A 72089-nucleotide genomic window follows, 5' to 3' on the forward strand; every position below is an offset into this window, starting at 1 on the left:
TAGTTTGTGACTTAATGGCAAATTTGGCGGAAGTGCGTACGTAAATTGATCTAGCCATGAACATGGATGTATGTCGTTCTTCGAATTGCGAAATATCTTAATCTTCCGAGCAGTTAAGAAGTGTTTATAGTCAAAGTTTTCGCCTCGTGGCGACAAAGACCTACCGCGTCTGTCCCAGTCCGAATGTCGATTATTGTAAAGTTCGCGCGCCTGGCGCTCTCTTGTTGCATCCCGTAAATGAAACAAATTATTTTCTTCAAACCCCTCTGCTGTCTGTGATTCGAAATTTCTTCTGCTGTCTTTTCCTACAATTTCGCCTTCGATCTGTTTGACTTGCTTTCGTAATGCCTCAACTTCCCTTTTAACGCGTTCATTAAATTTTCCCTGATTTTCAACATGCTTATTTATGTTCTGATACTCTTCGGTTTCTGCAAATGGTAATGGGGCTGTATCATCCGAATCTCTGTCCCCATGTAAACTAAGATTTGTCAATTTATCTGAAATTTCCTCAACTCTTTCCGATAAGTCACCTAATTGTTCTTTCTGTTTATTTACGTCTTCCGTAAGTGTCGCGACTCGGGTTTCAGTATTGTCACATTTGGTAGCTAGCTGTTCATATTGTTGTGTTAAGTTATTTAGTCTGTCATTTGGTACGGATTCCTCGATTCTTTCAATTATTTCTTCCTTGTCTTGTGCACGTTGTAAATTTAACTCTGAAAATTTCTGTACTATCACGCGATCTCTTTCTTCCTGTTCTCTATCCTGTTCCCTTTGTCTGATTTCTACTGCAATTAATCTATTATTGTGAGAATTCAGAATCGGTTGTACTTCTTCCCTGATTTCTTTCTTTAATTCATCTTTCATATTTTTGAAACATGTCCCTATTCGTGAATCTATCCGTGTTTCCATTGTTCCCATATCAGTTTTAATTTCAGATCCCAAAGTTCCCATCTCTGTTTTAATTGTTCCCATCTCAGTTTTAATTGTTCCCATCTCAGTTTTAATTGTTCCCATCCGTGTTTCCATTGTTCCCATTTGTGATCCCAGTGAGTCTAACTTTGTTCCCATTGTTCCCATATCAGTTTTAATTGTTTCCATTTGTGATCCCAGATTTAATATTGCACCCATCAACTGCTCCATATTAAATTGTTCAGAATTCTTTTCGCCCCTAACATCTCCCGCAAAACTATTTTCCTTCGTCATAGCTGTAAAGCTATCAGTGTTCGATCCTATTCCAGAATCTTCTATCGTTAATCTCGGATTCTGTGGATTTTCTGATTGAGAAAAATTTTGAAATGGTTCCGGACTATTTTCCCGACTTATTACATTGTTTTCCCCTTCATTATCCATCATACTGTTTTCCTCTGTCGGCGAGTTCACCATGATAACAATTTCGTCATTTTCACTATTCATCATTTTGCCTTCTTCATTGATCGCGTAATCATTTACAAAATATACAAAAAAAAAATTCGTCACTGTACGAAAATTACACACAATGCCTCCTTATCTCCAACAATACCATTTACATGCAATGTCTCCCTCAAACACGATCAAACGAACAATTGAAATAATTGCACTAATTTGTCAAACGCGTGTACAAGGCAATAAAAATTAAATTTTGAAAAATACCATTAGAAGAATGCTAATTACCAAATCTACACACTCAATACAGACTACAATCACTAAACTCAAAATTACTACAACAATACTACAGTCTACAATTTTCACAATCAGAAGAATCCAAGGGACGATCCGAAGCAGCGGTCGCCACGTGCATGGGGGCTTAATTAAATAAATGATTGAAAATATTTTTAATTTTTGTAGCTGTATGTCCGATTACGTAAGTCTCGTAATCGGTTGGCCCTGACTAGTATATTTACGCTATCTGACTGCAACAAACAATGTAAGAAAATTTTCGTAAATACAGTTAATTAATTAAGTCCCCCAGCAACTATAAAACCTACAACACCAATAAGCACAAGAGTAACTGTTCTGTATGTGGGAGTGTGACTCAACGTCCACATCTGGCACGGTTCTTTTCCAACAAGACAAGAATTTTTTAAATACCAACTATGCTGACGTGACAAAAGAAATTTAGAAAAACTGTAATTGCGTAAGAAAACCAGAATTCACTCTAATACAAGAACACAAGCCAGATGCTTTGTTGACTGAACCTGTAGTGACGCATTATTTCAGGCACATAATTAATAAAAAAAACATTGTAATTTTTACCTTCATATATTGACGAAATGCACACAATAACATCTGCTATCTCTCCCATCAAATAACTGCATAAAACAAGGAACAACACTTTTTACTACAACATATCCTTCCGATTTCACGACAAGCAGTGCCTGCTACGAACTCCCAACACACACTGTCCTCTCCGATCTCCTAACAAGCACTGACTTTCACGAACTCTCAACAAGCACTCTTCTACAATCTCCTAACAAGCACTGTGGGGGCGGCTTAATAGTACTCTTTGGCGCACTCTCTGGCGCAGTGGCACAGTGTAGCCACCTTTCAATGTTCTCAACATCAAATCGGGCTAGTCGCGTGATATTGGGACGAATCTGCTTGACAACAATTTGCGGTAATAGTGAAACTTGAATATTACACGTACCTGTCATGATTCATATACCTTTCTGCGCGCCTGAGCATTAGTGACAGTTGCGGTACAGTATTAGCGTTGCAACGGATATAAAGAGAAGTATGTGAAAGTAGGACCAGGTGCTTTTCGTAGGTATGTACGGCAAATGTAATTCTAAATTCTGGTACGAGGCACTTTATATGTTGACAAATATCGAAACATGGTATTATAAAGTCTTGTATTGTAGAAATAATTTCTGCGATTATATGGCCATGTTTTTACGAGGCAAATTGTAGATAAATTTGTAAGTGTGTTTTACTAAACCGCCAGGCAATGTATACATATGTGTATACATGTGCTATGTTCAAAAGCAAATAAAATTTTTACATGACGGTGTGGTTAAATTTCCTCCAGTTTATACAGGTTCTCAAATCCTTGTGTGCATCTACGTATTTCTGAGTGAGACAGTTTCCTGTACAATGTCATTCTAATGTAATTAATTAGAGCAGATCTGACAATATGAATCAGTGCAATAGAAACCTTAAAGAAATATTGTTGGCTGTCACTTCTTTCATTATTCCAAAATTCGAGCGTTGATCTCGTATTTTTTTGTGCATAGTGTATGATTTTATTTTGCTGATGGATGGCGAAAAAACGTTATAGATGTTTTACTTGTCTATAAAAAGCGGAAGGGTAAATAAAGAAAAACTGAAAATAATAATGGAGAGCAATTCGCCAGTACGTCAGCAGACATTCGGATTTTGGGGAGTCTGCAACAAAGACAAGTCGGAGTGTCTTGAATCTCATCCAAATTTCAACATAGGCAATCAACGTACCTAGCAACTTTCAATGCAAACTCATTGTTGAAAACCGGAAAACTAAAACATCTAACAGATACGCCAAAGAACCACAACTTACTCATAACAGCCATTCAAGAAACACGATACATGGATACAGATACCTTCGATTCCGAAGGTTTTAGGATATACAAAGAGAAAGTGGGACCGATAGTAATGAAAAATGTACCACATCTTGGAATAGCCTTTGTAATCAACAAACAAAGCTTGAACTCAATAGTTGACTTTGATTCCAAATCAGAAAGAATCTCGACTTACATTCACAAGCACAAACAAAATCTACACAATTATCAATGCACAAGCCCATATAAATGAGGATAACAGGAAAAAACAAAGAAAAAATGGAGGCCTTTTGGAGTCATCTAGATGACATTATTCAGAAAATTCCAGATAAAAACATAATCATTCTTCTTGGAAACTAATGCACAGATTGGTAAAGAAAAAAGATATATGAAAATAGTTGGAGACTATTCTGCACACAAGAGAACGGACAGAAATGGTGTGAGGCTAATAGAACTTTGCCATGCATACAATTTAATTCTTAAATCCACAGCTTTCAAGAAACTACCACGAAGATAAAAGATATGGATATCCCGAAGTCCTAGCCTTGGGGAATTTCAACTTGATCACGTGGCAATCAAGAAGATTTCTCGCAAAGAAATCATGAATGTTAGGATACCCAGGGGTGCAAACTTGGATTCAGACCACTACCTTTCTAAAATTAAGTTCAAAGTCATCCCAACCAGGAAATTCAGCATGAAACAAATTAAGGCTCGGAAGTACAGCGCGGAAAAGATATTAAAATCAGATGAATTCACAAAAGCAACAGAAAGCATTCAGGCACAAAGCTGGGAGGATATAAAAGAAAACCTTATTACTACAGCCGAACGGATAGAACCTAAAATAAAAAGTAAAAAACACGCCTGGTGATCGCTGGAATGTGATGCCCTCATTGAAAAAAGAAAACTGGCATAGCAAAACTGGAAATCACAGAAAACAGAAGAAAGAAGATTGAATTTCATTACAGTTAGAAAACTGGTAGATACAAATATAAAAAGGATTAAGAAGACACATGAAAACAAAACTCTACTCCAAATTGATGAAGAATTTGCTAAAAACAATACAAGAAGCTTTTACAGAACTTTCAAACAAAGGTTATCATGATACAAAGCACCCACCCCCCAATTTCGAGATGTAAATGGGACCGTCGCTCACAACAACACGAAAAATTGCAAAATGCAAGCAGGCTACATCGAGAAACTCTTGAATTGTGATCCCATCATTGAAAAATTTGAATCCATCCCAAATAACAGCGAGAAGCCGGGTTCAGAACCACCGACGACTGAAGAACTGCAGAAGATCATTCCATAACTTAAAAACAACAAAGCGCCCGGAGAAAACCAAATAGTGGCCGAACTATGAAAAAGGCCGACAAAAATGCAATTACATCCCTTCAGTGTGTTTTCGATAAAATCTGGAAAGAAGAAGGGATCCCCGCAGAATGGAGAACAGCTTTCATCCACCCTATCCACAAGAAAGGTTTGAAGACAGACCCCAACAATTACAGAGGAATATCCTTGCTGGATATAACATACAAGATTCTTTCTTAAGTCCTTTTGAAGAGGGCAGAGCCGCAATTGGACCACAAATCGGAGAACACCAGGGAGGTTTTAGAAAGGGTAGATCATGTTCGAAACGAATACTAAACCTTAAAAACATCATGGCATACCAAAAATCAAGGGCAAAGACATACGTAATATCCTTCAATGATTTCAAAAAAGTATATGATTCGATTGATAGAGAATCTCTGTTATCAGTCCTGGAAGAAATGGGTTTGGATAAGAAAACAACTACTATTATAAAAGCGACCCTTACAAATACATTTCCGAAAGTTAAATTTATGGGCTAATTATCGGAACCCTTTGAAATAAAAACGGGAGTGCGACAAGGGGATGGGCTCTCACCGTTGCTGTTCAATTGTGCGCTTGAGAAAGTAGTCACAGAATGGAACACAAATATTAAGAGTGGTATAAGACTGGGTTGCATAAAGAAGAAACCTTAAAGTAAATTGCATTGCTTTTGCAGATGATATGGCCCTGTTTGCTGAAACAATGGAAGAAGCACGGGAGCAAATCCTTGAACTAAAGAAACAAGCAGCTAAAATAGGTCTTCACATCCTTGAAAAAAATAAGATATTGACAAACATCAAGCATTCACGTAAATACCTCAAAGTTCAAGAACAAAAGATTGAAATAGTAAAAGAATTCAGATATCTCGGAGAATGGATTAGTTGGAATGCTGGGAAAGCAAAGCAATGGAATTCAGAAAAAATAAACTTGAATTGGCCTTCCAACTAACAAACAATACATACAACAAAAATCCCTTTCATGGGGGTCCAAAATTACACATTACAAGACAGTGATTAAACCAGAAGCACTGTATGCAGCGGAAACACTAAACATGAATTTCAAAGGCCAAATGGAGAAACTTGAGCTAAAGGAAAGAAAAATTTCAATAAAAATCATAGGACCAAAATTTCAAGACAATAAGATTGTATACATCAAAAATGAAACTCTCTACAAGAAAACTGAAAAACTTTCAGATACTATACAAAAAAGGAGGATAAATTTTTATGGTCATTTTCTCAGAATGAATTCCAACAGATTAACTAAACAAATCTTTGACTTTTTCCGTAACCGCAAAACGAAACCCAACTGGTTTAAAGAAACTGAGAAAGACCTAGTAGAATTAAAGAATTCAGAAAATTCACTTATTGATCGAACAGCTAAATTAATTACTAAAGATGAAAATATAAGGTTCCAAGACAAATCTACACAGAAGTCAAAACCCTGCATCTCGGAAGAAGAGAGGAAAAGAAGATCAGAAAGAATGAAGAAATATTGGGCCCTAAGAAAAGAACAACGCGAAAAGAAATGATTGATCCAAGGTACCCCAAAGACGGTGAAACGAAAGAAGAAGAAGCAGGAGCGGAGAGCATGTGGTGCAAAACGCTTATCGTATTTACTGTAACAATTTCATAGTTCCACATATGTTTTTTTTTTTCGTGACACTTCGGCTTCGTCTACAGTGTCATTGCAACGTTATTAATTAGAACAGAGATTCGACAAGATGAGAAAGTGCAATAGAACATGTAAAAAAATATTGTTGGCTATCACTTCTTATTCTATTACCGGCAAAATGTAAATAAAGTGGAATCTAAGGTATTATAATGTGGTGAAAAAGCACAATACTATTCCTCTTTGCATCTTTAAGAGTCAACTTCAGTCCGTGGTATCAAATTGTTGAGATGTCTGCGAAACGCGTTCTTCTGAAAGTGATCTATCTGTAGTAGCGAAGTAATAATCAAAATACGCTACGCGCTATACGGGCTAAAACGCGCTGTCCCAAAATCACTTGACTAGAGCTACAGGAGATGCTGTGGACAGAATTCTCGTTCTGCGCATCCGAATGCTCACTCCATAGATATTTGCACTCTATGGACGACACCAAAATACCCGTTATATTAGTGTCTTTGTTTGTTATCGATAATACCGACACTGCCATTTTTCGGTGGCTGATCGAACGAACGCGCGGAACTCCTATTTACAGGTACATTTATTTTGGCGTGTGCGACTTCTCGGTCGCACTCGACATTATGTATTCCCGTACAAGAACCAAAAAATTCGAGAGGGTTGGAGTGTGTAGTGTAGTTGAGAACATTGATACACGGCACCTGCGGATGAATTACACGGTACGGAAATAGTGAAGCGTTTTTGTTCTATGTATGTTTGCATGTCTGCTGTTGACCAGATGAGGACTGTGGAGGTACTGTACGGTTCAGAAGCTAGTGAGTGGCGTTTCCTTCCGTTAAAATCCCGCCTGGGTAGCGTCTCTGCTTCACATGCGACCCGGATTTCAGTTGCCTTCGTCGCTGCGCACAGAAGTAAAGGCGCCCTGAGAGTAGCCGCATGGGGTAGGACTGGTAGGGGCGAAGGAAACCTGGGGGGGAGGGGGGGAGGGGAAAGAGAAATGAGAGAGGGGGGGAGGGGTGAGCTCTGCTGGCAGAACGCCCTCCTCTGAGCCAGCACAGTTCTTTTCCAGTCTGCGGTGGATACGGTCAGAGCCAGTCTGCGGTGGATACGGTCAGAGACTGCGCGCGGGAATTTCTGCTACACAGCGAGTCAGCCATCTCCCTGTACCATTACCAGAGATGGATGCATCTCACTTTGTCCCCGTAGCACGGTCTTAGTGGAGGCAGCTTGCCTTCTTCTGACGTGTGGACAATGTGTAACATTTGTACGAATGACAGCGATGAGTGTTTGTGCAGTCTAGTGTGACGAAGCACTCATTATTGAAGTCTAGAAAGAAAGCGAGGGAGAAGCATGCCCGTATCGGATAGTAGGAATGAAGATCCCGAGCTTAACGCTCCCAGTGAAACAGAAATCATCGCACCAGAAATTGCGGGGAAGTTCGGACACAGTGGGTTATCTAGAATTGACACCACAAACTGTTCGCTATTTGCCGTCCAAAAACTGCTGACAAAATTCGTACCAGTCAAAAGCGACCACCGTTACTGAGACACACTGCAGTTCCTGTCGTCTCAAAGCGTTTATAACGTTGTCATGAAATCACATTCGTTTCTTGACAAACGTGTTTTTTCCCTACTTCTGATATGTTCCGCCACTACCGACCTATGTCTGCTCTTGGAGTGACTTTCTATTGTGGATCACACACTGTGTTAATTGAACATTATTATCGCCTTCCGAGATATGAATCTGAACGTGATCGAAGTAAAGAACCTCATTTGTGTCGCTCTCACAAACAAAAGGCACAGCTCGCGCAGGACTATTCGTGTTGTTACGAATAAAAATGAGATCTTCACTCATACTTTTTTATTTCCAGACGAATATATCAATATTAAAGCAAATACTGGTACACAGGTATATAAGCTGTAACATAAACACGTATCCAGATTTTCAGGGTGCATTGCCGACACGCAGAAAACGAAAATAGGTCCGGGAAAGCTATATTTCGTTGTCGGAATCATTTTCTACAAATCTTCGTTGTACATTGATCCTAGGAAACACAGTGGAACTGACCCTAGCAGCATACCGCATGAAACTCTTTCTTTAGTGGAATATTAAAACGCCATCTTGCCTCCAGATTCATATTGTGAAATCACAGGCTGCATGTTCCGGTTCAGTCAGCTAAAATGTATCCCGCCTCACACACATAACGTAGCGTTTATCTGTATAGATACAATGCGTGGACCAACGCAACTATGCAGGCGACCCGTGAAGGTTCAAATGGTTCAAATGGCACTGAGCTCTATGGGACTTAACATCTGAGATCATCAGTCCCCTAGAACAGAACTACTTAAACCTAACTAACCTAAGGACATCACACACATCCATACCCGAGGCAGGATTCGAACCTGCGACTGTAGCGGTTCCGGACTGAAGCGCCTAGAACCACTCGGCCACCGCGGCCAGCGGCCCGTGAAGAATCAATATTCGGTTCTTTCCATCTGTCCTGCCTGTACAGGCATGCTGACCGAAGCAAGTGTGCGAGTTATCTACTCATGTTAGAAACCTAAGCATTTCTGATCCCTTATGCACTCATGTCAGCACGTGAGAAGAAAAGAGAGTTCTGTATTGTTTGGGTTGTGTCAATTCCAAGTACAGCTAGTAGTGTCCATAGTTTCTGAATAGTGTTCAGTTTCCGTACATGGCAGATCGTAAAGGAAACAACACCAGACGAATTAATTGAACTTTATAAATCGAAAGTTTTTATCGACAGTAAAAAGCAAAGAGTACCATGATCGCAAAAACCAATAACTCTTGCACTAAATTGGTGGAAAAAATTATATAACAAGCAACTACTGCCAACGCGTATTTGTCAGTCGAAGCCTTGATCACATCTACAGCTGTAAACTTCACGGGTAGCGTGTATGTGCGCGCCCCATCGGTGAAAGTAAACATCTACAAAATTTCGGTGGCCTTTAGGTTTCTGTAAAACACGTGACTTTCGCCATGATTCACCCTGCATGGCCACTGCTAGTTTCCTTCCTTGCATTCTTCATGGCATGCTCATGTTTGTTCCTAATGATTACAAAATCGGTGACACGTTAAGTACATATATTTTAACCATCCTGATATTTTAGAATGACTCTGTGTATTCTCTTTCATGTGTATTTTTGTCTTCACTGGTCTGTTTGAAGCGTCATTATACGTATTTGACAAGCGCGTGACTAGTCAGTGGACAATGTTTAAGGGCAGGCCATTGATGTGAACCAGCATATGAAGTAAACCAAGCACAGAAACTTCATTCCACTCGACCCACAGTGGCACGTCAAATGGCATTAACATCACTGCCTAATACTTTATAGAGAAAAACAGTCTGCCTTACACAGTTGTGAGCCTTTTACTACATTTCATAACGTAATTTATAGAACAAAGAATAATAACTACGGCGCTGTTTAGCTTTTCGAGACAAAAATTCAAGTTTCAAATACCAGCACGTAGTTTCAATCTGTTTATAAGTTTCTCTTATTTGTGTACCAGCGACGTGTATAAGGTTATTTCTGTGATTAGGGGACGGAAAGGGGGGGGGGGAGCTAAATAAAATCTTTCATTCAGTCACAGATGTAATGTAGAAATTGCTGAAATTTTAAGAAAGCAATTGATACACTACTAGTATATTGATTTACATTGTGCAATTTACGTCAGTAACACAAATATCTGCTGTATTCGACATATTTATTCAAATAAAGTACTAAAAAGATCAAATGATATAGATGACACCCAAAATTGTCATTGAACTGTATCATTAAATGTTAGATGTTACATAAAAATTACATTTGAAATTAATTAAAATTTTGTACCAATGTTCTTTGGCGATGTGGAAGCTGCAACTAAACTGTAAAACCAAGATGTTATCAAATGTTTTAGAACATTGTGTTAAGAAATGATAACACATCTAGTACATACATTTCCGCATTTTCCCATCACCCATCGGTGGAAAAATTCTACGGAAAATTGTGTGGCTGTCATCCGCCGAAAGTAAATAAATACTCGTTCTATAAGTTTGATTTTGGGATAAAATCATCATGAGTGGCGAATTGTCATGTTGTCTCCACTGAGTGATAGCATTAGTTCACATTATCAGCAGGAGATGACAAAAATCTTGTACTGAAAGATAACGTTAATACCCTAGCATGAGATCACTATAATGTTTCAGTGACTTAGGCTCTGAGCACTATGGGACTTAACATCTGAGGTCATCAGTCCCCTAGAACTTAGAACTACTTAAACCTAACCAACCTAAGGACGTCACACACATCCATGCCCGAGGCAGGATTCGAACCTGCGACAGTAGCGGTCGCGCGGGTCCAGACTGAAGCGCCTAGAACCGCTCGGCCACAGTGGCCGGCTCAGTGACTTTGAAAAGCAGATGAAAGCATAGCAAACCTCATTTGTTATATGTACGAGTGTGTATTACTCCTGTTCAGAACGCTGTTTCATCGAAGTGTCACTTAGTTTCCATTGTGTGACAGCATTACCAGTAGAAATGAGAAACATTTTGTACAGCAAGACAAAGATAATGGCATAATATGGGATCACTATAATGTTTGACTGACTGTCAAAGTGGTTTTAGCTTAACTAAGACGAGTTTCCAACAAATTCAAATTTGAGAATAACATTATTTACTTACATCCAAATCTCAAACTATTCTCGTGATAATGTGTATTTTGTTATGTTTCTGTGTGTGCATGGTAAAGGACCAAATGAATGTTAGTGACTGACCTGTAAGTTATGTCAGTAACACCAATAAGTGAGCTGCGTGCATTTCGATAAGTAATGTAGACAATTTAAATGTGGAAATGTTCACTTGGGGGGGGGGGGGGGGCGGGAATCATCCGTTATACCTTACAAAGTGTGGTAGAGATATCAAAATCAAATTGTCAATAAGCACTGCTTATTCTGTAAGTTTTTTGAGTTGTGTCAATATGTGAGCCATGTGAATTTTTTTTTAAATACTACATGTTTTGTTTAAATATTACACTTTTTTAAATATTACAGTATAATTAAATTATGACACATTTGCCACATATGTGCTGTATTCGAAATGTTTCCTATATTGAGAAACAATACGATTTTATTTTAGTGCAAAGTTCTAATTATCATTCACGTTCAGAGATCTGTAATTGTACTTACATATTACTAAAAGTCACTTGCATGTGTTTTGTACTTGAAATCTGTACATATCACAATTAATCATTTTATTTAGCACCAAAGACTGTATTTTAGAGGTATCAAACTTTCCTATCTATGTGACGAACCTTGTCAATCATTGTCTTTGCTCATCTTTACACTACGTATTCAGACCATTACAAACTATTTTATGTATTACGAAAATTTGTAGTTTAAGTGATACAATGCAACAAAGATGCCTTCTTTTTTGCCTTTGTCTGTGATATGTGTTTACATCTCGTATTTGGAGCATTACAGTTCGATTTTTATATTATCTAATATTTGATTATAGAAAGAAAGTGTGGAAATGTTTTTCGAGAGCCTTGGTGTAATAGTTCCCATCGGTAAATGTTGCAGCCTTCCTCAAAAGTTCGTTTTTGTTCATACTCTCATGTAGCTCTCAAAATAAAGCGTGTACTGCCTGCTTAGCATGCTACATGTGTTTTGTGCAGCTATACAACAACTTAGACGTGGATATTATCATTGTCGGAATTAATGTGAGAGTTCATAGTCATCCTTTTTGGCGTACATCAACTGCATTCTTCAAGCAGCTGAGAATAGATCAGACTACCTATTTGCTTGTGTCAGTTATCACTGCTGGCCTGTTTATTATGTTATCTTAGCCAATATATGTTTTGTAAAGTTATAGGCTTTGTCAGATATGTTTCTGTTCATAGTCTCAGCTGGGCCTAAAAGTGAAATGTCATCTCCTTACATAGCATGTTATTTTTTAGGCACAGGTATTTTGTAACAATTTAGACATGGAAATACAATGGGAGTACTTAATTTGAGAATCCTAAGGAATGTTTTAGGAATCAGTTTTGTTGCTGACGACGAAGTTTACTTATTTTAAGTGTGTAAATACTACAGGTTTCAACTTTCGTGTAATATTGCTTTTTATAATGACTTTTGAACACGACGCAAAAACTCATAACGTTTGGGTATTTTGGAACATCGTGAAAACTGGTAGCTCTGGTGCTACAATGTAGTTGCTGTTACGTTTTAATGGCCTGTAAATCACTGGGCTGTGGTTGGCTGTTTCATTTTAATGGCCGTCATCGTTCAAAGAATGGGATGTGGCTTCTTGGATTTTGGTGAGGTGTGGTTTGTCACATGATGATGATGATGATAATGATGGTGATGATGTCATAGGTAAGTGAAGGAGGCTTGGTTAAAGAGTTCCACTTGGTGATGTTTATGCCGCAATAAGTGAGCTGGCGTCGGCATAACCTTACCAACGTCGAAATATCTTACTTGAACCATGCTCAACTTATTTCGCCGTTATGTGGAGAACAGTTTTTAGGTGTGTTCTGTAATTGGGTATGTCTCGTACATTCAGCTTTCTGGAAAAATTCTCTATCCTCCTTATAAACTTTTGTTTACTTCCTTTGCTTCTTATAGTTATCACTGTGGCAGCAGTACGTTTTTCGCTGAAAACTACACTTGCGATTTCATTCCCAGTCAGGCAGTACATGTTTAATTGGAAATTACGTTCATACTTTTTTCTAAATTTTTTCAGCTGAAACAAGCGTTGACCTATTTATTTCTTAATAAAGTGGGCGGTACTGTCTCAGATGCCAAAGTTGCGTTTACACATGTCACAGAAACTGCATATGCCAACAATATGACCCGACAACATTGCTGACATAATTTCAGCCATATGTTTGTGAGCATTGTTGGCTACTGATGCACAGCAACGCATGTCCGAATCAGAGATGTTGACATGGGCCACAGTAGTGCCGCAAAATGGACGAAGGTGACCTTATGGAAATGAGTGCAGCTCTCCTGCTTTTGAACTCCGGGAAACAAGTTAGCGAGTGAATAAGTAAAGTGCTTCTGAAACTTTAACTCATATATCCCTTCCAGACTGTCACCAATGTCGAAACATGATTTTGAATATATATCGTAAAATCAACTGATCCGAGAACTGGTAAAACCGATACCAGTAAGAGAGCCTATATATTAGTTGTAACTTTTTGAATACAATCCTTAGTTTTTGACTACTCGTTGTTCACACAGATGTTTGATGTACAACTTTTAAATGTGCAACTTAACAATTTGCTTACCAAAATGTTGCAACGTTTTGGTATAAGGACATAGAGAGTTAACTGAGCAGTGTTTGAAGATGCAATTAAATATTTTAAAGTTGATATTTTGTCAAAGGTCGCCAGTACATTGAGAGAACTATGGCTTTCATAAGTGCAATACATCTACAACCAGAATTATGGGACTTGGAGAGTGATGCAAACAAAGAACGTAATTAAAAAAAAGGAACTGTTAGTAAATTGCTGCCCATGAGCACGAAAAAGACGCGTGATGATACTAATAAAAAGTTTGGAAATCTTACAGTCTGTGTAGAATACCATGATGTCTAACTGCTGCTGTTTTTCCTACAATACGACGATAGCAGCAAAAATTGCAGTCCTTATATAAATAAACTTTTGCCTCCCATAACTCTGGTAGTAGAGGTATAGCTCTAACGAAATTGTTTCCTTATTTGTCCATTTCTCCAGTACTGTTGACTGCAGAGTGTCTCTACATACCCAGCTTTGAACATGAAGTGAAATTTCATTCTCAAGCCTCCTCTTCGAACCGGCTTACTGTATTCGAGCTCCACACTCCCTCTGCAGTTGTTACCCTCCACACTACCATCCAATACCAACCTGTGATTCCTTGATTCCTTCGGATATCTCCTATCAACTGATCCCTTCTTTTAGTTAAATATTGCCATCAATTCCTTTTTTTCCCCAGTTAGATTCAACATATCTTCATTAGTATTCCATGTAGCTATATAATCTTCAGTAATCTTGCAGTTGTCTAAACTGCTTATCGTCCACGATTCATTTCCATTTAAGGCTACACTGCATACAAATACTTTTCGGGAAGAGTTACTTACTCTTAGATTTAAATACACTGTGTTGACAAAAGTTATGGGATGCCTCCTAATACCGTTTCGGACCTCCTTTTGTCCGGCATAGTGCAGAAACTCGATGTGGCATGGACCCAACAAGTAGTTGAGATTCCCTTGGAGAAATATTAAGCCACCCATAATTGAAAAATTATTCATAGTGAAGGGTCTTGTGCATGAACTGACCTCTCGATTGTGTCCCATAAATGTTCAAAAAAATATTCGAATGTGTGTGAAATCCTATGGGACTCAACTGCTAAGGTCATCGGACCCTAAGCTTACACACTACTTATCCTAAATTATCCTAAGGACAAACACACACACACACCCATGGCCGAGGAAGGACTCAAACCTCCGCCGGGACCAGGCGTGCAGTCCAAGACTGCAGCGTCCCAGACCGCTCGGCTAATCCCGCGCGGCATAAATGTTCGATGGGTTTGATGTCGATCGGCCTGGGTGACAAAATCATTCGCTCGAATTGTCCAGGATATTCCTTAACAAATCACGAATAACTGCAGCCCGATGACGTGTCCAAACAGTCGAATACAACATTTCCAGTCAATTATTGGTTCAGTTGGACCAGGCGACCCAGTCCTTTCCACGTAGACATAGTTCACGGTCTGCTTCCTTAGCTGAGTGGTGAGGGTGCCTGATTGGCATGCAGCGGGTCCAGTTTCGATTCCAGGCTCGGGGACTGGATGTTGTGGTATCCTCATCATCCTATCGTCATCATCATCGCCACACGTGTCGCCCAATGAGGCGTCAATTGAAAAGACTTGCAACTTGGCGGCCGAACTTCCCTAGGCGGGGATTTCCAGCCATCAATGCTAACACAACCAGAATTTTTTGGAAATTTGTGCTAGGGTCTTATGGGACCAAACTGCTGAGGTCATCGGTCCCTAAGCTTACGAGGTGCGGCTAGAAAAAAACCGGACCGATGCTGGAAAAAACATTTATTTACAATTATTTACAATTTCATGTTATCTCCTTCAATGTACTCTCCTCCTCGGTCTCTACACCGCTCCATACGAATTTTCCACTGTTCATAGCAATGCTGCAGATCATTTTCGGTAAGTCCATACATTACTTCCGTCGCTTTTTCTTTTACTGCTTCAACAGTCTCAAATCTAGTTCCTTTCAAAGCTGACTTGACTTTAGGGAAAAGAAAAAAGTCACAGGGGGCCAAATCAGGTGAGTAGGGTGGATGATCTAAGATGGGAATGTCGTGTTTTGCCAAAAACGTCTTCACTGACAACGCACTGTGAGCTGGGGCATTGTCTTGGTGAAGGATCCATGACATTTTTCTCCACAAATCGTTTAGTTTTCTCCGTACTCGCTCACGTAGGGTAGCCAGGACGCTAATGTAGTAATGCTGATTCACTGTTTGTCCCTCTGGTACGCAATCAATGTGCACAGTCCCTTTGATGTCAAAAAAAAAAAAACAATCATCATTGCCTTGAATTTCGATTTTGACATTCGTGCTTTTTTTTGTCGTGGAGAACCAGGAGTTTTCCAATGCATCGATTGGCGTTTAGTTTCGGGATCGTAAGTAAAAAACCACGATTCATCGCAAGTAATAACATTTTGTAAGAAGGTGGGATCACTTTCAATGTTTTCCAGGATGTCAGAACAAATCATTCTTCGGCGTTCCTTCTGTTCAATTGTGAGACACTTTGGAACCATTTTTGAACACACTTTGTTCATGTTGAAACTTTCATGAAGAATCTGCCTAACACTTTCCTTGTCAACTCCTGTTAACTCAGACACTGCTCTGATTGTTAAACGGCGATCTTGTCGAACAAGTTTACCGATTTTTTCAATGTTTGCATCAGTTTTTGCTGACAATGGTCTGCCAGTGCGAGTGTCATCACTGGTGTCTTCGCGGCCATCTTTAAATCGTTTAAACCACTCAAACACTTGTGTTCGCGATAAACAATCATCGCCGTACACTTGTTGCAACATTACAAACGTTTACTTGCAGATTTTCCTAGTTTGAAACAAAATTTGATGTTAACACGCTGTTCTTTCTGTACACTCAACATTTTCCGACGCACAGACAAAACGTCAACTACTTAAAACAGACGCCACGGGCAGACTGAGTGCAGGAGGCAGATGAAACTCGAGCAGTAGGCGGAGCGAGCGTCACGTGACAGGCCACGCGACTTTCAGCCTTATTGCATTCGTTTTATTGTTTCACCAGTACTAGTCCGGTTTTTTTCTAGCCACACCTCGTATACATTACTTAATCTAATTTAAACTAACTTTCGGTAGGACGACACACACACCCATGGCCGAGGGAGGATTCGAACCTCCGAGGGGGAAGCCACGCGGACAGTGACAAGACGCCTGAGACCGCTCGGCTATCCCGCGTGGCCAACACAACCCAGCCCACACCGTTTTGGAGCCACTACCAGCTTCCAAAGTGCCATGTGGACAATTCCAGCACTGAATTTCAGTTTTACCGATTTTAATTTACATCTTCCGAGTGCAATTTTTATGCGCAAGTTTCGACCTGTAATTTAGTTTTATGTGAAAACGTACTTGTTACACTGATATTGTAATTTTCAGAATGCGAAATTCAGTTCTATGACAGTTAGTTTAAGGGTACTGTTTAAAAATCCGCACAAGGTTGTGGGATTTTTTGTGATAAAAAGTAAAATAGTTCAGGCTTCATTTAGTGCAATAAAGTCAGCAAAGAGTATTTAAATAACACTTAAATAATTGTAAAAAACAAGTGTTATCTACATCTACATCCATACTCCGCAAGCCACCTGACCGTGTGTGGCGGAGGGTACCTTGAGTACCCCTATCGGCTCTCCCTTCTATTCCAGTCCCGTATTGTTTGTGGAAAAAAAGATTGTCGGTATGCTTCTGTGTGGGCTCTAATCTCTCTGATTTTATCCTCATGGTCTCTTCGCGAGATATACGTAGGGGGGGGGGGGGGGCGCGATATACTGCTTGACTCCTCGGTAAAGGTATGTTCTCGAAACTTCAACAAAGGCCCGTACCGAGCTACTGAGCGTCTCTCTTGCAGAGTCTTCCACTGGTGTTTATTTATCATCTCCGTAACGCTTTCGCGATTACTAAATGATCCTGTAACGAAGCGCGCTGCTCTCCGCTGAATCTTCTCTATCTCTTCTATCAACATTACCTGGTACGGATCCCACACCGGTGAGCAGTATTCAAGCAGTGGGCGAACATGTGTACTGTAACCTACTTCCTTTGTTTTCGGACTGCGTTTCCTTAGGATTCTTCCAATGAATCTCAGTCTGGCTTCTGCTTTACCGACTATTAATTTTATACGGTCATTCCATTTAAATGACTCCCAATGCGTACTCCCAGATAATATATGGAATTAACTGTTTCCAGTTGCTGACCTGCTATATTGTAGCTAAATGACAAAGAATCTTTCTTTCTATGTATTCTGTCTCTATGCTGTTCATGTTTGGAACACAACCTACGACCAGCTTAGAAGTGATGACACTTTCTGCAGGACCTGACCACCATTTTGCAGGACAATGCTCAAGCTCGTACAGCGCAAGTTTTTACTGATTTGTTTGACTAATGCGGCTGCTAAGTGCTATACCACCTACTGCAATCCCCTGACTTAAGCCCTCGTGAGTTCAACTCGATTTCTAAACTAAAGGAAACACTTCACGGCATTCGCTTGAGAACGGCTACAAATTCCTCGTGCATTAGACCGCGCCGCTCGAACTGTCAACACAACTGGCACTGCTAACAGTATCCTAAGACTTCCACATCGCTAGCAGTGGGTTATACACAATGCTGGTGACTACTTTGAAGATCAGTAAAACTTTGAAACACTTATCTATTTTGTACGAGCTGTAAATAAATAGTTGCCACTATTAAAGTTACAACGCTTGTATATGCTACAGAAAAGTCATCTCGTGAGTTTGGGGCTTAATTTGAACCATCATGTAGATAACGTTGTGGGGAAGGCAAGTCAAAGACAGTTTTATTGCTAGAAGATACAACAATTCCAGTAAAGAGACTGCTTACACTACGCTTGTCCGTCCTTTGCTGAAGTATTGCTGTGCATTATGGGATACTTACAGACTGGATTGGCGGAGGACATCAAGAAAGTTCAAAGAAGGGCAGCTCGTTTTCTGTTATCGCGAAACAGGGGAGAGACTGTCAGGGACATGATACGCGAGCTGGGCTGACAATCAGTGGAACAAAGTCTTTTTCATTGTGGCGAGATATTTTCACGAAATTTCAATCTCCAACGTTCTCCTCCGATTGCAAAAGATTCTGTTGACACCCAACTACATAGGGAGAAATGATCATTGTAATAAAAATAAGGAAAATCAGAGTACGGAGGGAAAGATTCAAGTGTTCGTTTTTTTCCGTGCGCTGTTCGAGAGTTGAGCGGCATAGAAATAGAGTGAAAATGGTTCCATGAACCCTCTGCCAGGCACTAAGTGTGAACTGCACGGTAGTCCTGTAGATGTAGATTCACAGGTTGACTATACGTGAACTGCAAGGTAGTCATGTACGTGTAGATTCACAGGTTGACTATACCTGCTGTCTACATTAAATGCGAAGCAGTTTTTGTATCCACAGGTAGAACCAACAAATCACAGAAATCTGAGACAGAAGAGGAATGGCCATATACTACAAAAAAAAAAAAAAAATCCCGAATGTGGGCAGGCAGCACTGAAAGAAACGTCATTCCCTAAGTTATATGCTCACATAGCTGTAGTCGGCAGATCTGAGTTCACAGTAGTGAATTCGCACTTCGAGTTTATATTGTGTAAATTATGAACGTGTCAAAACCTTAGAGGATTTGTTACTATCACAGCTCTTAAGTGAGTTGCTTCATACACGTACTTCGTAAACGTTTGGACAAATTCTTTTGAAATTGCAATTTCTTGGAAGGCTGGGTTGATGGATGTTAAAAAATGATTATTACTATTACGTTACGACATTTGAAATAATTTATTCTAATTAAACATTTTATTATTATTATATTAAAATATTTTAATGTTTCATTGTTATCCATACAAGTTATAAAAATGTATATTTGTATGTACATATGTTCCACATTCCTCCTAGACCACTGGAACGATTTAAGCTAGACTTGGTGCACGTATTACTTACTGTCTGGAAAGTATCGCCATACCAAAGGGATGGGACTGATTATATAAAAGAAGTGTAATACAAGACGCGCCAATACCTAGAATTTAATCATTCAGTATTTGAGAATCAGAGCACTTGGCGACTTCCAAAAAGCTTTACAGATAATGTTAAACATTTACCAATATTTTTCTCACTGACACTCCCAGAAAATGATGAAACGAAAAAAGTTTGTCACTTACTAGAGTTTCGCTGTTCATGCAATAGAATTGCCGCATCAGGCATAACGTTTTGTTTTATTACTTCTTCACTAATATTTATATTTGTGAAAAATTTTACAGACGGTTTACACATCTCGTTGAATGTGCGTGTCAAATTACATCATTGTTTGACACGTAGTTCAGGAGATATGACGTCATTTACACTGAGATACGTGAAAACTGCCGCATCATGGATGACGTTTAAATTTATTGTTTCTTTCCTACTGACTCCATCTGCAACACATTCCGCAGACAGTATCTACATATGCAGGTAAATGTACTGGATGATCAAAAAGTCAGTATAAATTTGAAGACTGAATAAATCGTAGAATAATGTAGATAGAGAGGTACAAATTGAGACACATGCTTGGCATGACATGGGGTTTTATTAGAACCAAAAAAATAAAAAAGATCAAAAAAATGTCCGACAGATGGCGCTTCATCTGATCAGAATAGCAATAATTAGCATAACAAAGTAAGACCAACCAAAGGTGATGTTCTTTACAGGAAATGCTCAATATGTCCACCATCACTTCTCAACAATAGCTATAATCGAGGAATATTGTTGTGAACAGCACTGTAAAGCATTTCCAGAGCTATGGTGAGGGATTGGCGTCGGACGTTGTCTTTCAGCATCCCTAGAGATGTCGGTCGATCACGATACACTTGCGACTTCAGGTAACCCCAAAGCCAATAATCGCACGGACTGAGGTCTGGGGACCTCGGAGGCCAAACCTGACGAAAGTGGCGGCTGAGAACACGATCATCACCAAACGACGCGCGCAAGAGATCTTTCACGCGTCTAACAATACTTTTCTTTTGTTCTAATAAAACCCCATGTCATTCCAAGCATGTGTGTCAATTCTTACCTCTCTATCTACATTATTCCGTGGTTTATTAAGTTTTCAAATTTATACTGACTTTTTGATCACCCGGTACTTACAAAATAATATAATTTTACATCTCATTGTTCAGGAGATAAGACGTCATAAGCATTGAGCTGCATGAAAACGAAACTACAAGACGAAATTCACTAGAGGTACGAGCGAGCGATGTGTACAAATATGTGTGACACATGTTAAATATATGTGAAATACATGTGGTACATATATGTATGGGCAAAGCCACAGAAAGAAGCTCCTATTAAACTCTTGGATGAACTGCAACCAAACTTGATACACTTACTACTTATTATCTGGAAAGAAATACCGTGGGAGCAAGAACTGGCAGCTTCCTATTGGGTTATGGGTGATGACGTGGACAGAGAAGGTGGTAGGAGGGGGTTGGCAGGCAGAGAGGTGGAAGGAGGAGATGACAGAGAAAGGAAAGAGGACAGAGATAGGCAGAGGAGGAGGTGAGGGGATGGGCAGAGAGAGAGAGAGAGAGAGAGAGAGAGAGAGAGAGAGAGAGAGAGAGTGGGGGGGGGGGGAGGAGATGGGCAGAGAGAGGGGAGGAGATGGACAGAGATAGGGTGGGAAGAGATGGACAGAATGGGAAGGAGCAGATTGACAGAGGACAGAGGAGGGTCGGGGGGAGGTTGGATAGAGTGAGGAGGAGAAGGTGGATTAAGAAAAGACTGGAATACATACTTACCAGGACAACTCCAGGTGTTCAGCCAGTCATTATTAAAATACTAGCTACCTGTGGCCCATTACAAGTGTGGTGATGACAAGCTGTAATTCGACTGTAATGAACTGTGAACCACCAGAACAGCCGATTTGATCCACAGGTAGTCACATCCTTCAGTTGACGAGCCACCACGCACCTGGAACTAAACACAGAGATACGAACTGTGTTTCTGTTAAATATGCATTTGTTATTGTCTTGGTAAGAGCTGTATTACAACAGTTCGCAGAAATAAGCCAGTGAAACTTTTGTTCAAGCTCCCTGTATCCATTGCTATTGCCAAACGTATTTAATATTGGAATGTTGTTGCTGTAGCAATGCATTGTCGCCCCGGGGCGCCAAAGAACTCAGTTTAGAAACCACTGACTCACGCAGTGAGACTCCCGGAGAGCTTTTGTAATAGCCAGACGGGCACCAATTGCTTGTTGTTGGCCTGCAGGTTCAGAGATATTCGCACAATGGAAACGCCAGACAAAGGGACCCGGCAACATTTGGGAGTCAATAGGACATGGATTTTTGCGGACATAAGCGGACGAAATATAATTAAATACTATGCATGAATGCTTTTAGAATGAACAGTTGCTGGCGAGTGTATCATTTAGTATGGAAAAAGAGGGCGCTGTCAAACAGTTACGAAAATTGATAACTAATAATTTGAATGCCGAGATACCGAATCCGGGCTTGTCAATCAGATGTATGCAAAGACACGGAGCAAATTTTGCGGAGAGCTGAGAGAGAGGTCTTTGTAGCTGGAATGCTTCATCAGCAGATCTCATGTGAGGGTCTGCTACTGCTGCCTGTAGAGCGCTCAGTGCTTTTGTTCTCAGTGAAAGGCGCCTTGCTCAGAGCGTCATAACTAGCACTGTGGAAAACTAACCCTGAGGTAATTGTTAACACAATGGGCGCATTATAGTTTTCCTTTTAATCGACGGGTGATGGGAAGACATGGACATATGCAGAATAACTTTTGTAAAGGGTAACAGAAATCAGTTTAGTAACGATAAAAAATGATATAAAATTTGTGATATTAAAAATGATAGTAATCTCTTCCAGTCATCTGTTGCGATGCCATCATACAACTGTCTTATGTATGGATATTGAGAATATTACGCCACCAGTTGTCAAATGTGTAAAATGACTTGCACAACATGCTTCGGACTACGTCATCCTATTCTCAGATGAGATAAAACAAGGAAAACAATCAATAAATCGCAACAACACACATACTGACAACCACATACAAATATTTATATCCTCCTGTAGTAAAACATACCTTAAGGCTTTGTAATAGATCCAAAGGAAAAGAAAAAATCTGTATGGAATAAATATACCGAATAGCGGCAAAGAATTTATTTATCATGTGATGGGCGTAAGAGACAATATCTCAGACAATATTTATTTCTAAAACAAAAGACAAAAACTTTCAATTATTATTTTTTTGTATAGAGTTAGGAGAGGAACGCCTTAGCGTAATCTACAAGAAGCTGTGTAATTATTTAGTTGATAAAGTAAGTCATCAAAACTGTCGGTGTTTTACGTATATGAGAGTATACTGAACCTAACTCCTTCTGTCATAAACAACTTGTATTTGTGTAGTAGCAGCAGCACCCCTTCTCGCAGTTTTCCCGGACGTTTCGCCTTAATTGCACACATTCTTCATCTTCTGAAGGATGTCTACCGCTACTTGTCCTCTGGCATTCAAGAGAAGAATAACATCACATTGGCCGGCCGGTGTGGCCGGGCGGTTCTAGGCGCTTCAGTCTGGACCCGCCCAACCGCTACGGTCGCAGGTTCGAATCCTGCCTCGGGCATGGGTGTGTGTGATGTCCTTAGGTTAGTTAGGTTTAAGTAGTTCTAAGTTCTAGGGGACTGATGACCTCAGATGTTAAGTCCCATAGTGCTCAGAGACAATAACATCACATTGGTCCTGTTTGGACGCATTTGGGAATAACGTAGCCATACTTCACGTTTACGCGTCTACTGCAGGCTCGTCGGTAAGGCATTTCGGTGTTTAAATACCCGTATCCAAGTCGCGCTACGTTGCACATAAGCTGCAACAACACACTCAAACGGAGACCTACTGATCGCCCCTTACAATTAATCCATCGCCGCTGCTGAACTTGTAGAGAAGAGTGGGCCAACAAACTACACACTACGTAGAATCGTTTTCCAACGTAACGGTAGAAATAACAAAAATTAAGATCTCCATAAAACGGTGATCCCAACCTAGGACTCAATGTGTTGTACGTTATATGCCCACGTTTTGTTGCTTTGGGACATTTTTTCTTAATTGCCCAAGTTTTGCTATTCCTTGGCAACACTCAAATTAGAGGAACAACAATTTACTGTGCAAGCAGTTTGCAGTAAATGCATGGATAGTATGGATTTTTGTATGTTGTTTGATGTTATATAAGATTGTAACGTCCCCTTAGAAAATTTAATGAATTACTGTGCTGATAAACCTCTTACGTTACTTGATTTTCAAACAGCTGAGCCAGACTGAACGTACTCAGATATTACACTCTTTACTTATTCTGATCACCACTAAACTGACACACAATATTTTTTGCGCAATGCAATCTGACTTGAAAAAATCCCTACAAAAGAATGGCCCTGACTAACAATAACCTATACCTTTCATGAATCACTTACCTCACAAAAATCTTCGTTACTCGAACTACTGCAATACAGCTAGCGCCACTACTGCCAGCTAAATAAAAGATTCAAACTACTGAAGTCACTGACTACTGATAGGCATAGTTAGCAAATGAAAGATTTTGATAGAGAACAAACAATGTATTTACCTTAATAGTGTTCAAAAGTCATAATATACACTCCTGGAAATGGAAAAAAGAACACATTGACACCGGTGTGTCAGACCCACCATACTTGCTCCAGACACTGCGAGAGGGCTGTACAAGCAATGATCACACGCACAGCACAGCGGACACACCAGGAACCGCGGTGTTGGCCGTCGAATGGCGCTAGCTGCGCAGCATTTGTGCACCGCCGCCGTCAGTGTCAGCCAGTTTGCCGTGGCATACGGAGCTCCATCGCAGTCTTTAACACTGGTAGCATGCCGCGACAGCGTGGACGTGAACCGTATGTGCAGTTGACGGACTTTGAGCGAGGGCGTATAGTGGGCATGCGGGAGGCCGGGTGGACGTACCGCCGAATTGCTCAACACGTGGGGCGTGAGGTCTCCACAGTACATCGATGTTGTCGCCAGTGGTCGGCGGAAGGTGCACGTGCCCGTCGACCTGGGACCGGACCGCAGCGACGCACGGATGCACGCCAAGACCGTAGGATCCTACGCAGTGCCGTAGGGGACCGCACCGCCACTTCCCAGCAAATTAAGGACACTGTTGCTCCTGGGGTATCGGCGAGGACCATTCGCAACCGTCTCCATGAAGCTGGGCTACGGTCCCGCACACCGTTAGGCCGTCTTCCGCTCACGCCCCAACATCGTGCAGCCCGCCTCCAGTGGTGTCGCGACAGGCGTGAATGGAGGGACGAATGGAGACGTGTCGTCTTCAGCGATGAGAGTCGCTTCTGCCTTGGTGCCAATGATGGTCGTATGCGTGTTTGGCGCCGTGCAGGTGAGCGCCACCATCAGGACTGCATACGACCGAGGCACACAGGGCCAACACCCGGCATCATGGTGTGGGGAGCGATCTCCTACACTGGCCGTACACCACTGGTGATCGCCGAGGGGACACTGAATAGTGCACGGTACATCCAAACCGTCATCGAACCCACCGTTCTACCATTCCTAGACCGGCAAGGGAACTTGCTGTTCCAACAGGACAATGCACGTCCGCATGTATCCTGTGCCACCCAACGTGCTCTAGAAGGTGTAAGTCAACTACCCTGGCCAGCAAGATCTCCGGATCTGTCCCCCATTGAGCATGCTTGGGACTGGATGAAGCGTCGTCTCACGCGGTCTGCACGTCCAGCACGAACGCTGGTCCAACTGAGGCGCCAGGTGGAAATGGCATGGCAAGCCGTTCCACAGGACTACATTCAGCATCTCTACGATCGTCTCCATGGGAGAATAGCAGCCTGCATTGCTGCGAAAGGTGGATATACACTGTACTAGTGCCAACATTGTGCATGCTCTGTTGCCTGTGTCTATGTGCCTGTGGTTCTGTCAGTGTGATCATGTGATGTATCTGACCCCAGGAATGTGTCAATAAAGTTTCCCCTTCCTGGGACAATGAATTCACGGTGTTCTTATTTCAATTTCCAGGAGTGTATATAGCAGTTCATGAAATCCAATCTTACAAATTTACTGTCTCTGATGGACACACGTCTAGATCATCCGCTCTCAAAACTCCGCCATCTCTCTCCCCACATCCACCACTGCTGGCGGCTCACCTCCAACTGCGCAACGCTACGCGCTGTTAACAGCCAACTGCCCAACATTACAATAGCGACTATTTCAACAATGCCCGCCAGCCACAGACTGCACACAGCACAGCCAGTGATTTTCATACAGAGCGCTAGGTGACGTTACCAACATAAAAACCTAAACAGACTACTTACAAGATGTTCGGCTGTTGTATTGATTGTGATTTTCTGTCTTTGCCCTTTGTGTTTGATTTGTCTTGTCGTCCGCAGCAAACAATGTACCGACTAACATTTTCTTCAGACCAGAAGAAAGTTACTACCTTCAGGCAAAAAATAACGCATGATTTGGTTAATGGGCAAATATACAAGTTACGTTTTTAACAATATTGGCAGCGATGAACATATTGAATACAAGATGTATATGGAAAATGAATTCGAGAAAATACTTAAATATCAGAATCACAGTAAGAAATATGGTAACATGCTACGAATTGTCTTCAACAGGATGGGTATTGGTTAGGAACTGGATTCCTCGTGGAGAGGGGATGGGCTGTGTCACGTCCCCGACCCTAACCTCACCTGCAAGTCACAGATGAAAAATAAATCAGTAGTGCAGCAGAATACAAGAATATGACGGCAAACATCTGTGTCTGATATAAAGGAAGATATTGAACTCGCTAAGGATGCGTTTAGAAGGCTGGAACTCACAAAAATAACAAGGCAGTGAAGAATTTTGCGATGTCGCTGTTCGGGACTGCTCTTCTGTCCACGTAATTCACCCTGGAAGGAACACACATCAAAGATTTACGGAATGATTAATTTGGGTCTGGGAAATGATGATGAGGAACCTCAGGCTGCAGAAGAAGAAAATGTGCATGCTGAACTGCCACCAGTTGAAGGTGACAGTGAAGGTGCTAAATTGTGCTGCTGCTAAAGACTGAATATGATTCCTTACTCTTTGAATGCTGTAATTTATGACTGCAATTATCTGTCACCTTATTTCTGTCATTTCATTGTAGACATTTTTGTTACCGTTTTCGTGTAGTTAAAAAAAAGGGACTTGCGGTAGCGTTTTCTCTTCTGGCGCACGGGGATCGGCTTCGATTCCCAGCAGGTCAGGTATTTTCTCTGCCTCGAGATGACTGGGTGTTGTGTGTCCTTCATCATCATTGACTTGCAAGTCGCCGAGGTGGCGTCAACTAAAAAGGACTTGCAATACGGCGGCCGAACTTCCCCGCATGGGGCATTCCGGTCAACAATGCCATACGATCATTTCATTTGTCTTGTCTTGACCTCGTTTACCAGAGTTAGTTAAAGTCTTATTTTTTTAATTATTTTGAAGTGAGATAGGGAGAAGTTAGTTCATTTAATTAACTGGATAAAGTGGAAAGATAACATACTGAGCGTAATTAAGGGATTTTGTGGCCTGTGACAGAAATATGTATCATCATAAAACGTTTGAAATGAGGTACACAGTGGGAAATTAGGAAGTAAGAATCCCGGCAGGTAGTTCCACAGAGTATAAAGAGAAACAAGTTGTACATCAGGGTATGTAAGTCTGTCCAGAATTCTAATACAATTCTAATAGGAAACGAGACGATTTTGCAAAATAAATAAATAAAATAAAATAAAATAAAATGGCTCTGAGCACTATGGGACTTAACATGAGGTCATCAGCCCCCTAGAACGTAGAACTGCTTAAACCTAACCAACCGAAGGACATCACACACATCCATGCCCGAGGCAGGATTCGAACCTGCGACCGTAGCGGTCGCGTGGTTCCAGACTGAAGCGTGTAGAACCGCACGGCCACCGCGGCCGGCGACGATATTGCAGTTTGTAATGTTGATGGAGAATACGGATCTGCGATTGAATGAAATGGCGGGTCTGAAGTCAACAGAAAAAGTTAGGGCACGTGAATTCAGAATTTTTCGATAAGACAAAAGATTTTACTGAAAATCGATAAGATATCTAGGATGATATTGATAAAAAGTTTGCGCAGACAATGAAATCAGCACAAGAAGCGATGGGCAATACTCGTCTTAATTTCACACAGGACGTAAATGAAATAAGGGAAAGCTAGATACAACAAAGTGAATCGGGTTCGTAGAAAACACAGTAGTAAATAATGAGAAAAGTGCTAAATTCAAAGGAAAACCCCCAAAAGTGCAAAATAAATTAATATTGGTGATATCAGGCGATAAGGAAGCCACAGCAAGAGACAGCTGCGAATAGCGATCTGATTGAAAGTAGCCGTAGCTCACCAGTTGAGCACACTCTCCTAGGCAAGTCGGCAATTGACACTCCATCATTAAAATACAGGTGTAACAGGAAACTAACTACGAAACTGTTACTCACAGACCTCTACATGTTTTTTAAAGTTAGGGGAGATGTAGAGGAATACTTAGAAGCGTTTCGCGAAGAGTATGAAGCGTAAGCAAGGCTCTTTACGACTGGCCACGACTCAAACCCACCCCTTGTCGCAGCTCATCTCGACTGCAGCTTGTCTGAACCGTATTGCTGTGATGTAGTGAAGTCCTATTTTGCGCCACGCATACAAAATATTCTTTGTCCCCAGTTTAAAAATTTAATGCTTAATTTTAACCAGTCACATATATGTAAGGAATTTGATCGAGTTTAATAATTCCGAATTATCGAGATACTTCGATGTTATAAATTTTCTTAGTTAGGCCAAATGTCCTTTTCGTTCTATTAGGTTTTTGTTCTGTTGTCAGTCTCTCTAATCCGTTTTACGATACTTAATTTTTCTTATTTTTCCTATTTCACTACATTTTTGTGTAACTGTGCATGTTAGATATTCTTTTAGCATTGTTATCTATTCCTTTTCATTTTTTTCTCACAATGATTAGTTTAATCTGGTCCATAAAAATTGGTTTTGACAGCCTATGACTGTAAAAATAATGAATGTGTTTATTAAAAAAATGTTCTGCTGCCAGTCACAATTTTCCTTTATTTCGGGAAATAATTCCCATTTTTAAGTGTGTATTCCATCTTGTACTATGCCCTCTATTTGTAATGTTATTGATGTGTGAGATTCTACATTGTTTTGTTGTTCTTACTGTAACATGTGAAAACGTGTAAATAGACCAGAAGAAAATTGTAAGAACAAACTTCTCCAATAGTTCGCCACTAACCATATGCGAAGACGGATAAATCAGCTAAAAATGCGCGTTTTTACATAATACAGTAAAGAAACAAAAAATGTAGAATCTCAAAAATCAACTGCATTACTAAGGAATGGCTTAGTACACAGAGAAAAACGCACCTGAAAGTGGGAATCATTTCCCGAAACACGTCGTGTAAAATACAGATGAAATAAAATCGTTACTGGTACCACAAAAGTTATTTATAAACAAACCCATGATTAGTTTAATTTTACCATTTTCAGGAAACGAATTCTAAATTACAACATAATCAAACAGTACAGATAATAAGCTGTTCCTCTGTATTTCTGCAGCTGTTATTTGAATTGAACAAAATAATTATTCAGAAATTTAGCTTTGGATGTGCTATAATATCACAAACTACGTTTGCTTGTTCAGTTTTGAGACATGATACTTGGGTTTGTTAGTTTTTTATTTATCTACAGTCAAAATCTTGGTCGAGATCGGTAAATGATATTATAGAAGGCCTGTTGTTTATCTTTCCGTGGCAAATTACAAATTTTAAGTCCAAAATTCTTTCTGTTCAGTAAATTGCTTTCCTTGAGTCACTCTGATATTGTCCGAGTAGTTGTTTGCGCTGAGGTCTTTTCAGCTGTTTTTAAAAGCCACTGGGTAATATGTTGTCCAAGAGATTGCTATTGCTATGGGTTTGACGCAAAACGTGGTGTTAACATGTACGAGTGGACTTCAAAAAGTAAATTACACATTATTAAGGCACGCCAAAGAACTTTGACTGAATGCTACACTACGCTTCAAAGTGACACAGATACTTGACACTACTTTTCAACATAGTCACCAAGTATCTCTTAACAACGGCGCACACGTTCTACCAATCGTTTAGTTCCTCGGCTATAGATAACGCGGTACTCAGTCGCGCAGCCATTCGAGGACCGCTGTGTGAACGTCCTCATCTTCGAAAATCTGTTTCCCTCAAGTGTTCTTTAAGCATGGTGCCAGATCTGGACATCTCGATCGGAGTGACCACTGCGATGGACCTGTTGTCAGTACCACAGCAGAACTATCTCTGCAGCAAACCAGGAACACGTACTCTCTTCTGACAAAGCGCCACTTCCATTGCGCAATAGCCACAGCGTGGGACGACACGTGTAACTTTTTTCGGAAGCCCCTACGTACCACCGCTCTTACGTAATTTGCGCATGCAGGAACTGTGGAGATAGATACTGTATGGATTCAGGCCATAATCCGCTGCATTCGCTTATAACCTCGTCACGGCACTGCCACTTCTCGGATTCCCTCTATCCCTCGAATATCTGCTACAGCAGAGGCTGCGCACGGAGTGAGAGGTCCGTGGCTGATGCTGTGGAGGGGGCTGAGTTACGCTCATGGGTGGGGGGATTAGTCGGTTGAGGAGGGGAGTGGAGGGGAGCTGGAAAGGATACAGCTGTTGAGTCACCAGTCGCTGCTCCAGCACGGTTCCGTCACGGTCTGTATCGTGCTCACAAGCGGAAAGCGTCACGAGACAACTGTATCGAACACAGTTGCTGCATCACGCTTCACCAACTCGTATTTCAGTAGGTCATCTCTGGTCTCCGTAACGTGAAGTGTCTGACGACTTGCAAACTGGCACTAGTGGCACTGTAGAAGCTAAGAACACTTTGAAATATTCAGGCACTACTAGATGGCTCTCCTATTCTTTTCAGTTGGTCACAGCGCGATGGGACTGACCTCGTATTTGGGAAGAGATCGCTTTATATACACGTCCGGGCCTTCATATACAGGTTTTCCTTGATCTCTTTAAACTACATCTACAACTGTCTACATCTACGTGATTACTCTGCTATTCACAATAATGTGCCTGGCAGAGGGTTCAATGAACCACTTTCAAGCCGTCTCTCTACCGTTCCTCTCTCGAACGGCACACGGGAAAAACGAGCACTTAAATTTTTCTATGTGAGTCCTGATTTCTCGTATTTTACCGTGATAATCATTTCTCGCTATGTAGGAGGGTGCCAACAGAATCTTTTCGCAATCGGAGAAGAAAACTGGTGATTTAAATTTCATGAGATCTCCTCGCAACGAAAAGCGCCTTTGCTTTAATAAATGGTTCAAATGGCTCTGAGCACTATGGGACTTAACTTCTAAGGTCATCAGTCCCCTAGAACTTAGAACTACTTAAACCTAACTAACCTAAGGACATCACACACATCCATGCGCGAGGCAGGATTCGAACCTGCAACCGTAGCGGTCGCGCGGTTCCAGACTGAAGCGCCTAGAACCGCTCGGCCACCCCGGCCGGTTTGCTTTAATAATTGCCACTCCAATTCACATATCATGTCTGTGACATTATCTCCCCTATTACGCGATAATACAAAACGAGCTGCCTTTCTTTGTACTTTTTCGATGTCATCCGTCAGTCTCACCTGATGCTGATCCCACACCGCACAGCAATACTCCAGAATAGGGCGGGCGGACAAGCGTGGTGTAAGCAGTCTCTTTAGTAGACCTGTTGCACCATCTAAGTGTTCTGCCAATGAATCGCAGTCTTTGGTTTGCTCTACCCACAATATTCTCTGTGTGATCGTTCCAAATTAGGTTATTTGTAGTTTTAATCCCAAAGTATTTAGTTGAATTTACAGCCTTGAGATTTGTGTGACTTATGGCATAATCGAAATTTAGCTGGTTTCTTTTAATACTGATGTGAATAACTTCACACTTTTCCTTATTCAGGGTCAATTGCCACTTTTCGCACCATACAGATATCTTATCTAGATCATTTTGTAAGTCGTTTTGATCATCTGATCACTTTACAAGACAGTAAATGCCAGCATCATCTGCAAACAATCTAAGATGGCTACTTAGATTGTCTCTTGTGTCGTTAATGTAGATCAGGAACAATAGGGGACCTATAACACTTCCTTGGGGAACGCCGGATATTACTTTTGATTTACTCGATGACTTTCTGTCTATTACTATGAACTGTGATCTTTCTGACAGGAAATCACGAATCCAGTCGCACAACTGAGGCGATATTCCACAGGCACGCAGTTTGGTTAGAAGACGCTTGTGAGGAACGGTGTCGATAGCCTTCTGGAAATCTAAAATCATTGAATCAATTTGACATCTCCTGTCGATAGCACTCATTACTTCACGAGTATAAAGAGCTAGTTGTGTTTCACAAGAACGATATTTTCTGAAACCGTGCTGACTACGTGTCAATAAATCGTTTTCGTCGAGGTACTTCATAGTGTTCGAATATAGTATATGTTCCAAAACCCTACTGCAAATGGACGTTAGTGATATAGGCCGCTAATTCAGCGGATTACTCCTACTTGCCTTTTTGGATATTGGTGTGACTTGAGCAATTTAACAGTCTCTAGGTACCGATCTTTCTGTGAGCGAGTGGTTGTATATAACTGCTAAATATGGAGCTATTTTATCAGCATACTCTGGGAGGAAGCTGACTAGAATACAGTCTGAATCGGAGGCCTTGCCTTTATTAAGTGATTTAAGCTGCTTCGTTACTCCGTGGAAATCTACTTCTATGTTTCTCATCTTAAGGCAATTGCCGGAAATGTTCCTTTGAAGAGGAAACTGCCTGTTTCCTTCCCCGTCTTTGTTCAGTCCGTAGCAACAGATTTTACAACCGCACAATAAAAACTTCATGAGATAATTTTTATATTATAAAACGTTTTATCGGTATATTACCCAGTGTACCTTTCTTTATAGTTCTGAGTGATTTTTTTTAGTTCGGAAAGCATGCTGACGATATTGTTCAGACCAAAATCAGAGGTATCGTCAAAGTCTTGATGCCAAGTGAAAGTAAGTGTGTGTGTATGTGTGTGTGTGTGTGTGTGTGTGTGTGTAAAGTGACCTGTGCGTGATACAAATGAATAGTGTGAAAGATTTCTTTTTTTTTGATTAATTGTAAACCTGTTTACAGATACGTATTTAAAACACTGTGCAGAACGTATCAAAATTAGGAACACAACATATTAAACTAGATATACACGAGATAATATTCATGTACGAATGACTTAGTTAATTTTTTAAAAGTGTGTCCTTCTTCAATTAACATAACATACAGGATATCATTTTGTAAATGGTTTGTGGATGAATAAACTATTAATTATTAACTGAAATGCCTGCCCCTATACGCAGTCATACTCTGACTACGAGAGCGCGACAAAATGGGCGACGTTTTAGAAGGCTAAAACAGTGTTTACTTTTGCAGCAGCATCACACAGACATGAATCTGCTGTCTCGCGAAATTCTCGGTATCTCTACTAGGAAATGCGATGAATAAAAAATGAAATAACATGTACATCCTGACACAGTCTGTATTCCTTTCCTCTCCAGGACAGAATATAAAAGAATAAAGAAGAGAGACGTTGCGGGGATACTGCGCCTCAAGTAGTTCCAAAATGCTCCGCTCGATGTCCTTCGAGGTACACATCTCTTGCCGGAGCTATAACAGTCTGCTCATAAGTAACAGGAGTAGCTAAACAGTTCTCTTTGACAGTAATCCAATGTGTCTTCTTAGCGTATACTAACGAAACCTAGGTGGTGATCAAGTGGATAAAGATATAAATAATAGAAAAGTCATCTTATAAGCTATCATTCACACTGGACCTAGCAGAAACGTCATGACGCTAAAGTGTGATATGCTGTTAGTCCATATAACCTACTAAAGAATATCGGTATGTAAATTTAATACGTATACTGTCTAATGAAAAGTATCCAGACACTTCTGCGCAACACGACACCGGCTACGAGATGTCACGACTCGCGAACCTGTCAAAATAAAGGAAGGAAGGAATATTACGATTCAGCATCCAGCCGACATCTAGGTCATTAGAGACGGAGCACATGCTCGGAATGTTTCAAGGACGGAAAAGGAAGTTCGCTGTGCCCTTTGAAAGAAACCATCCCGGAATTAAGGAAATCATGGAAAACCTAAAACAGGACTCCCGCACACAGACTTGAACCGTCGTCCTCCCGAATGCGAGTCCAGTGCCCTAACACTTGCTGCACCCGTTACGGTACCTACCAGTATAAAAGGAGCCGTGAACTACTGTGTTGCCAGCACAGAAGCAGTAAAAGCAGAACGGGGGCGGTCGGGAAAGCTCAGTGACTTCAAATGAGGACCACTCACTGTACGTCATCTGAGTAACAAATCTTACAGCCCATTTTAACCCTACTGATGATGTGATTGCGAGGTTGAAACGCCAAGGAAAACCACCGCAAAACCAAGGCCAAGAAGACCTTTTGTGCTGACGGACAAGGACCGTCGAGTACTGCAGAGGGTAGTTGCAAAAAATGGCAGGAAATCAGCGTAAGGAATCACTCGCGAGTTCCACAGTGCTACCAGCAATCTACGAGGGGCGTTTGAAAAGTCCGTGCAAAAATAAAAACTACTTACGTGTTTGGGGTAAACCTTTTTTATTTTTCGACATAGTCTCCTTTTAGAGCTATACACTTTGTCCAACGCTGTTCTAATTTGTTGATCCTTTCCGAATAATAGGAACTGTCCAAGTCTGCAAAAATTTGAATAAAATCTTTGTCCCGCCAGTCATTTCTTCAAATTGGGGAACAAATAGTAGTCCGAGGGAGCCAAGTCTGGAGAATAAGGGGTGTGTGAAACGAGTTGGAATCCTATTTTCATTAATTTTGCGACCACAACTGCTGAGGTGTGTGCTGGTGCATTATCCTGATGGAAAAGGACATTTTTGTAGTCCAATCGCCGGCGTTTTTCTTGCAGCTCGGTTTTCAGACGGTCCAATAACGATGAATAATATGCACCTGTAATAGTTTTACCCTTTCAGAGATAGCCGATAATCCTCATCCCTTGCGAATCCCAAAAGACAGTCGCCATAACTTTTCCGGCCGAAGGAATGGTCTTTGCCTTTTTTGGTTCAGATTCTCCCTTGGTAAGCCATTGTTTAGATTGTCATTTGGTCTCAGGAGTATAGTAATGTATCCATGTTTCATCCACAGTGACGAAACGACGCTTAAAGTCCTGCGGATTCTTCCTGAACAGCTGCAAACCATCCTTGCAACACTTCACACGATTCCGTTTTTGGTCAAGCGTGAGCAATCGCGGAACCCATCTTGCAGGTAGCTTTCTCATATCCAAATGTTTAAGCAAAATAGTATGTACCCATTTATTCGAGATGCCCACAGCACTAGCACTCGAACGAACCTTAACTCTTCTTTCATCCATCACCATATGATGGATTTTATCAATGATTTCTGGAGTTGTAACCTCCAAAGGACGTCCAGAACGTTCAGCATCCCTTGTACCCATATGGCCACAGCGAAAATTTTGAAACCACTTATAAACTGCTCTAATCGAAGGTGCAGAGTCACCGTAATGTTTATCAAGCTTCTCTTTAATCTCCTGAGGCGTTTTGGCTTTCATAAAGTAATGTTTAATCACCACACTAAATTCTTTTTCGTCCATTTTTTGACATCACTCGACTTCCCTGATTCACATTAATGCCAGACACAAAGAAATAGATCAATATGGCTGAAACTTGGTGTGCGTTCTTTGCAATGATGCTACTAACTAAACATGACCTCGATACGCGCCGGTGGTCCAATCTCTCGGACTTTACACGGACTTTTCAAACGCCCCTCGTAGCTAGCACAATGACTGTGCATAAGGAGTAAAAAGAATTTCGTAGAATGGTCGAGTAGCTTCACATAAACCACTCATTCATATAGTCAGTTTACTTTCGAATTATCATAATAACTACAACAATTAATAAAATGATACTTCATCATCATAGCTGAAGAGGATGTCTGAGGCTATGATAAGTGAAAGAATCTTTTTGTTTTACCAGATATGTTCTTCAAAATCATTTGAGAAAGATAGCAGAGCATCCGGTTACACACACTTCTGTTGATGCAGTGTAGTCAGTACGATGTATTTCAGTTACATTTACCTGTTGTGGGTTGAAAGTCGCACTCTCAACCAAGGGCGTACCCAGGATCTGAACTGGGGGGGGGGGGGGGGGGGGGAAGGGGGGGGCAGGTCATACTAGTCTCAGGAAACAAGGACTCGAGACAACATACAGCACTTCTTATTAAATAAAACAGTAAACCAGTGAAAAACTGCTTTTAATAAACATTTTAAATACAAGAATGCACTTGTACAACCCGAGAAAATATGCAGTATTTCTTATTAAATAAAACAGTAAACTAGTGAAAAACTGCGAATATCTTTTAGGGGGAGGGGGGGGCAGCTGCCCCCCCCCCCCCTGCCCCTCGCTGGGTACGCCCATGCTCTCAACATAAAACACGTCGTTGAGCTAGGTGACACTCCCTTTATCCTGCAGTTTCCCTTAGGGATTTGCATGAAGTACGTTTCAGTCGAAGTATGTGTAGATCAGGTGTTTTCATATCTACATGGATACTCTGCAAATCACATTTAAGTGCCTGGGAGAGGGTTCATCGAACCAGCTTCTCAGTTCTCTATTATTCCAAACTCGCATAGCGCGCGGAAAGAATGAACTCCTACATCTTTCCGTACGAGCTCTGATTTCCCTTATTTTATCGTGGTGGTCGTTTCTCCCTATGTATGTCGGTGACAACAAAATATTTTCGCATTCGGAGGAGAACGTTGGTGATTGGAATTTCGTGAGAAAATTCCGTCGCAACGAAAAGCGCCTTTCTGTTAATGATTTCCAGCCCAGATCCTGTATCATTTCTGTGACACTCTCTCCCATATTTCGCGATAATACAAAACGTGCTGCCTTTCTTTGAACTTTTTCGATGTACTCCGTCAGTCCTATCTGGTAAGGATCCCACACCGCGCAGCAGTATTCTAAAAGAGGACGGACAAGAGTAGTGTAAACAGTCTCCTTAGTAGCTCTGTTACATTTTCTAAGTCTCCTGCCAACAAAACGCAGTCTTTGGTTAGCCTTCCCCACAACATTTTTGTATGTGTTCCTTCCAATTTAAGTTGTTCGTAAATATAATACCTAGGTATTTAGTTGAATTTACGGCTTTTAGATTAGACTGATTTATCGTATAACCGAAGTTTAACGAGTTCCTTTTAGCGCTCATGTGGATGACCTCATAGATGTACTGAAATTCATTTCCATTATGTTGCTTCATAAAATATATCGAGTGTTGAATAGTTATTAATTATGAAATTTTGTGTAGTGTGCAATAAATTTAGCGGTGAAGAGTCGGCAGACACAGTAGTAATTAAATTTAAAAAATTTGTTTGTGATGGGCACAATGAGTTTACTAGGTCGAAGAACGACACTTTTTACTGACTTTTCTATTTCCTCTGCTTTTTGTTTGTGCGTTAGACTGATGCAGATTGATTGCTCTCACAGTAATTTACGGACAATGTCACTAAATACACAATGGGCAGAAGAATTCATTGAGAAATATCTTTTTGGAGCGACAACAAATGCACAGGTTCGCATGAGCGAGACGGATTCATGCCTGCATTTTGATGGTTAATAAACTTACAAGAAAACGCCGGTCTTTACTTTATGAGCCCATTGTAACTTCATGAAAGTGAAAATGCTATATCACAGACATATACGAAAGAACAGACACTACACATTCATATGAATGATACGGCTCGATGGACAATGGACCCACAACCTTCCGTGCGGATGCACAACATCGTTCAACCTCCAGCGGGAATCTAAAATTAGTGAGCATGGAGGACATGGACGGGAACTGTGGATAGTTAGCGCTAGGTGGGTTTGTGGATATACCGGGGAGTGTCACAAGGTAGTCCTAACATTAGCGACAAATACTGTGTCTAGATGGCGCAGGGTTAACGCAACTGCTTAGCATGCAGGAGATCCTGGGTTGGAGTCCCAGTATGATGCACATTTTTACTCCTCACCGCCGATTCTGCATAGTCCCGATGCAGCTGATATCATCAGTTCCTTCCCTTTCATTTCCGTTCTCCCCCCTCCTCCTCCAGTTTACACGATTTCTTCGTCCCTCTGTGCGGAAATCACGAATTGTGTGTACGTAAGTGATGTGACTACTCGGCATGTGGAAGTCTGGATCGGTCATGGAGGCGGGCTAGGATAGCCCAAGTGTCTAAGGCAACTCCTCACAATAAGCGGGGAATCCAAGTTAGATTCCCTGTTCGGCAAGAATTTTCATATGTTGCAAACAGCTGACGCAGTCGTAGAATGCGCCGCACGGGATAGCTGCGCGATCTAAGGGGGCTTTGTCACGGTCCGCGCGACTCCCCCCGCCGAAGGTTCGAGTCATGCCCCGGCCATGTGTGTGTGTGTTGTCCTTAGCGTAAGTTACTTTAAGGGGAGACCGAAGGCAAGTGCGCTTCAAAAACTCGATTTTTAGATTTTAGCATATTTGAAATGCTTGGTCTTTCCTGCGTCAAACAGTTTTTGTTTTATATAAATGCGACAATTTTTTCGTGAGATATGGTGGTTTTCCTGACGCTCTGTGGAATCTGGCATTTAAATACCACTCCTTCCTTTTTTCTCCATGAAGAGATAATGCACAGCATTTAATTAAATGAAATGAAATTAGACCCATGTTTAGAGACCTTTGTAAAGATACCTTGTTGAAAAAATGTCTGCATGCGAAAACCCAAAATTTAAATGAATGTGTGAATTCTATCATTTTGAACCGGTTACCAAAAACTGTATTCGTTCAGCTTACAACCCTCAAATTTGGTGTTTTTGGTGCTATTTTATGCTTCAGTGATGGTGTAATTAGAAAACTGGATGTTTAGGAATTACTGGCATAAAATATAGTGGAAATACTGCAAAATCCTTGGTACAAATAGATAAAGACAAAATCCGCAACGCAAGTATTGCTAATTTAAAATGCACAAAAGAAGACAGACTGAAAAGAAGAGAAGAAAAGGAGATCAGTATGATTCAGATGATGGTTCAAATGGCTCTGAGCACTATGGGACTTAACGTCTGAGGTCATCAGACCCATAGAACTTAGGATTACTTAAACCTAACTAACCTAAGGACATCACACACATCCATGTCCCAGGCAGGATTCGAACCAGACTGTAGCGCCTAGAACCGCTCGGCCAATCCGGCCGGCGATTCAGATGATGCTCAGAATGGTCCAGGAAAATATTAGTGGTAAGTAATTCTCATCAATAACTATACTAGAATTGCAATATTAAACTTTAAATGGATTTTTCTCTAACCTACATTTTTTACTGTCAGGTACTATTATTTAATAAAGTGATGGGGTTAGAAACATGAAATTTAGTTAATTTGTACTGCAGATTTTAATAAGTTATTACAAGTAAATTGAGAACCACCAAACAATCAGAAACTGTTTTATAATAATTAATGTACGAAAAAAGCTACATTTTACTAGTGAAAGAATAATTTTTTCTTCAAAACCGTAAGAGCTATTATAAAACAATAAGCTGGTAGCCAAGATGAGCATAACGTGCTCCCTACGTAAGAGGTATTATTGTTCTAACACTTATAGTTCTTTTGAAAAGTGTACCTATGCAAAGGGTCAAATAGGATTGGCAGAATAGGGATAAAAATTGCCTACCATCTCCCCTTGAGTTAGATTAAGTAGTGTGTAAGCTTAGGGACCGATGACCTCATCCCCATCCCCCAGCACACCCGTCCCGAATCCAACTCCAGTCCCAATGTTATCCTTTCCTCCCCTAACTTCCTTGGCCGCATAACGGTGGATGTCCTGGAGCCTGTTGGTAGCGACCATCTCCCGGTCCTCCTCACCGTTTCAGACGGTCGTCGCCCCCGCCCTGACCCTCGTAGTGACCCTCCCCCTAAGTACATCCATGCCTATTCGCGTGCCAACTGGAATGCCTACCGGGATACCCTTTCCACCCAGGTCGATTGACACCCATTCACCTACCACCACCATGACGATGTAACCCATGCTGCCTCCTTTCTCCAGCAGACCTTGTCTGAGGCCGTGGAGGCCCACGTGCCTACTGTCGCCATCCACCGCCACCGTCCTACCTTACCCCCACAGGCCGTCCTCCTCCTCCGTGAATCCCGCCGTCTCTACCGTGCCTTCCTCCGCATGCATGACCCGGACACACTATGACGCCACCGGCAACTCCAGCGACACATTCGTAATTTGCTCACGGCTAAGAAACGCTGGGACTGGCGACAGACATGCACCCGTTTAAATGCTACCCTACCTATCAAGTCGTAGAAGTTCTGGTCAGCCTTCCGTCGCCTTACTGGAACTAAACCCTCCCCCTACTATCCTCTTCTCCATGATGATCACCCCTTCCCTGACACCCTTAGTAAGGCCAATCACTTTGCCTCTTACCTCTCCAATTTCTTTTCCATCCCCGATGATCCCCAGTTCGATTACTCTCTGTTTGTGAAGCTCCTGTCTCTTTCCTCTCCACCCTGGCCAGGCTCTACAATGTCCACCAGTTACTACCCCGACCTGTGGAAAACCTCCCATATCCCGATGTTCCTTAAACCTGGTAAACCGCCGTCCACCGTCTCCTCCTACCATCCTATCAGCCTTACCTCGGTCTTCAGCAAGGTCCTGGAATATCTCCTCACCCGCCACATCCACCAGCATCCCCACCAGCACCGCCTCCTTCCCGTTACCCAGTGTGGCTTTCGGCCGTCCTTCTCTTCCGATGACCTTCTCCTTCACCTCACTCATCTCCTTTCCGAACAGCTTAATTCCCGTCGCTCTGCAATCTTCCTCTCCCTGGACCTCGAACGTGCTTATGACCGCGTATGGCGTTCCGGTCTCCTCTTCAAGCTCCAAACCTTCGCCCTTCCCATTAACTATGTCCGTCTGATCGGCTCCTTTCTCTCCCACCGTCCTTCCTACGTCACCATCCATAATACGGATTCCTACACCTTTTTTCCCTCCGCCAGTGTGCCCCAAGGCTCCATCCTCTCCCCCCTTCTGTACCTTTTGTATACGGCGGACATGCCGCCGCCGTCACCCCCCATCCACCTTCTCCAGTTTGACGATGACACCGCCTTCCTTGCTCTTGCCCCCACCCTGCAGTTCTCCCAACACCATCTCCAGTCCCATCTTGACCGGTTCACCACTTGGTGCAACCAGTGGTTGCTCAAGGTCAATCCCTCCGAAACCCAGGCGATCATTGTAGGCAAAACTACCCCTTCCTTCCGCCTCCTTGATTTCTATCTCACCATCTATGGCCGTCCTATAGCCCTCACCCCCACCCTTAAGTACCTTGGTGTCACCCTCGACCGTCGCCTCTCCTGGACCCCCCATCTCTGGACAATTCAAGCCAAGGCACGCTCCCGACTACATCTCCTGAAGCTCCTTTTCAGCCGTACATGGGTTCTGGACCCCTCCACCATACTCCACACCTATAAATCCGTCATCCGCCCTATCCTCCGTTACGCCCATCCGGCCTGGATCTCCGCCCCCCCCCCCCTACCTTTTATAAATCCCTTCAAATCCTTGAACGCCATGCTCTCCGCCTCGGCTATCGCATCTGTCTCCCCTCCCCCATGCGGATCCTGTACGACTTCATTCCGTTCCCCCACCTCCTCCTTTTCCTTGAAATGATACGGATCCTGTACACCTCCCGCAAGCTCGATCCTCCTCACCCACTTGTCTCGCCCATCCTCTCTCGCCCCCGCCCGCTGCCGCGCCTGTATTCCCACGTCCCACCCGGTCTCCATCTCTCCACCCTCCTTACCCTCTCCCAAGGTGGCTTCCGCCAGCTCCCTCTCCCTGATGATGCCCTCCTCCCCTCAATCTACCCCTCCTACCAACTTTGGTCCTTCCTCTCTCTTCCTCTGTTTGCTCCTTTGGGCACCCTCCCACCCTTCTCTCCCTCTTCCCTCCCTCCTCCTTTTCTCCCCACTCCTCCCCCAGGCTTCCCCTCCCCTGTCCCTCTCCTCCTCCCCCTATCTCCTCAGCCATTGGCATCCTTGTTCTCCCCTCTCCCCCACCTCACCCATCTTCCCCTCTTGGCAGGTCCCCGGACTCACACACGCTAAGTGGACATTCGCGCGCCAGAGATCATCGCCATCAGTGTCTCGTGTGTGCCGTCGTGTTTAGTGTTCAGTATTCACCGTCACACTCCATCGACTTCTATATCACCATTTATGGCCGTCCTATCGCCCTCACCCCCACCCTTAAATACCTTGGCGTCACCTTTGACCGTCTCCTCTCCTGGAACCCCCATCTCTGGACAATCCATGCCAAGGCATGCTCCCGACTGTCTCCTCAAGCTCCTTTCTGGCTGCACATGGGGTCTGGACCCCTCCACCATCCTTCACACCTATAAATCCCTTATCCGCCCTATCCTCTGCTACGCTCATCCCGCCGGGATCTCCGCCCCCCCTACCTTTTACAAATCCCTTCAAATCCTCGAACGCGATGCGCTCCGCCTCGCCTATCGCATCCGTCTCCCCTCCCCCATGCTGAGCCTCTATGACCTTATTCCGTTCCCGCACCTCCTTCTTTTCCTTGAACAGATATGGATCCTCTATACCTCCCGCAAACTTGATCCCCCTCACTCGCTTGTCTCTCCCATCCTCTCCCACCCCTGTCCGCTGCCGCGCCTGCATTCCCACATCGCACCTGCTCTCCATCTCTCCACTCTCCATACCTTCGCCCAGAGTGGCTTCCACCAACTGCCCCTCCCTGATGATGCCCTCATCCCCTCCACCTACCCCTCCTACCAACTTTGATCCTCCTCTACTGCACCCTGTGTTTTTTCCCGAGGGCACCCTCTCTCCCTTCTCTTCTCTCCTCCCTTCCTCCCTCCCTACTCCCCCCAGGCTTCCCCTACCCCCGTACCTTCTTTCCTCCCCCTCCCATCTCCTCTGCCACTGGCATCTACACACTCCCCTCCCCCTTCTCCCCCCCTTTTTCCCCTTTTGGCAGGTCCCCGGACTCGTACACCTATAGTGAACTTTCGTGCGCCAGAGATCATCGCCTAGTGTTTGTGTGTGCCGTCGTGTTCGTGTTCAAGTGTTCCAGTGTTTAATCGTTTGTGCTCCAACGTTCGCGTGTGTCGTCTGTCATCTCTGTGCGTGTCCACGTGTCCTAACATTTTTATTTTGGACTCTGCGCCCGTGAACGGCGGCTCCGTGTGTTGTAATTTTGTATGTCTACGTTTGTATATTCACCATGTCTGTTCTGCGATTGTCTTCTTCTGTATCATTAGTTTTATCTGTGGCCGAAGAGCGGCCTAGTATGCCGCTGCTGGCCTACCTGTATCAGGTGTGAAATTAACAATAAAGAAAAAAAATAGCCGCGGCCGGAGTTGAAACTGAGCCGTCCTCTGAACGCTACAGCAGTATTGTTTTGCTTCCATTGGAATTGTACATACCGAAGGACATTGATTATTTGCGTGTCGCCATTTGCTTGCGACACACCTCTGTGAATACGCAAAGTTAAGTATTGTCATTTATCTTACTGTAATAAAAATCTATTAACACGACTTGTTTGAATTGTTGTCTAGCGATTCGAGAAAGCAACTTTCCCAGGACCCCATAGGCGAGTAGCAGAACACAACACATACACTGAATGAGTAACAAGATAAAAGATGTAAAAGATGTAAACAGTTCCAGCACACATTAGTGATATACTGAACTGTTTTCCAGATTAATGATTTGAAAATGTTTTGTTTTGTTCTGTACTTTATCAATGGCACGAACACAGCTAATATCCCAAAAAGTGGTATGTGTGTGTGTGTGTGTGTGTTTTAGTTGCAGATCATACTTTTAGAGATACAAATACAGATATTCGTGATTTTTTAACTTTACGCAAGTCATCCCGATGACGTTTCTTGCAAATTATGTACTGCAAAATAAATTAATCTGCAAATTCAAATATGGCAGCATTTATCCAAATGATGAGCTGCTGTGTACGACATCAGAGATGCGTCTTGTTACGACAGTCGGTTGTGTCCAGCGAGACACGGTACAATCACATCTATAAACCTTGAAACTGAATTCGCGTTGTAAACCTGTTTAGAGTATTAAAAGGTTCGACTGAGCAGTTTTCAGGGAGCGCCAGAAAACAAGCGTTACTGCGCATGCGTAATTACGATGAATTTGGAAGCCCGTGGATGGTGTTTGCTCTGCACATATCCTTTTCGTATCATTCCTGTTTGGAATTTCGTGCGTGATGGGGTACCACTTGGTCATGTGCAGTACTGCGGAATGTTGTTGAGAGAAGACATACGGAGCTCTACTTGCAACTATTGTTTTATCATATCCTACCCAGTTAAGGAATGTAAAATAAGGTAGCAGTTCTTGGCATAATATTCATTTCAAAACTAGACTCTGCAGCTCAAAGTATCCTAATATTTTGTTATGTGGTGACTTTAACATAGACATCTTTCATTATTCGTGCTCTCCAATATTGTTGTGTAGCATCTCCAATCAGGTTTACATCTACAGAGCACAGCGAAAAGCTAGTACGAAGCGATACAAATTTCTTACAAAAATAGAAGAAATTCCTTGTGTAGCCCACACCATAACAAACGACAATAAATCATTTCGTGACTATTTCAAAATGTGTAAAAAATTAACAAGGTTATCTGTGAGGTAAAGTAACCGTTCAACTTACAGTTTATATTCTACTCTTGGAACAAATATAAAGCCATGTGGGGAGTTAAAAATGATAAAACACGATATGCGCCATTCTACAGTTTACCATAGAATGGCATTTAATAAATTTAAGATGTAAACAACACAAATTAAGAAATAATGTCAAGCCCAGAGGAAGTACTAGACAAGTGTCCTGTGATCGAAAAACGAAGTGTTTCACGGAAGGCAGACGTGTAACATTCTGCTTAAGTTGTCAATGCATTTGAAACAAAATGTTTAATTCAGTGCTACTGATGAAATTTGCCTGCTTAGTTAGCTTCAAGTGAATGTTTACGTATGTTCGAACGTATATAGCGTTACGAGATCGTAGAATGTCATGAAAGAACAGGACATCAGAAACTACTCCACGAGCATCGGAATTTCGTAAGCCATACTAAAATACATAATTCGATTTAAAGAACACTTTTGTATATCTAGATTCACACTGAAGTACCTGATACTCAGTTTTTTCTGTGTTGTTTTATGGATGCTTATTTTCTTGGAATACCAGTACTGTATTATCTCATGTTTGGTTCTTAATTGTGGAATAATACCGTACGAGTCAGAAAATGACAACGTGCACCTAAAATTGAGCGATCAGTTGAAACTACCCAATCGCGTGGGATGAAACTCTTCGTTTCAAATAAACTGACTGCCTCGGCGGAAAACATTAACAGAAGCAAATTTTGAAACTTCCTGGTAGATTAAAACTGTATGCCGGACCGAGACTCGAACTCGGGACCTTTGCCTTTCGCGGGCAAGTGCTCTACCAACTGAGCTACCCAAGCACGGCTCACGCCCCCTCTTCACAGCTTTACTTCTGCCAGCACCTCGTCTCCTACCTTCCAAACTTTACAGAAGCTCTCATTCTGGAGAAGCAAATTTTGTTTACAAATCAACAAATATAACTTCATTAGTCTGCAAGATGATTGTTGCTATTGCTCATAAGGTTAACAGCCAAACTTCAAGTAACCAGAAGCGGAAGAAGGCACTGCTTAAACGCGAATTCAGTTCTGCGCATGCGCAGGAGCCCGCTGGCAACTGCTGAAATGAACTGAGGAGTCTTTTTTTTCCCCCAACCTGCTGCCTGATTATATAGCAGTGTGTTGCAGACAACCTTACGTCACGTAACAGGCGTACTCGTTCAGCGGAAATAAATGAAATGTAGTACGAGGCAGAATATCGTATTTTTTTAAAAAAATTCTCAGTCTTCAGCATTCCATACAAAGTCAATTGACTTGCCTGCGCTCGCCAATTATTAGCAGTGCCAGAGCTGTGTGACATTTCATTCTGTAAAACCACAACAACTTCTTGCTCAAGTTTATGTGCTTTTTTTGACTTTGAGGTCACGTTGAGCACCTTGTTGCAACTCGGCGTTCGTATTAATTAGCATAATTGCATTGGATACTGAAGTCAAACTGAACGTCTCTGTGTTTTTCTTGTCGGGGCACGACGAGAAATGTCAGGGTGTTGTCAATTAAGGCATATCTGAACAGTGACGACCACTCACCGCATTCGTGACTGTATACATGTCTTGATGGTTGGTACAAGACGAAGCTATGATAGTGTGTAACGTACGTATGTTACAGTCATACAAGAATACTAATTAGTTTACTGTTTATTTGGCTATAGATGATCCCCAAGGAGCACATGATGAATCAGTTTAATTTACACTATAATACACTGCGTAGAACACAAAATGATTAATCTCCGCCGGGGCGTCTCAGCCTTTTTCCTCGATGAGCCATTCCATACAGGTGCATTTCTTCGTGATCCTCATTCACTGTTACAAATATAATTACAAATGGCAACGTATACAAATAACTGTTTTGTCAGTTTCTACGCATATTTATGTGCGTAGACAATAATCCAGCGTGTCTCTTTGCTGAAACCAAAATTTTAATAATTTTCAACACGAGAAAAATAATTAAGATAAAATAATCTAGATACATACACTCCTGGAAATTGAAATAAGAACACCATGAATTCATTGTCCCAGGAAGGAGAAACTTTATTGACACATTCCTGGGGTCAGATACATCACATGATCACACTGACAGAACCACAGGCACATAGACACAGGCAACAGAGCATGCACAATGTCGGCACTAGTACAGTGTATATCCACCTTTCGCAGCAATGCAGGCTGCTATTCTCCCATGGAGACGATCGTAGAGATGCTGGATGTAGTCCTGTGGAATGGCTTGCCATGCCATTTCCACCTGGCGCCTCAGTTGGACCAGCGTTCGTGCTGGACGTGCAGACCGCGTGAGACGACGCTTCATCCAGTCCCAAACATGCTCAATGGGGGACAGATACGGAGATCTTGCTGGCCAGGGTAGTTGACTTACACCTTCTAGAGCACGTTGGGTGGCACGGGATACATGCGGACGTGCATTGTCCTGTTGGAACAGCAAGTTCCCTTGCCGGTCTAGGAATGGTAGAACGATGGGTTCGATGACGGTTTGGATGTACCGTGCACTATTCAGTGTCCCCTCGACGATCACCAGTGGTGTACGGCCAGTGTAGGAGATCGCTCCCCACACCACGATGCCGGGTGTTGGCCCTGTGTGCCTCGGTCATATGCAGTCCTGATTGTGGCGCTCACCTGCACGGCGCCAAACACGCATACGACCATCATTGGCACCAAGGCAGAAGCGACTCTCATCGCTGAAGACGACACGTCTCCATTCGTCCCTCCATTCACGCCTGTCGCGACACCACTGGAAGCGGGCTGCACGATGTTGGGGCGTGAGCGGAAGACGGCCTAACGGTGTGCGGGACCGTAGCCCAGCTTCATGGAGACGGTTGCGAATGGTCCTCGCCGATACCCCAGGAGCAACAGTGTCCCTAATTTGCTGGGAAGTGGCGGTGCGGTCCCCTACGGCACTGCGTAGGATCCTACGGTCTTGGCGTGCATCCGTGCGTCGCTGCGGTCCGGTCCCAGGTCGACGGGCACGTGCACCTTCCGCCGACCACTGGCGACAACATCGATGTACTGTGGAGACCTCACGCCCCACGTGTTGAGCAATTCGGCGGTACGTCCACCCGGCCTCCCGCATGCCCACTATACGCCCTCGCTCAAAGTCCGTCAACTGCACATACGGTTCACGTCCACGCTGTCGCGGCATGCTACCAGTGTTAAAGACTGCGATGGAGCTCCGTATGCCACGGCAAACTGGCTGACACTGACGGCGGCGGTGCACAAATGCTGCGCAGCTAGCGCCTTTCGACGGCCAACACCGCGGTTCCTGGTGTGTCCGCTGTGCCGTGCGTGTGATCATTGCTGGTACAGCCCTCTCGCAGTGTCCGGAGCAAGTATGGTGGGTCTGACACACCGGTGTCAATGTGTTCTTTTTTCCATTTCCAGGAGTGTATATTGCTAAAGAACTAGGGTCAAAATAGTGGCTTAAAAAGTCAACAATAGGAACGATCAGACAAAATGGATGACAACATTTTTAAAAAATCGTTCTTAATTAACTTATCACGTACAATTTAAACAAAACAAAGGAAATTTTGCTACATGCCGGAAAGATATGAATTTACCTTTAATACAATGGAAGTGACTACTTATTCTCACATAACAGCTCGCATTGTGACCATCTCCGTCACTGCTAGTCTCATGGTATGACAACTCTAGGGGAATTTGGATTCAACACTCAAAATTTTCGAAAATGATTGTTGGTAGCGAATGCCAGAAGAAACTGCAGCTGAAAAGTCCGACAGCGTCGGAAATTCTGTCTGAACAAAATGGCTCTGAGCACTATGGGACTTAACATCTATGGTCATCAGTCCCCTAGAACTTAGAACTACTTAAACCTAACTAACCTAAGGACATCACACAACACCCAGTCATCACGATACAGAGAAAATCCCTGACCCCGCCGGGAATCGAACCCGGGCGTTGGAAGCGAGAACGCCACCGCACAACCACGAGCTGCGAACTCTGTCTGAACATCAATCCAAAAACTGTTCGAATTTTTTCTTGTAAATTCAAGTCTGTATTATGAATCGCAACACAGCTCATCATATTCTTTCTTATATTTCAGAGAGAGATGTCTCATATTCCATTCCAATGGCAAAAGGGTTCTGAATCCCATCTACCTAATTATTTTTAACTCTGGTAGAAAGCACTGGTGAAAATATTTTCAAAACATACCAAGTGATTACATCCGTCTGCACATTTCAAGCGAGTTGTCTTTAGTGGCCTTAGACATGTGTTTAAATGTTAATGCGATTTTAAGTGTTGCAAGGAGCAGGTGGGAGTTATTGAATTAGTTTGTGTTGGTGCAGCTGTGATTAAGTTTCCCTAGAGTTTTAGGAGCTACACAGATCCCCTAGGCAGCCATTGTGTTCGTTAGCTATGTAGCAATTTGTTGTTTGAATTTACCAGTACTTTTAGGGGCTGCTCAGATTAGCTGGGCAGCTGTTGAGTTCATTTGAGTTGCTGTAGTAGTTGACTGAATTTTTGCTGGGTTTAAGTGCTGGATAGAATAGCCAGGCAGCTGTTGTCACGGTTGATGTTGCTGCATGGTTTGCTTGTTATATATTAATGTGGATTTAAATGCTGTGCAGCTCATGTTGGCAGCTTTCGAGTTGATAAGCGAGACTGCTTTTTGACGATGGTGGCCATCATATCAGCTGTGAATTGACGCCGAGCTATTGCCGACATTTACCATTTCTGTTAAGGCCGTTGTCTCACGCGCTCAATGACGTCTTCAGATGTGCTTGGACGACCTGATGATTTCCCATGTCTTATCGAGCATCCTGTTTCTATAAAACATTTATGCCGCTCATAAATTGTAGGCTTACTAGCAGGATCCTCAGCGTACTAGGTATGGAAATTATGCTGAACTATTGTCACCGACTTCGATTCTTCAAACCAAAACACACAGCTACCACGCTCGGATCCAGTGAAGGCAGCCATCTCTAACGCAACTGTCACTAGCGCTCCTTACAGTGTGATTCGGCACTAGCGAACTAAGTGAGACAAAACTTGATGCATTTCCCTACAAACTGACACTACAGTCACCTCTGTAGGTACTGTGAATTAAATTGTATGCATTGTCAAAGTTGTAGAGTCCTTTTTGAAACACCCAAAAACGCTAAAACAAGTATTTCTTTATTTCTGACCGAGAAACCAAATAAAAATTTTCATAGGTGTAGCTTCAAAAACGCCTTAATAGCGACATTAAAAAAAAACCTTCATCCCCAATTTCACCCTTTTAGGGTTAAAATTTCGAAAAATCGCTTGTTAAACAACGCCTACAATATAAGATCCACACCTTTTCCAATTTTCAAGTTTCGGTCCTTAGTGGTTTGGTCTGAGTGATGATGAGTCATTCGGTCAGTTAGTCAGGACATTGACTTTTGTATACTGTAGATATAACTATTCATCATCCCCTTGCTGCTGTCAGTTAATGCTGACTTCCTTCATCAACAGCTTACTCTAGAAGTTTAAAGATTTTGAAGACAATGCAGTTAACAGAACAGGAAGCCAAAATTAAGCGGTATAAAATCTTAAAGCTTGCTCCTCAACTACTTCGATGTATTCCTGCAATCCTGAAGATACGAGCAGTACCCAAGAATACGTCACACAATAGTTCGGTAAGTGGTCTCTTTGAAGGTGTGCTGTTCATTCTTACAACTCTCCCAATAAGTGATAGTCGGTCGTTCCAATCCTTATGCATTAGCATATGTGATAATCGCTCCACAACCCATTATACTGTATTGAGATAGGGGACTAATGATCATATATGCACATTTATTGTGTTGTGGACATACACAGCATACATTGCATAACAACAACGTAGTTCGTAATAATTGTTCGTAGTGACTATCACCAGTGCCAAGGCATGCATGGTAACAGCACACGTGGTTCTGCCACACTCTCTCAAAGATCCCTGGTGTATGTTGTACCAGGAGAGAGGCAGCGTGGACCCTAGTGAGCAGGTCTTCATCCTTTTCTACGGAGGTTTCTTAGATCAACATCATAATGTTACCCCAGAGGAAAAAATACAGGAGTGCAAGATCCAGAGATCGCGCTGGCCATGGAACAGGATCCCTATTTTCAGTCGAGCAGTGAGGTATGTGTTGTTCAGGTGCTTGCTGGTACACCATGGTGTTGAAGCTATAACCTTTCGCAGGCAACAAGGGATTAATCTCCAAGAACTGTGGCAGCACATCTCGCAGAAACATCAGGTAACGTGGACCAGTGAAATGGGGAGGCAGCAAATAAGGCCCTGTTAGATGATCTTGGACAATGCCTGCCCATACTTTGACAGAGAATCGTTGCTGGTAGCGTACGATGTGGATGACTTGAGGATTGTCTTCACTCCAGACATGAGTGCTGTGTCTATTGAAACATTATCAAGGCTGAATCGTGCTTCATCCGTGAACAATACAAACTGTATGAAACTCAACACTACAGCACTGTGGGGCTCAAAATCCGTTGGTCTCAGTGCTTGCACACATTCTTTTTGATAGGGATGTATAGTCTATCGGTAAACTGAAGAGCAAGGGAGCGAGTCCCCACTCTGCCAACCCAGCTACGTCACAAGGCGCTTCTACAGGCTGTTTCACAGCGTAGTACCGGCCCTGCCGCGGCGCGCGCTTTGAATCTGTGGCGACGCCGTGTACAGATACGTCTCGGCTGCGTTTATTTTTAGACAAATGCATTAAGAGCACAAGGAATACAAAAAACGATAGCTTCTTCCAAAACACAACATTATAGAGTAAATATTATTAACATAAGAACGGATGTCAGGATTCTACTAAAACATAGAACCAAATGCCTGTTCATTTGAATGTATGTTCCTGTATTGCTGTTCGTAAAACGAACCCCATATAATGCAATCAGTCTGTGTTCAGTTTTTCAAGGCCTATCCACTGTGCCAACTTATAACTAAATCTGAGGGGAGTGGGATGGGGAGGTTCCCTTGCAAGGAGGATAAGCAGGCTGTTAGCTTGCTGGTGTACAAAATATCTAATAATGAATCAATACTTAAATATACAGCTCTAAACTGGGAGTATACTGTATTTACAATTTGCAGCTGATATTTTGTTTAGCCGTTACGTCCATGGCCATTCCGTGTATATATCGACCTGTCGACATTATTTCGATATTATCGAGGGCCGACACAGACACTCTTTTAAATATCGACATATCGGACTCCCGATATTTTTAAAAATATCAACAGTCCTAGCTTCGAACGCGTCTGCGCTGCCCCATTCAACTACAACGACTGCTGCTTCGCTGCGATTACCTAGAGCAGTGCCATGTGTCAGTGGTAGAACGTGTCCATTTCGCATCGTCATCGCCGGAGTGCACTGCTGACACGTGCGAGAAATGACTCTGTGAATTCGTGATAGTAAATCGCTCCTGTGCATCGAGTCACAAACACTGTACGGCCGCGGCGCGCCTCCGAACTCCCGGGAGGCGTTGCTCAACCCTCGCCGGCAATACTACGTAGACGTGCAACACCTTTGCGATGGTCGACTGCTGGTGTGATGTTATCGATGATGGACGACAGCACAGTTAGTAACAATTTTTTCTTGTAAATTATAGTACGCCGTATGTGTGTGTAAGAATGTTTAACTGTTGTTGTTACCATTGTTGTCTCCTGTCCAAAGACTAGCTTGAGGCAAATCTCCCTGTTAAGCCTGGTTTACACGACGACATTGGGTTGCGCACCCGTTGCCTGGAATGAGTTGCACGCAAGTGTTTTCGTATATGACTGTAGACACGGCGACTCCAGTATACACTACAGTTTCGTCGTTTTGTGAGTCTCTGAGTCGTGTCTGAAATGAAAGTTCTGGCAGCTGCACGTCGCACGAGTTGTGATGGAGCTTGTTGTGTGGAATCGCTGCATAAGAAAAACATAAGAAACGTGTTTCGATTCGTGACTGAAAGAAGAAAAGAGGTCAGCTCGGTTGTTCAGCATTCTTGCTGAGTTAATTTATAACGGAAATTCCAAGAAGTTTTTTTAATTATCTTAGATTGTCACCAGAACTGTTCACTTTTCTTATGAATAGACTTAATTATGCTATAAGGAATAAAGGTACTGTAATGCATGAAACACTGTCCCCAGAACTGAAATTACGTATCATATTGCGTGTATTACAATCGAGAACACTCGGCATGCTATAAGATACGGTTAGTTGGTGATGACGCTGTTTCATTAACACCAATAATATTAACATTAACAGTAAAATTATTAACATTAGCAACAATAATTACTTGAAGCAGGTCGCATTAAGAAGGGAATGGTTTGCAAAGTGCTCTCTTGAAGAGATCTGTAAAGTGTCAATATTTCAAAATTCTTACATGTCTGAATGGGGAGCAGCGACGTATTAAATAGACGAATATTAAATAAAGAATGCAGCTTCTTGAATCTGTATAGCCTTCCCTCCTGTTAACAATAATCTTTAAAAAAGAGTTGGCCAACATGAACGATGGAATTTTAGTATTGTTAGACGAGAGCATTTCCACAGCTAGAATTACACTTGCTTGTATTTTTCTTAATTCAATTGTATATGTGGTCCTAACTCAATAAATTTTGCCCTGCAGCTCAGATATTGTCAAACCATCTGTTATGGTCGCACACGACGGTCTCAGCGGCAGCAATATATTGCTTATTTTTGCAATCAGCATAACTGAAATCCCACAAAAACCTACGCAAAGCATAGATATCCAGAAAGCGAACATTCATATTTCAGTTTGTCTACACTCTACGAACACACATAACCTCAAAATTCATCTAACTAGTATCGCAGAAGTTGGAACACGCCGAAAGCGTTTAGTTTAACCAACGAGTTGCGCAAACGCGCGGTGCGCATGCGCAATGGCCGGTATCGCAGTTGCCTGCAACCTAGTGTCGTCGTGTAAACTAGGCTTTAGTCTATTCTGCACGAACCTCTTCGTCCTTGCGTAACTACTGAACCAACATCCATTTAAATCAGCCTACAACTTTTACACTCAACATCTACCTCCATTACCAAATGCATGACTTCTTGATGCTTTAAATATGATCTATGAACAGATCCCTTCTTTATTAAAGACGTGCCATAAATTTCAAATCTTCGGAAATCGAAATTGATCTCACAAAAATTCTGTGATCCCGAAAAGGTTTCCTGAAAAAACGAGGTGCGTTAGTGTAATCCTCTCGTGTCGTTTCTATCGTAGGCTTCAGTTCATCCGCAAACCGCAGACCCAGTTACTTAACACGTAGTTTGCTTATCTTAAATATTCAGTTACGTGCGCTTGTGTGATGAAAACGCTTAACTGCAGCAGGAAAGAGAAAAGCTCGCCTGGAAAAACCACAGTAAATGTAATCTGATGACAGCAAATTAGTCGCTACCTTCGGAGACAAAGGAAGATTGTAGAGTTTGTGATAAGAGAGGTTTTATCGCGGCAGTTTACTGTGGGGTTTCCAAATGTCTCTCAGATAAACTACCCAGGCATTAGTCGCGTGTTCGTCTTTGTTACGGAGTTTTCCCGAACGCAATAGCTACGCCAGCATATGATTTCAGAATGCTACCCATCCTAGCTAGTAGATCGCTTATCGTTTTTAAGCTTTCAATTTTTGATTGTGTTCACTCATTGAAACTCAACACTAACTTTCACAGAGATACAGATTTCTGCTCCAGAAAACACTGTGACTAGTGCTTGCAATGTAAACTATTATATCTGCCTAGTTCCTCAAAGAACTAACTTTGGTTTTCTTCAGTCAGCCGGCCGGAGTGGCCGAGCGGTTCTAGGCGCTACAGTCTGGAACCGCGCGATCGCTACGGTCGCAGGTTCGAATCCTGCCTCGGGCATGGATGTGTGTGATGTCCTTAGGTTAGTTGGGTTTAAGTAGTTCTAAGTTCTAGGGGACTGTTGACCTCAGATGTTAAGTCCCATAGTGCTCAGAGCCATTTGAAGCCATTTCTTCAGTCAGAAGCTGTTGCTCTTCCTCTTCTTAAGCGAAGTGCAATTCACAAAAAATGGCTCTGAGCACTATGGGACTTAACATCCATGGTCTTCAGTCCCCTAGAACTTAGAACTACTTAAACCTAACTAACCTAAGGACATCACACACATCCATGACCAAAGCAGGATTCGAACCTGCGAACGTAGCGGTCGCGCGGTTCCAGACTGAAGCGCCTAGAACCGCTCGGCCACAACGACCGGCATACAATGTCTGCAGCTAACTTTTATGAAGCGAGAAATTTTGGGCATCTCGTTGATGTTACTACAGGACTATTCAAAAAGAAGGAATAAATTTCAAACATTTATTGCTTGGAAACTACAAAAGATAGAAAAACAATTCCAACTATCCTGGAAAGAAAAAAGTTCAAATTTTTGTGCATTCAGTGTTTTACAAATATCAAAACGGTGGCTCATTTCCTCCCACTAATGAATCCCTTCTTTTTGATTATCCCTGTATAGAAGATGGCTGGAAATAGAGCAGATTCTTGAGGGAGACTGGAAGAGCGTTAATTAACACGGTAATTGTCTACGATCTTGCAGTTATAGGATAATTTTCAGCATCAGCTCTGGGAAGTGTAAATTTGGCCAGCAGAAGTGAAACACGTTCGAAGAGTTCACTACAGCTCCCTAACAAATGTATTTGCAAATTAACTGTAGTCGAGTAATCGCATTTTTTGTGATGCAAATTGCGTGAATGGTAACAGTGCAGAAGTAATGTCCGTGTGAACAGTTCGTTCTGTTTAACGGAGAATCGCTGTGTTATTATTCACTGTATCTGCGCACACTGGCGTCCGTATAGGCCAGCACGTAAGTCCCGCTAGTTTAGCAGAGTTGAAAATTTGTTACCCATTTATCATTGGAATCCTAGGAATAGCGTTACGTAATAATGTACGTTCTTGACGATGAAGTCGTAGATTACATTTTTCCATAGCTTTTTTACATTGTGCTGTTAATTATGTGTGAATGTATGGCGGGCGTTTTCATTTATTTTGTCCAACTTCTGTCAAGCATTATTCTAAAATTGTTTTCCGTCTGTTGTAAACTCGTTCACCCCCTCATTTCCAGATCTGTAATAAATCAGTTATGGCACAGAAATTAATATATTTCTCTTGATCTTTTTTTTTCTTATTAAATTTAAGTGCAAAATTCGTCCCAGCGCAGTATTTCGAGTAAACATAGTCCATGGCTACCATCGAATTTTATTTTGTATTCTGCTCCATTGTTTCGTTTCTAGTGAAAGAGAAAGCAAAGATGGAAATGCGGGAGAAAATTGAGAAGTTAAAAACTTAAAGAAGTTCTGAAACTTCATTGCCAAGGGACGGAGGATAATTAGGACGAATTGTCTGTAAACATGGGATAGAAATCAGGAAGAAGAAAGTAGCTTCTTGAGTTTTCCGATGTAACAGGAGAAGGAAACACGTTTGAGTGGCAACCATTCAGTTTGTCAGTAGTGCACTTTTAGTGTTTACGACCTCACTGTCATAGTTGGTTAGGTAATAACTGTGAAATTTAGGAAAGAAAATACGGAAAGATTTTGTGAGAAATAGCACATTACGCGCATAGAAATGTGCTCTCTGGGACGGTTAATTTCTATTCAGGTAAAAGGCTTGGAAGCAGTACTCGGAAATTAAAAATGATGACGTAGAAAGTGACTGATAAATGACTGATAGAAGATCATGTAATGAAACGGAATAAAACGAAAAGATTCAACAAGTGCTCACTTCCAATTACGAAATACACACCGTCAGTTCAGAAAGTTTTGGGATCGGTTTAGTAAAAAATGGAGAGAAACGTTAAGATGGTGCTTTTAATGCTTCAGGGGTTCCATATAGTAGGCATGGGTGTGTGTTTGTCCTTAGGATAATTTAGGTTAAGTAGTGTGTAAGCTTAGGGACTGATCACACTGGCTTCAAAGTCGGCTACGTCGTCAAAGCGTTGCTCCCTCATCTGAATTCCTGTTCTTTAAGTCTCGTAAGCCGTGATGACTTTTTTCAGAAAAGAATAGTACGCGTTTTGCATTCCAGTCAAGTTGCGGCAGGGATCCATGGGTCGTTGTTTTCCTTCAGGAGTCATGTTGTGTGGCTCAAACTTCGCACACACTTTTCTCTTCTTCAAAACATTCTGGAGAATGTATTGGACACTTTATTTAGAGACATTGATCCTTTGCGACTTGTAACACAGAAACTTTGACAGACTGCGCTCGTATGTCGACACTGCCTGTTCACGACTGGCTGGCCGATGTGCGTATGTTGTTTACACACTTGTCGGTTCAAGCTGCCACCGTACTTAATAATGCTGACTTCGCTTATACGCCAGGAAAAAAATAAGTCTAGTTACTTATTGCACGGACGATGTAAAATACGAAACATGCATGACTGAAACAACAGACAGTGTTGACGAGCCACAGCTGTACGAAATAATTCGAAATTAATTCGCGCTGTGTGAATTCGTTGATATAAGTTGTATTATGTATAGATATGCTACCCGACAATAACATTCGAGAATTTGTGCCGGAACGGGACTCGAACCCGCGTTTCCGATTCTCACGCGCGGTCACCTTAACCACTTTGGTCATCCGTGCACACTCCCTAGACCATGTGTCACACTAGAGATGGTAAAAACCATGGAGGTAAGAATAAGGGGAGGTGGCGCTACGTATCCCAGCCGTACTACGTTTTGGAGCCATGGGGGCGTGGCTCGCTGCCATGACACTCTGACCAAAACATTGCCAGTGTGCTATAGCGCTGCGTGTATTACAGTCGCTAATTGCACCATATACACATGTAACGTCATCAGATTGGTTGTTTCAAAGTTTTTGTTTAAAATAAAATCTCGTAAAGGCGAAATTCCGCATTTCTTCTGATTAAAAATAGTTTTTAATGTAATATTACGAATAGCTAGCCTTCAATGTAAACGATACAATTTTGTTAATTCAGTAATAAACGTGTATCACAAACTAAATAATAGAAACTGAAAACTAAGTTAGCTATACCCTCCCTCCAAAGCCCCATAAATACATCTTGTTTGTAATACGTACTGGGACATTTCAGTTACGTTACACTACTGGGAAACACTGTTCATTACCACCAATATTTACTGAAATACGGTACATAGAATGGCAAATCTACACATTGTCCTGTTTAGGCCTATACTTTACGCCAGTTAATGTAGTGTTAGCTTTTAATTTGGTACATGATGAAGACAAAGTGAGTTACTCAACGCCGGCCGGTGTGGCCGTGCGGTTAAAGGCGCTTCAGTCTGGAACCGCGTGACCGCTACGGTCGCAGGTTCGAATCCTGCCTCGGGCATGGATGTGTGTGATGTCCTTAGGTTAGTTAGGTTTAATTAGTTCTAAGTTCTAGGCGACTGATGACCTCAGAAGTTAAGTCGCATAGTGCTCAGAGCCAACCAAGTTACTCAACACTTCGATTATCGACGATACGTACGTATTATACTGAAACGTGAACTTGAAAACTAAGAATTTAATTCTTTGAATTAGCATACCTTTTGCAAATGTTGTGGGTGTGTAGGGAAAACTGATGGTACAGCATTTTCTCGGAGCCTTACTGTTGAAAGGGAAGTTCGGTCTACGTCCTCTTCTCGGAAATGCTGAGAACATATAGTGCTCCATTTAGACGCACGCCAATTCTCCCTCCTCATGGCATTCTCCCACAGAGCTTTCCGACTTTCATTTTTAGGAAATCTAAAATCATACAGGAGAAAAACACGCTATAGTACAAGTACCGATGTAGCACACGTTCATTCACAATGAAGTTGTAAATTCACACTTAACGAGACAACTTACACATGAAATGTTATTCCCTTCGATTTCGCAATAACAATCAGAACGATTCGTACATCCAACACCACACAAGTCACCATAATAGCGCAAAATCCTTCCAAAAGCGAGCGACAAGCCTATGCACAGAAGCTTACGGCAGCAATGTTTTGGTCGGATTGAGATGGCTACCCTCGGCTTCACATAGCTTCACAGCTGTGACGTCACGGCGTCTCCCTCTATTCTTACCTCCATGGTAAAAACCGACTGGTTAAAACCAATACCTGCATTTTAGTTCCGAATAATCGGTGTTTATTTGGTCTTGATTATAACAGGCCTTTATTCATTGTTTACTAATAACATGGTAAAAATCGGAGTACCAGTTTTGCTTAGCTCCTGTGCTAAACTTTTTGGTTTGTCACTAAAACTTTTATAACAAGCCAGTAAAATTTCCATGTAATACTGGGTTATTATAGGCGTTAGGAAAAGCGATAAGGACTATTTTAATCAACGCCTACTTTTAGAATCTAGCAACGAAGACATGACATAAGAGTCGGTATAGCATTGCAGAGAGTATCTACCTGTTGCCATGTAGCGTGGCCCATTAGACGAAGTGCGTACACGTGCAGTGTGCGATTTGCAGGAGCCCAGTCTATGTCGTAGTTTCTCCCTATCGTTCTCGGACATCGGATGTATTGCAGAACGGCACAATGTTTAGCTGACAAGTTTCTTGCGAAATTTGGTACCCGTGAAGTACACCGCTCCATTTCCTTTAAAAGATTAAAAATGGGAGGAGGCACAACAAACTTGCTACACCATCCAAGGAGGAAAACAACCATAGTGTTCACTGGAAGAGAAGGTAAGTTTAATTGACATACCTATAATTTTGTTAATGCGCTATAAACTTCGGATAATAACTGAACTCGTAATTTTGCGTTGCTTCAAGGTGAAGAACCATCCAAACATCGAAGTCATCGATCTGTGACCTTTTGCTCTCACTGTCGCCGTAGTCACCTCCTTCACCTTTGCAGTCTTTCTTGGAGACAATAAGGCCGTATCATGTTACAGACGCAACCCCTTATCGATCGTGATCTCCTACTCCGTCATTACAATTTTTAATCTTTGTTCGAAGTGTACGTTTATTACTGGGAGATGTATATCAATAAAAAAACCGGAAATAGCTTATTTCAAAAATCGGTTGTTTTAAGTGGTTCTAATAGTCAGGTTAAAGTGGAGACGCCGGCCGGGGTGGCCGAGCGGTTCTAGGCGCTTCAGTCTGGAAGCGCGCGACCGCTACGGTCGCAGGTTCGAATCCTGCCTCGGGCATGGATGTGTGTGATGTCCGTAGGTTAGTTAGGTTTAAGTACTTCTAAGTTCTAGGGGACTGATGACCTCAGAAGTCAAGTCCCATAGTGCTCAGTGCCATTTGAACCATTTAAACTGGAGACGATAAGAACCGCTGTACTCATAAACGACAACCGGTTGTTTCAGCGATAACCGCCATCTCTATGTCAGCAGTATAATGGTGGTGTCCCTCCACGCCCACACCAGCGTGATGGCCAACACGAAAGGTATACTGCCATCTCTGCATATTGGTTAGTTTTCATTACGTGAGGTGTCGCAGGATGTGGGTACTGCGATGTTTACGTACACCTGGTTATGATTAACCATTAATACGCGCTCGTCTGGAGATACACTGGGTCGGAAGTTGAGGGCGGTTTGAAGGGCAGAGGGGAAGTATGATTTTAAATGAAAGTATAAAGTTCTAGTTCATACATATAATTGACAGTAAATCTTTCTATTCTAAACAGCACTATTATCAGTTCAGAGGCGATCTCTACGGTATGTTCCTACCAACTTGTCCTTCGCCCTGGCTACTAATAAATAAATGTTAGACATAAATGCTCGCCACAGAAGTGGAAATAATAGTCACCACTGGCCACGCGGATTTGTAATCATCACGGACGGCACACTAACAGATACTTTAGCGAATTCTAAGCGATCCAAGACGGTGTACAGTCCTCGCGAGTACACTATCCGTTATTTAGCGCGAAAACGCTTTTTTTCACAGTCCGTCTCTGACGTCATCCGAGGCATAGCGCGATGCGACGTTCGTAATCTTACAGTGGCTGAGTGGCAAGTGAACCTCTCTCCTGCTACGCTACGCAGATGCACGGAGCTTCGTACTCCGGTGTGTTGTAGGGTGAGCGGATCACGTCTTTCCTACTTCTGCCTGGGGGAGTTTCTAGTAGTCCTCTCTTCGGAATCGTCCGCACGGTTGCGTTTCTTCTTTTTTACTGCATCTGGCTCGTGTTACGGCGTGCCTTCACTCCAGCAACAGGTCTGGCCACCTTGTGCTCGGGCGCCAGTGCACTTGGTGTCCCAAGTTGCGAATAAGCTCGTTCTCCGACATCCGGGCGGTCGCGTAAAAACGATGCGCCGTCTGCCGGAATCGGTGCTTGAGCAGCGGGACTCCCGCTACTCTGTGGAGTTCTCCGGTGCTGAAGTCTCGTGTGGCAGGTGAAGCGCTAACCTAAGCGCCTTGTTGTGGACCGTCTGCAGCCTGGCGATGGACGAGTCGGCAGCGTTGCCCCACATGAGTGTCAGGTACAGAGTTATGCCACAGTATGGGGGCGGGGTCGTCGCTGGGTTGAGTAAGGGGTACAACAAGCGCAATCTGCCAAGAGCTTTACCCCTTACTTCCCTGATGTGCGCCTTCCACGTCAGGCGCCGGTCCAGAGTGACGCCTGGGTAGCGTTATGTGTTCGACCATGAGATGGGGACCTCTCTCCTGCCTCTCGGTCTATATTTATGAGGTGTCGCAGCGGACGGCCGAGGGAACATCTGTAGTCTACTGCGTTAACACACGGCAGCAGCCTCAAAACGACCGCTTTCTCGGACACATAGTCTTTAATAACATAGTTATGAATTAATGTAGAACCTTAATTTTTACATGTATTTAGGTAAGTTGTTTGAAAGCACAGAACAAGTTTAACCTCGCTTGAATAAAAACTTTGCCTTCTAGAATTTTGATGTTGGATCGTTACCTCTGAACCATACCTTTACTAGGACTTGTATTGGCTGTTATTAATACTACACCTCTAAAATTTGGTATAGCTCTATTATTTAGTAATTTTCATCATGTGCTGAATCCAAAATTTTTTATCATTAAAATTATAGGTGCTTAACCTAATACAAGTGGGTATATTTTAGTTACAAATCTGGTTTTCATTAAATTACTCTAAAACTATAAGAGGTAGCTTAACGTGGCTCCTTAGCTATGATTTTTGGGGTCAATTGAAGCATAAAACAGATTTTTATGTTTCTAAGTCCAGTTTTTAGCGCCTTTCATTTTCCTAAAAACGTGATTCCGGTCTAAATCTTCGTCTTTAGCTTTGAAACTTACACCAGTTATTTTTGAGCTCCATAGGCACCTTCTCACCAAATTCTGGCTTTCTAGCCTTGTTATTTAGCGCCACTTACTTTTTTTCTTAAACGGCATTTTTAGTGAAACTATCAAGTTCAGGTACATAAAGACTTGATATTTGACACGTTATTACAATAAAATATATGATGACAATGTTTTAAATGTAAATTTTGACTTTCAATTTTGTACTTAATTGTGGTGTAATACCTGCGCGCTACGAGCAGACGTGTTAAGGTGACGTGGCACTGCTGGCAGTGAACTGGGGTAAGTCCCGGCACACTCGCTCGGCTCTGTATCTCACACACGACACAGCGCTTGTTTTGGTTCAGTACGCGTTTATGCAATTTTGTTCCATGGTAGCTTCAGCTTTGTTTTCGACCAATAAGTGAGTGACTACGAGAGTCAGGGGCAATATCTCTTCATAACTTTATATTGCAGTTAAGATTCTGATAGTGCTTTTGTATATAGGGGTAGCTTTCTAGTCCAGCGTTTCGGTTTCCGCGGCTCTGTTGTGCGGGAGGAATTGGAAAGTGTTCCTGTGCCCGACAGGAGTAAGGCTGGGTGGAGTGTCCGATGTACACTGAGGTGGCACTGGTCATGAGATAGCGATATGCACATATGTAGATGGCAATAGTATCGCTTACACAAGGTATAAAAAAGGGCAGCCATTGGCGGAGCTATTATTTGTACTCCAGTGATTCATGTGAAAATGTTTCTAACTTGATTATAGCCGCACGACGGGAATTAAGGCTTTGAACGCGGAGTGGTAGTTTGAGCTAGACGCGTCGGACTTCCCATTTCGGATATCGTTAGGGAATTAAGTACTCCGAGATTCACGAGAATATCAAATTTCAGACATTGCCTCGCACCATGGACAATGCAGTGACCGACGGTCATCACTTAACGACCGAGAGCAGCAGTGGTTGCGTACAGTTGCCAATGCAGACAGACAAGCAACAGTGCGTGAAATAACCATAGAAATGAATGTGGGAAGTACGACAAATGAACCCGTTGGACAGTGCGGGGAAATTTGGCCTTGATGGGCTATGGCAGTGGTCATCCGACACGAGTGCCTTTGCCATCAGCATGACGTCGCCTGCAGCCTCTCTCCTGGGCTCGTAACCATATCGGCTGGACCGTAGATGACTGAAAAACCATGGCATGGTCAGGTGAGTCCCGATTTCAGTTAGTAAGAGCTGATGGTAGGATGCGAGTGTGGTGCAGACCCCACGATGTCTTGGGCCTAAGCTGCGACAAGGCATTGTGCAGGTTGGTGGTGGCTCCAGAATAGTTTGGGCCGTGTTTGCATGGAATGAGCTATGCCCTATGGCCCAACAGAACCGATCATTGATTGGAAATGGTTATGTTCGGCTATTTGGAGACCATTTGCAGCTATTCAACGATGAAATTTTTATGTATGACAACGCACCCGCCATGTTACCGGGCCACAACTGTTCAGGATTGGTTTGAAGAACATTCTACATAATTGGAGCGAATGATTTTGCCACTCCGATCGTCCGACATGAATCTCATCGAATATTTATGTGATATAATCGAGAGATCAGTTTGTGAACAAAATCCTTCGATGGCAACAGTTTCTCAATTATGGACGGCTACAGAGGCAGCGTGGCTCAATATTTGCGCAGGGGACTTCCAGCGACTATTTGAGTCCGTGCCACGTCGAGTTAGGAGGTATCCTTTGTCTTCTGTCACCTCAGTGTATGAGCATGGGCAATGTGCCGTCACTTTCAGACGCAGCTTCAATCTTCGTTCACTATGGACTTTGCAGCACTGTCAGTTCAACCTTTCGTAAAGATGCAAGACCGAACAGTGCTAAGGGCTGGAGGTACAGCATTAACTTTAGCTCTAGTCGCAGGGGCTGAACCAATAGGCGCCCACTAATGCTTGATTTGATGTCTGGCCCACAACAGAGACTCAGGTCATCGTATAAGCAACAGAAAATACGAGGGTTGTTTTTTAAGTAAGGGCCGTTTTTATTTAAAAAAAGATACAAATACTTTTGTAAAAAAACTTTTATTTTCTGATTCTACACACTTTTACCTCTTTTTCTACATAGTTGCCTTGTTTATTTAAGCACTTGTCATACTGTACAACTAAGTTTTTAACTCCCTCTTCAAAGAATTCGGCCGCCTGCTCCGACAGCCAAGAGTTCACGGCCGCTTTCACTTCATCGTCGTCATTGAAGCGCTGCCCGCCAAGATGGTGTTTCAGGTACCGGAAAAGGTGAAAATCGCTAGGAGCAAGGTCGGGGCTGTATGGTGCATGGTCCAAAACTTCCCAGCCAAAAGAATCAATCAAATCCCGAGTCTTTTGAGAGGTGTGAGGCCTAGCGTTATCGTGCAGGAGCAAAACTCCTTTTGTCAGCATGCCGCGCCTTTTGTTTTGAATTGCTCTGCGGAGCTTCTTTAGAGTTGCACAGTAGGCATCTGAGTTGATTGTCGTTCCTCGTAGCATAAAGTCCACTAGCAAAACACCGCACCGTCCCAGAACACAGTTGCCATAATCTTGCGCTTTGACAGCGTCTGTTTGGCTTTGACCTTGACGGGTGAGGTTGTGTGTCGCCATTCCATCGATTGTCGCTTGCTTTCAGGAGTGATATGGGATACCCATGTTTCATCTCCAGTGACAATTTGACTCAACATGTCATACCCTTCTTCCTCGTAACGAATCAAAAAGTCCAATGAAGTGGCAAATCTCTTCCCTTTGTGGTCCTCTCTGAGGAGTCTGGGTACCCACCGAGAACACAGTTTCTTAAAGTTTAGGTTTTCAGACACATTTTTGTACAAAACCGATCTTGAAACTTGTGGAAATTTCAAAGAAAGAGTGGAAATTGTGAATCTTCTGTCCTCACGAATTTTTGTTTCGACTGCAGCCACAAAATCATCAGTGATCACAGAGGGCCGGCCTGAGCGTTCTTCGTCATGGACGTTTTGACGGCCATTTTTGAACTCTCTAACCCATTGACGCACTTTACCTTCACTCATTGCATTCAAGCCATAAACTTCTGTTAAGTGACGATGAATTTCTGCAGCTGATAGGCTTCTCGCGGTCAAAAAACGTATCACTGACCGTATCTCACACGCGGCGGGCGATTCAATAAACGTAAACATTATAAAGTAGCACAGCGATGCGTACACGTCAGCTACAGAGCTGCGACTTGCATCAGTGTGAACGGGAAGGATGCCGGCAAGTGGCGCGGTGGCTTGTTGCGGCGTCCGCGCGAACTACGGGACTATATGCGCGAACGGCCCTTACTTAAAAAACAACCCTCATACCTTGATTGGTTTTTGTCAAAATTTTTATGGGAGAGGGAGTTTCACCTCGGCATATCGTTGGAGGGGTGATTTTGGGCACGTTTCCTGCAGTAGTTGGAGCAAGTCTGAGTGGTTCTTCCGTCTTTGACAAGTATGAGGGAGCTAAATTTTATTGAAAATTTTCCTGAATAGATGTTGGGCCTCGCTTACATCCAGAGACCGGCCGAGAACTAAGCGAGGAGACATTGCACATAGGCTAGATGGAGAATAGGTCTTGAGGTAAATTCATTTTGGCCACGAATGTTATTAGAGACTTGGCACACAGTCTGAATCTCAGTGCAGCTTGCTGTGGAGACTGTCGCTGGTAGATGGACGCAGATGGTGGGCACTAAGCGCCAAAGCTAGCTGGTGTGATCTGCAAGTCGGCCATGATAAGGTCTGCGCAATGCCGAACAATGGGTGCGCATCCCAAGAGGCAGAGATGGATTTCAGGTTAAATAATCACGGACAACATTAAACTGGACAACCAAGCCTAGCCAAGCAGTGTTCATTTTCTTTCTTTCGAGTCTTCACCTAGCAGAGCTATGTGATCACTTACTTAATGAAATTGATTCGCGAGACCATATGCTGCGATGTTTGAATTCAGCAAACTGTTTCACTTTCTTACTTCAGCCCCTTCCCTCCACTTGGTGCAAACAATGTCTACATTTAACTTTTCCTCTTGCCTCTATAATTTACATGATTCACTGCATTAACACTGAGACTGATCTGATATAATTAAATTTTCCTTGAAACATATGAGTCTCAACTTGATCTATGATAATGATAGAAGCTGAGGAAATGAATTAAAATTTGTGTCACAGGCGGGACTTGAACTCAGGTCTCCTTGCGTAGTAGGCAGGTGTGCTAGCCCTTTTCTTTTGTTCTTTGAATTTGTTCGGGGCGGACGTCCGATGACACCCCTTTATCCTCTTAGTTGATCCATTCAGTCAGTTTTTTTTATTACAGTGGGTAGCTAACCCTCTGACCCAACACACTGAGCCACCGTGTCGGCGCCATTAGACTGCTGGAGCAATGTAGGTAACATTGCTTCAGGGACTACCCTGGTCCAATGCCCTCCTTAACAGAAACTTCAATTTACGATAAGTTTCCTTTACTTTACGTCTATGGTCACAAACTTTTTGTTAACAGATTACCAGTTTCGGTCTGTAATGACATCATCAGATCTGTTTCATAAAAAAGTCCTGTTGATGGTCATTATGGTCATTATAGACCGAAACCGGTAATCTGTTAACAAAAAGTTTGTGACCGTAGACGTAAAGTAAAGGAAATGTATTGCATATACGGGTCACTGTTTTATTCGCGTCAATGTCGCAGCTTGTCAAACTTCAATTTACATCTTCGGCTTACTTTCCCCTTCTTAAATTGTCAGTATTGCTGAGGCTCTCTGGTATCGGGATAGTGCCCCAACTTTGGACATAACAGGGAATCCTGTCTGTACTTCAGGTGTAGGTGATCGATAGCTCTGATATAATGACCTTTTTCTTGAGACACATAGTCCACGCAGCTGCTTTAACTAGTTAGCACACTTGCTTAGTAAGCAAGAAGACCTGGGTTCAAGTCCTAGGCAGAGCACAAAGTTTAATTCATTTCTTCAGCATCTGTCATCAATGTAGATATTTGAGGCTGATATTACAATTTGACAGATTAAAAGATAATTAATAAATAATGGAAATACAGCTACTTAGGTGTTGAATTTCTTGCCAAAGAGCATCCCAGCACATACCCACATGTCCTGTACTCATTAGGGCCCTGTGCCCTGTAGGAGAAAATTTACAATATATGTTAGCAAAGTGTGGTCCCTGATTGGTCGTTCTGAAGTTTAACAATTAAAATACTACACATTCTAATTCATTCATGTCCAACACACAGTGAAAAGTGCAAATGATGAAGTGTTGTAATAAATATTGGTGAAACATACCAGAATTTGGCTGTGCACAAAAAACTGAAAATTAATGGAACTTCAGGCAAACGCACTCGTGGATGAATAAATAATATAAATCAAGTTATTAATAAACAGTCAGCTATCAGTTAAAGCAAGTCCTTGCTATAAGGCGAAGTGATCCACTTTAGTGAAAGTATATACATGGGGACCACTTTCAACGCATCAACAAATTCATTTTTCAACGAGTCTCCGCCTCATCAGCTAACAAACTTGTTTTTAAATAAGACTAATCGAACGAACTGAGATTTGCAGCTGGCCGCGGTGGCTGTGCGGTTCTGGCGCTGCAGTCCGGAACCGCGGGACTGCTAGGTCGCAGGTTCGAATCCTGCCTCGGGCATGGGTGTGTGTGATGTCCTTAGGTTAGTTAGGTTTAAGTAGTTCTAAGTTCTAGGGGACTTATGACCTAAGATGTTGAGTCCCATAGTGCTCAGAGCCATTTGAACCATTTTTTTGAGATTTGCACATAACGACCTAGCATGGTGCACTGCATCAAACCATTCTTCAAAGTAAAGGCTGCGACACCATTGTCTCACCTGAACATAACACTGTAGACGACACATTATTCAAAGAAGTGAATCAGCTATGCAAATCATGTTCTTCATTACTTCTCTTGTGGGTCGACAAAGTTCAGAGCAGGCCAATGTAGAAATCAATTACAATCGAGAGGATCACTATGGAGACGCTAAAAGCTAACACAACTATTTTGATAAAAGAAAAGAAAACCGCCAAAAAATAGAGAGTGAAGTAAATACAACAACATATGAGAAAGTTACAACGTGAAGATCACCTGTATGTGGATTGACCTTTACTGTTCAAATTAGATACACTGGTTAGAATCAAGGAAGAAGAAGAATTTTGAAACTTTCGGTGCATGGTACTTGTTAGAAACTTCTAGAATCAAAGTGATACAGGTGGTAGAGGATATTGAACTGACTACTTTTGAGATTTGGAGCCAATAGCCAAAATGGATGTTTTGGTTTCACTGTCGTTGTTACGCCATTACCTCGCAACCTGCCTCATAATCTGTGGTCAAGCAAGCAGAAGGTTGTCGCCATATTCCTGTGCCAGAAGCTGTAAGTGGGTGGAGCTGACATGACTGAAGTGTCCATCTGAAGCAGGTTTGGTTGCCCCGTGTCTAGCCCCAGCTGCCTGCTGTCGGGGCTGGAACATTGTCGGCGCAGCATGGTATGAGGGTCAGACTGTCCCAATGGTAACGTGTTTTACACCATACCTGGTTGTGGCGCTGGGCCTCTTCCGGGGTCTATGTGATAAAAAATAATATCCTGTCACAGCAGGACCGGGTCGAGCGACCATAAGTACCACCCGCTCCAATTAAGCAGTGTCTGCCATCGACTGAGCCATCACTGAGATGTACACCACTTCAGTCATCAAACTGATGTAGGTCATCCAGCCTCTACTGCTACTACACACAACTGCCCCCACTGACTGGAAGGATCACGGGCCATGTCTACTACTGAGGCTGATGGGAGCTGGACTAGTGCCTTCCAGCTGGAGTCAGTTGCTCGCTGAGCACCTGCCAGGAGCCTTTGGTTTGCAATCTTTGCTCAGGTGCCTACTGCATCAGGCACGCCCCAACCTGCTGGCCTGCTGCCCATTTGGGCCAAACGACATGACTGGCTCTCAACAGAGTTTGTTGTCACGTTGTGTTCAGGCCTGACGCAGCTCCTTGTGCCTGTCAACACCCTGACGTGGTACCATCTCCACTGCTGGCTGTCCCGCCCGGCGACTCTGAGCTCTGTGAAGCTCCTTTTACACGATCGACTTTCTTGTCTCAACTGACTACGCGAGACATTTGCGTCTATTGCAGCGCCCCTGGAGTTTCATTCCCGTACTGTTGTAACTGCGACTGGAACGGTCGTGGGGTTGACGTGACAGAAAGTGTGATGGGACACACGGAGTGGCCCACAAACAACAACACAAAGGGGAGAGGATGGAAACAACCAACAAAGGACCAAACGAAGAACAACAAGATCGAAACAACAGAGTCATAAGAAAACCTAACTAGTCAACCACTTCCATTTGTACACAGAACGAGAAAGTAAATACGCCGCTCAGGATTAGCCGAGCGGTATAATGCGCTGCAGTCATGGACTGTGCGGCTGATCCTGGCGGAGGTTTGAGTCCTCCCTCTGGCTTGGGTGTGCGTGTTTGTCCTTAGGATAATTTAGGTTAAGTAGTGTGTAAGCTTCGGGACTGATGATCTTAGCAGTAAAGTCCAATAAGATTTCACACACATTTGAACATCTGAACAAAGTAAATACGCTGTATAAGGCGAGCGATACGTTCGGAGACGCACGCAAGGTAAGACTGGCTGGGTGAGCGTTTTTTGTGATTTTAATACCCGTATAAAAACAGGTAGGCTGGCAGCAGCACAAGATATTAAAATGGTAAAACAGAGAAGACACATAAGTTGGAAGAAAACGGCAGGGAAAAAACACTAGACACATGAACATAAAAAACATGAAGCCGTTCACACTCGATGACAATCCACACTACAAACTAATGAGATGATGCACAAACACTGAAGATGTCGATGGCACTGGTGAACGAAGGAGTGTGACGGTGAACACTGAACACTAAACACGACGAAACACACGAGACACCAATGGCGATGACCTCTGGCGCGCGAATTTCCACATAGCGTGTGTGAGTCCAGGGACCTGCCAAGAGGGGAAGAAGGGTGAGGGGGGAGGGGAGAACAAAGATGCCAATGGCTGAGGAGGTGGGAGGAGGAGTAGAGGGACAGGGGAGGGGAAGCCTGGGGCAGGAGTGGGGAGAAATGGAGGAGGGAGGGAAGGGGGAGAGAAGGGAGGGAGGGTGCCCAAAGGAGCAAACACAGGAAGAGGGAGGGAGGATCAAAGTTGGTAGGAGGGGTAGATGGAGGGGAGGAGGGCATCATCAGGGAGGGGGAGCTGGCGGAAGCCACCTTAGGAGAGGGTAAGGAAGGTGGAGAGATGGAGACCGGGTGGGACGTGGGAATACAGGCACGGCAGCGGGCGGTTGTGGGAGAGGATGGGGGAGACAAGCAGGTGAGGAGGATCGAGTTTTCGGGAGGTGTACAGGATCCGTATCCGTTCAAGGAAAAGGAAGTGGTGGGGGAATGGAATGAGGTTGTACAGGATCCGTGTGGGGGAGGGGAGACAGATGCAATAGGCGAGGCTGAGAGCATGGCGTTCAAGGATCTGAAGGGATTTGTAAAAGGTAGGGGGGGCGGAGATCCAGGCAGAATGGGGATAACAGAGGATAGGGCAGATGAGGGATTTATAGGTGTGGAGGATGGTGGAGGGGTCCAGACCCCACATATGGCCGGAAAGGAGCTTGAGGAGACGGAGTCGGGAGCGTGCCTTGGCTTGGGTTGTCCGGAGATGGAGGGTCCAGGAGAGGCGACTGTCGAGGGTGACGCCAAGGTACTTAAGGGTGGGGGTGAGGGCGATATGACGGCCATAGATGGTTAGATAGAAATCAAGGAGGTGGAAGGAAGGGGTGGTTTTGCCTACAATTATCGCCTGGGTTTTGGAGGGATTGACCTTGAGCAACCACTGGTTGCACCAAGCGGTGAACCGGTCAAGATGGGATTGGAGAAGGTGTTGGGAATGCTGCATGATGGGGGCAAGGGCAAGCAAGGCGGTGTCATCGGCAAACTGGAGAAGGTGGACGGGGGGTGATGGCGGCAGCATGTCCGCTGTATACAAAAGGTACAGAAGGGGGGGAGAGGATGGAGCCTTGGGGCACACCGGTGGAGGAATCCGTGTTATGGATGGTGACGTAGGAAGGACGGTGGGAGAGAAAGGAGCCGATCAGACAGACATAGGTAATGGGAAGGGCGAAGGTTTGGAGCTTGAAGAGAAGACCGGAATGCCATGCGCGGTCGTAGGCACGTTCGAGGTCCAGGGAGAGGAAGATTGCGGAGCGACGGGAATTTAGCTGTTCGGAAAGGAGATGAGTGAGGTGGAGGAGAAGGTCATTGGAAGAGAAGGATGGTCGAAAGCCACACTGGGTAATGTGAAGGAGGCGGTGCTGGCAGAGATGCTGGTGGATGCGTCGGGTTAGGATGGATTCCAAGACCTTGCTGAAGACCGAGGTAAGGCTGATGGGAAGGTAGGAGGAGACGGTGGACAGCTGTTTACCGGGTTTAAGGAACATCAGGATATGGGAGGTTTTCCACAGGTCGGGGAAGTAGCCGGTGGACAGGACTACATTGTAGAGCCTGGCCAGGGTGGAGAGGAAAGAGACAGGAAATTCACAAAGGTGGCAGTAGGCGACACGATCGTGATCAGGAGCAGTGTTGCGTTTTGTGTGGAGTGTATCGATGAGATCCTGAGTAGCGATAGGGGCATTGAATTCCGCGTGTGCAATGCTGTCCAAGTACTGGAAACCAGGTGCAAGGGGAGGGACAGAGGTGTCAGTTCGATCACGGACATCTGGGAAGAGGGAATAATCGAACTGGGCATCGTCGGGGATGGAAAAGACATCGGAAAGGTAGGAGGCAAAGTGATTGGCCTTACTAAGGGTGTCAGGGAAGGGGTGATCATCATGGAGAAGAGGATAGTAGGGGGAGGCTTTAGTTCTGGTAAGGCGACGGAATGCTGACCAGAACATGGACGAGTTTATAGGTAGGGTAGCATTTAAATGGGTGCAAGCAAGTTTCGGATGTGTCGCTGGAGTTGCCGGTGGTGTTGTAGTGTGTCTGGGTCACGCGTGTGGAGGAAGGCATGGTAGAGATGGCGGGATTCACAGAGGAGGAGGATGGCCTGTGGGGGTAAGGTAGGATGGTAGGGGTGGATGGCGACAGTAGGGACGTGGGCCTCCACGGTCTCAGACAAGGTCTGCTGGAGAAAGGAGGCGGCATGGGTAACATCGTCAGGGTGGTGGTAGGTGAAGGGTTGGAGAGGGGTGGAGAGGGTATCCCGGTAGGCATTGCAGTCGGCACGGGAGTAATCATGGATGTACTT

At 43.0% G+C, this 72089-nt stretch overlaps 1 non-coding gene across 1 annotated transcript; it reads right to left on the reverse strand.

The window, feature by feature from the left end:
* Window positions 1-45372: 45372 nt before the first annotated feature.
* Window positions 45373-45447, reverse strand: Trnas-cga. Its single transcript has one exon. It is a non-coding gene; the product is annotated as a tRNA-Ser (tRNA).
* Between the last annotated feature and the right edge of the window lie 26642 nt (window positions 45448-72089).

The sequence above is a fragment of the Schistocerca piceifrons genome, chromosome 7 (assembly GCF_021461385.2).
Source record: "Schistocerca piceifrons isolate TAMUIC-IGC-003096 chromosome 7, iqSchPice1.1, whole genome shotgun sequence".
Taxonomy (NCBI): Eukaryota; Metazoa; Arthropoda; class Insecta; order Orthoptera; family Acrididae; genus Schistocerca; species Schistocerca piceifrons.